The following is a 72,089-nucleotide window of genomic DNA, read 5'->3' as shown; positions in this document are numbered from 1 at the left end:
ATCCAGCAATCGCACTCCTGGGCATACACACCGAGGAAACCAGAATTGAAAGAGACACATGTACTCCAATGTTCATTGCAGCACTGTTTATAGTAGCCAGGACATGGAAGCAACCTAGATGTCCACCTGCAGACGAATGGATAAGAAAGATTTGGTACATATACACAATGGAGTATTATTCAGCCATTAAAAAGAATACATTTGAATCAGTTCTAATGAGGTGGATGAAACTGGAGCCTATTATACAGAGTGAAGTAAGCCAGAAAGAAAAACACCAATACAGCATACTAACACATATATATGGAATTTAGAAAGATGGAAATGATAACCCTGTATACGAGACAGCAAAAGAGACACAGATGTATAGATCAGTCTTTGGGACTCTGCGGGAGAGGGTGAGGGTGGGATGATTTGGATTATTCATTTGCATCTAAAAACCCAAAGTGCTTATTTCAAGCTGTCCTATATTTTGGTCCAATATTCATTCAACATCACTGTGATGTTTGAAAACAATAAATATGGTATGTCAAATATTCTATGTTTAACAACACTAAGAAACAGAGAGTTGCTGAAAACTTGGACAAAAATCATGTTCACTATGACAACTGTCAGCTACTAGGTGAAGAATGATATTCTCTAAGCACGAGTTTAGGGCCCTCCAACATAATCAATGGTTGGGACACCTTTATGTTGATCACTGAATGATCAAACATCTGTTGACCAGGAGCCTAACTTGAAAGTAGTTTGCACAAAAGCATAACCCAAAACGTGGAATAGGTTTGGAAGAAAAATGAATAAAATGGAATAAATATGGAGATAAAATGCTTTATCTCCAATAGTCAACCAAAAACAAATTTAATAAATTGTGAAAGTCAATGTCAAGGTGAGAAATTTGAATAGTTAAGGTAGTGTTTATCTCCCCCTCTGCACAAAGCTTTTCACAAAACAAGGAGCAATGGATGTGAGTGAGAAAAGTGTACTGTATCAGAAGAACCCAGCAGGAGGGTTGTTCTCAGTGGAATCAGACTTGGAAAGAAGCAATGGAAACAATACTATTTTGAATGCTTAAAATGTATTTTTCTCTTCCATTCTTTTCTCCCCATTCTGCCTGCCTCCCACTTCCACCTCTTCTGGTAACATCTTTATCAGCTTTTGTTTTCATTGTGTGTAACAAAAGTCAGGGAAGGATAGTGGTAATGACTATGTCAATGCAAAGATGTCCATTTTTGACCAAAGGTGACATTACTCTCCACATTTCAACTGAATTTGATTCAAAAGGCAGAGGAGAAGGAGGAGAAATTAGTTTAATTGAAATATAAAATGAGGAGAGGATATAAATTATACCTTCTCTTTTCAATAGAATTGAATTTGCATTTATATATATATATATATATACATATGTACACACACTTTTTTTAAATCAAAAGAGCAAAAACTTTGACAAACAAGTTCTTTCTGTTTTTTCTCAATCATCATGAAAAGCAATATGGAAAAGAAATTGCTTTCTGTATGAAATATGATAGATTGGAAGATGTTTCCAGTCCAAAGGCATATTCTGAAACCACCATTATGAAGATTTACTTAACCTGGAGTTATGAATTCTAAATTTCCCTCTCTACTCTGCTGCTATTCACCCTCAAGATGGCAGAGTAGAAGGACGTACGTTCATCTTCTGTGAGAATTCCAAAATTACAACTTGCAGCTAAAAAATTGCTGCCAGGAGAATGTTGGATCCCACCAGAAAAAGATACCCCACGTTCAAGGGCAAAGGAGAAGCCCCAGCAAGATGCTGGGAGGGGCTAAGTTGCATTTAAAATCAAACCTCAAACCCACCAGAGATGCTCGGAGGACTCAAACAAAATCTTATGCACACCAGGAGTCCCCACATAGGCTAGCCAGACATGCCTTTGACTTTTTGAGTATCTCCTTCAGAGGTACAGGTCAGGAGTGGCCTGTTGTAGGGGCAGGGACTCTGGGTACAGCAGACCTGGGTATGGCATAAGCCCTATTGGAGGAGGTCACCATTAACCCCACCACAGAGCTGCCAGGACTTACACAGGACTGGGGCAATAGATTCTTAGAGGCACAAACAAAACCTTGTGTGCACCAGGACCCAGGAGAAAGGAGAAATGACCCCATAAGAGACTGACCCAGACTTGTCCGGGAGTGTCCAAGAGTCTAGAGGCATGTGTCAGCAGTGGCCTGCTGCACAGTCCAGGGCACTGAGTTCAGGAGTGCATGCATGGGACATTTTGAAGAAGATCTCCATTATCTTCATTACCTCCACCATAGTTTGGCCACAATTCAAACAACAGGGAGGGAACACAGCTCTGCCCATCAACAGAAAATTGGATTAAAGATTTACTGAGCATGGCTGCACTCAATATGCCAGCGAATTTTGAAAACTCAGCAGTGGCCAGAGGAATGGAAAAGGTCAGTTTGCATTCCAATCCCAAAGAAAGGTAATGCCAAGAATGCTCAGACTACTGCACCATTGCACTCATCTCACACGCTAGTAAAGTCATGCTCAAAATTCTCCAAGCCACACTTCAGCAATATGTGAACCATGAACTTCCAGATGTTCAAGCAGGTTTTAGAAAAGGTAGAGGCACCAGAGATCAAATTGCCAACATTCGCTGGATCATGGAAAAAGCAATACAGTTCCAGTAAAACATCTATTTCTGCTTTATTGACTATGCCAAAGCCTTTGACTATGTGGATCACAATAAACTCTGGAGAATTCTGAAAGAGATGGAAATACCAGACCACCTGACCTGCCTCTTGAGAAACCTGCATGCAGGTCAGGAAGCAACAGTTAGAACTGGACATGGAACAACAGACTGGTTCCAAATAGGAAAAGGAGTACGTCAAGGCTGTACATTGTCATCCTGTTTATTTAACTTATATGCAGAGTACATCATGAGAAACGCTGGGCTGGAAGAAGCAGAAGCTGGAATCAAGACTGCTAGGAGAAACATCAATAACCTCATATATGCAGATACCACCCTTATGGCAGAAAGTGAAAAGGAACTCAAAAGCCTCTTGATGAAAGTGAAAGAGGAGAGTGAAAAAGATGGCTTAAAGCTCAACATTCAGAAAACTAAAATCAAGGCATCTGGTCCCATCACTTTATGGGAAATAGATGGGGAAACAGTGAAAATAGTGTCAGACTTTATTTTGGGGGGCTCCAAAATCACTGCAGATGCTGATTGCAGCTATGAAATTAAAAGGTGCTTACTCCTTGGAAGGAAAGTTATGACCAACCTAGATAGCATGTGAAAAAGCAGAGACATTATTTTGCCAACAAAGGTCCATCTAGTCAAGGCTATGGTTTTTCCAGTGGTCATGTGAGAGTTGGACTGTGAAGAAAGCTGATCACCGAAGAATTGATGCTTTTGAACTGTAGTGTTGGAGAAGACTCTTGGGAGTCCCTTGGACTGCAAGGAGATCCAACAAGTCCATTCTAAAGGAGCTCAGTCCTGGGTGTTCATTGGAAGGACTGATGCTAAAGCTGAAACTCCAATGTTTTGGCCACCTCACGCGAAGAGTTGACTCACTGGAGAAGACTGATGCTGGGAGGGATTGGGGGTGGGAGGGGAAGGTGACGACAGAGAATGAGATGGCTGGATGGCATCACAGACTCAATGGACATGAGTTTGAGTGAACTCCGGGAGTTGGTGATGGACAAGGAGGCCTGGTGTGCTGTGATTCATGGGGTCACAAAGAGTTAGACACGACTGAGCGACTGAACTGAACTGAGCATGGCCCTGCACGTCAGAACAAGACCCAGTTTCCCCTTCAGTCAGTCTCTCCCAACAGGAAGCTTTCATAAGCCTCTTATCCATCAGAGGGCAGACAGAATGAAAACCACAATCACAGAAAACTAATCAAACTGATTGCATGGGTCACAACCTTGTCTAACTCAATGAAACTATAAGCCATACCATGGAGCACCACCCTAGATGGACGGGTCATGGTGGAGAGGTCTGACAAAACAAGGTCCACTGGAGAAGGGAATGGCAAACCACTTCAGTATTCTTGCCTTGAGAACCCCAGGAACAGCATGAAAAGACAAAAAGATAGGACACAGAAAGATGAACCCCCAGGTTGGTAAGTGCCCGATATTCTACTGGAGAGCAATGGAGAAACAACAACTCCAGAAAGAATGAAGAGATGGAGTCAAAGCAAAAAAAAAAAAAAACCACCCGGTTGTGGATGTGACTGGTGATGGAAGCAAAGTCCAATGCTGTAAAGAACAATATTGCAAAGGAACCTGGAAGTTAGGTCCATGAATCAAGGCAAATTGGAAGTGGTCGAACAGGAGATAGCAAGAGTGGACGTCAACATTTTAGGAATCAGTGAACTAAAATGGACTGGAATGGGTGAATTTAACTCAGATGACCATTGTATATACTACAGTGGGCAGGAATATCTTAGAAGAGAATGGAGTAGCCCTCATAGTCAGCAAAAGAGTCTGAAATGAGGTTCTTGGATACAGTCTCAAAAACGACAGAATGATTTCTGCTCATTTCCAAGGCAAACCATTCAATATCAAGGTAATCCAAGTCTATGCCCCAACAGTAATGCTGAAGAAGTTGAAGTTGAATGGTTCTATGAAGACCTACAAGACCTTCTAGAACTAACACCCATAAAAGATGTCCTTTCCATTATAGGGGATTGGAATGCAAAAGTAGGAATTCAAGAGATATCTGGAGTAATGGGCCAATTTGGCCTTGAAATGCAAAATGAAGCAGGGCAAAGGTTAACAGAGTTTTGTCAAGAGAACACACTGGTCATAGCAAATGTCCTCTTCAAAAACACAAGAGAAGACTCTACACATGGACATCACCAGATGGTCAATACCAAAATCAGATTGATTATATTCTTTGCAGCCAAAGATGAAGAAGCTCTATACAGTTAGCAAAAACAAGACCAGGAGCTGACTGTGGCTCAGATCATGAACTCCTTATTGCCAAATTCAGACTTAAGTTGGAGAAAGTAGGGAAAAACACTAGACCATTCAGGTATGACCTAAATCAATTCCCTTACGATTACACAGTGGAAGTGACAAATAGATTAAAGGGGTTAGATCTGATAGAGAGCGTGCCAGAAAAACTATGGACAGAAGTTTGTGACATTGTACAGAACGAAGGTTTCAAGACCATCCTCAATAAAAAGAAATGCAAAAAGGCAAAATGATTATCTGAGGAGGCCTTAAAAATAGCTGAGAAAAGAAGAGAAGCTAAAGCCAAAGGACAAAAGGAAAGATGTACCCATTTGAATGCAGAGTTCCAAAGAATAGCAAGGAGAGAAAAGAAAGCCTTCCTCAGAGATCAATGCAAAGAAATAGAGGAAAACAATAGAATGGGAAAGACTAGAGATCTCTTCAAGAAAATTAGAGATTCCAAGGGAACATTTCATGCAAAGATGGGCACAATAAAGGACAGAAATGGTATGGACCTAACAGAAGTAGAAGATATTAAGAAGAGGTGGCAAGAAGAACTATGTAAAAAAGATCTTCATGACCCAGATTATCACCATGCTGTGATCACTCGTCTAGAGCCCGACATCCTAGAATGAGAAGTCAAGTGGGCCTTAGGAAGCATCACTACAAACAAAACTAGTGGAGGTAATGGAATTCCAGTTGAGCTATTTCAAATCTTAAAAGATGATGCTGTGAAAGTGCTGCACTCACTACACCAGCTAATCTGGAAAGCTCAGCAGTGGCCACAGGACTGGAAACGGTCAGTTGTTATTCCAGTCCCAAAGAAAGGCAATGGAAAAGATTGTTCAAACTATTGCACTCATCTCATACATTAGCAAAGTAATGATCAAAATTCTCCAAGCCAGACTTCAGCATTATGTGAACTGTGAACATCCAAATGTTCAAGCTGGATTTAGAAAAGGCAGAGGAACCAGAGATCAAATTGCCAACATCTGATGGATCATCAAAAAAGCAAGAGAGTTCCAGAAAAACATCTTCTTCTGCTTTATTGACTATGCCAAAGCTTTTGACTGTGTGGAACACAACAAACTGTGGAAAATTCTGCAAGAGATAGGAATACCAGACCACCTGACCTGCCTCCTGAGAAATCTGTACGTAGGTCAGGAAGCAGCAGTTAGAACCGGACATGGAAGAACAGACTGGCTTCAAATAAGGAAAGGAGTATGTCAAGGCCGTATACTGTCACCCTGCTTATTTAACTTATATGCAAAGTACATCATGCAAAACGCTGGGCTGGAAGAAGCACAAGCTGAAATCAAGATTGCCGGGAGAAATATAAATAACCTCAGATATACAGATGACACCACCCTTATGGCAGAAAGATTTGCCTGGTGGCTCCGTAGGTAAAGTGTTTCCTAAAAGGCAGAAGACCTGGGTTCAACCCCTGGGTCAGGAAGATCTCCTGGAGAAGGAAATGGCAACCCACTCCAGTATTATTGCTTGGAAAATCCCAGGGATGGAGGAGCCTGGTAGGCTACAGTCCATGGGGTCACAAAGAGTTGGACACGACTGAGCAACTTCACATTCACTATGGCAGAAAGTGAAGAAGAACTAAAGAGCCTCTTGATTAAAGTGAAAGAAAAGAGTGAAAAAGTTGGCTTAAAACTCAACATTCAGAAAACTTAAGTTCATGCCATCCTGTCACATCACTTCATGGCAAATAGATGGGGAAACAATGGAAACAGTGAGAGACTTTATTTTGGGGGGACTCCCAAATCACTGCAGATGGTGAATACAGCTATGAAATTAAAAGATCTTGCTCCTTGGAAGAAAAACTATGACCAGCCTCAACAGCATATTAAGAAGCAGAGACATAACTTTGCTGATAAAGGTCTGTCTAATCAAAATTATGGTTTTTCCAGTACTCACATGTGCATGTGAGAGTTGGACTATAAAGAAAGCTGAGAGCTGAAGAATTGATGCTTTTGAACTGTGGTGTTGGAGAAGACTCTTGAGAGCTCCTTGGACTGCAAGGTGATCCAACTAGTCCATTCTCAAGGAAATCAGTACTGAATATTCATTGGAAGACTGATGCTGAAGCTGAAACGCCAATATTCTGGCTACCTGATTCAAAGAACTGACTCACTGGAAAAGACCCTGATGCTGGGAAAGTTTGAAGGCAGGAGGAGAAGACGACGACAGAGGATGATATGGTTGGATGGCATCACCGACTCGATGCACATGAGTTTGAGTGAACTCCTGGAGTTGGTGATGGAAAGGGATGCCTCGCATGCTGTAGTCCATGGGATCGCATACAGTTGGACATGACTGAGCGATTGAACTGAACTGATCTCCGCTGCTAACATTAACTCAGACTCCTCTCCATTGCTAGCCTATTTCCTTTTAGCAGTTAGTCATCATGCAATGAATCATTAACTCTGCCAGGTCATGAATAAATGTAGTGCTTTTCCTCTCTGTCTCTTAAAAGACAGTATAACTTAGTAGTTTACACATCTTACATTGACATGACATCTATCTATGTTCTTACTTTAGTCCTATCATTTACTAGCTGAATGGTCCTATATATGGGAGTCCCTAGTGGCTCAGCGTGTCATCTGCCTGCAATGCAGGTGACAAGAGTTTAACCTCTGGGTCTGGAAGATTCCCCTTGAGAAGGAAATGGCCACTCCAGTTTTCTTGCCTGGGAAAAACCCATGGACAGAGGAGCCTGAAGGCTATCATCCATCGGGTAGCTGAAAGTCCGACACAACTTAGTGACCAAACTATTGCCACCTAGACACATCTATCCCTTGTCTTCCTTTGTAAAATTAAGAACATTGCTTTAAGGACCTAATTATATATGCTTAGTTTAAAAATTAGCATATTGCTTCTACATACTGGTCCATTTCCTAGAAAATACTGTATTCAGAAAGATATAACTTGTCTTTGTCCTGTCAACATAAATTATAATAAGGGACTTCCCTGTAGCTCAAACAGTAATGAATCTGCCTTTGATTCAGGAGACCAGGGTTTGATCCCTGGGTCAGGAAGATCCTCTGGAGAAGGAAATGGCAATCCACTCCAGTATTCTTGCCTGGAGAATTTCACGGACAGAGAAACCTGGCAGGCTACAGTTCATGGGGTCGCAAAGAGTTGGACACAACTGAGTGACTAACACACATATACAGAAACAAAAGATTATTCATGATATGTATTATGAAGAAAATAAAGGGAATGATGCCTAAAAAAGTGACTAATCAAGGCGACATATGACATGATCAGAGATGGACTAAGAAGGAAGTGACGAGGAAGCCAGTTAAGTCCAGACTTCGGAAGAGGGCATTCTAAGCATGTGGTTCAGCAGGTACAAAGGCTGTAGGGCTTCTGGGACCTTGAATCTTAGAAGAAAAATACAAAGGCTGGAGCAAAGGAAGTGATGAAACAGATTGTAGTTGAGGTGATCCAAGTGCTAGGCGTGGAGGGGCTGTATGGACGGGAACAGATGTAAACTGCGCTTGGAGACTACACAGGATGCCTTCCATTTACTTCTCTGAGTTCCCCTTCACCCTTCCGCATCCCATATTGTGCCCAGGAAGCTCACTTCCACTCCAATAGAAGGATCCTTTCCAGTTGGGTTCAGCCAGTGTAGGCCACTAGCTGGAGTTCTGAAGGGTGGAGGAGAGTCAGGTAGGGGTGTAGATTCCCCCTGCTGCCTTCCTATTAAATCCCTAATGTACTCTTCTATTGATGCCACAGCTCCGTTTAGTTGTCCTTCTCCATCCAACTACATTCTTCCGATTCCTGTAAACAGCTCTCTCTGCTTGTACCTTCAGGCCTTGAGGCGGGAATATCCCTACTCCTTTGTCAGCCCCAGGTTTTGTACTATGCAGTATGGTGCCATTTGTTTTCCTTAAACTCTGCCTACAGGTGTATAAGGGATTCCCAGGTGGTCCAGAGGTAAAGAATCAGCCTTCCAATGCAGGAGCCACAAGAGATGCAGGTTTGATCCCTAGGACGGGAAGATCCCCTGGAGGAGGAAGTGGCAATGCACTCCAGTATTGACCTTTACCTTACCTTATGCTGTATGCTCAGCCATGTCCGACTCTTTGTGACTCCATGGACTGTAGCCTGCAAGGCTCTTCTGTCCATGGGATTTCCCAGGCAACAATATTGAAGTGGATTGCAAGCCCTCCACCAGGGGATCTTCCCAACCCAGGTATCTTATGTCTCCTGCATTAGCAGGTGGGTTCTTTACCACTAGCACTACCGGGAAGCCTTACCTTACAGGTGTATAAATAGCACCTTTATAAAGTATCTTCAAATTGCCCAGAATGAATGTGCCATCTCTTTCTTGCCAGGACCCTGACAGATATGCAGAAGGGAATACAGATTTGCAATTTAATTCTAGCTCATTCAGTAAGGAATCTGCCTGCAATGCAGGAGACCCGGGTTAGATTCCTGGGTTGGGAAGATTCCCTGAAGAAGGAAATGGCAACCCATTCCAGTATTCTTGCCTGGAGAATCCCATGGACAGAGGGGACTGGTGGGCTACAGTCCCTTGGGTTGCAAGAGCTGGACATGACTTAGCAACTAAACCACCATAATATATGTAAAAATGACTCAGTGTACACAGCAGTTTGTATATGCGAATCCTCATAATGATCATCCTGTTTGGGTAAAAATAACTGGCTTATCAATATATTTGAATATTGCATTAAGAGTATCATTCACACTGAATCACCCTCTCACTTGCTCTTTTGGCCAGTGCCCAAACTGTGGCCAGGCCAAGAGGTGAATTTGTGACAATGAGACAGCTCAGTTTGAATATATTCAAGTAAAATGCTTGACTTTCTGCTTCATCCTTTTCCCATGAAAAATACAGAATGATGTACTGCAAATACATCAGAGACCTTAAGAGAGGCACTCTGAGTAGGTTAAGAAAAAGTGTAATTCCATATGAAAATTGTGAGATGATTAAGGGGCCATCCAATGTAAAATTAGCTTTGGTTTCATAGGTAATCCCTGATAAAGTATATAAACAGAAAAGAGGTATCAGTTAACTGAAAAACTGGAAGGCATTCACAAAAAAGACAAGAAGAATTGTTGAATTTATTGAACCGAAAGCATAGCTTGCAATAAAGCATTAAATTATTGTTTCTTCTCTATATTGAAATTTGTAAGATAAAGCATCAGATCTGAGTAAACACTGCCCATTTGATAAATACATCCTATTTTCCCCGATACTACTTAGATGTAATTTCTGGTTCCTTCATTGTAAGATATAAATAGAAAGACATTTAATCAAAGGTTAGGTTTTGTACAAACATAGATTATATGTGTCTACTATTCTCTAAGGCTCTAGCAATTCTTTCTCATTGAATTGCCGCCAATATTATAAATTTTATGTTTATATGGGGGAAGCTGCAGCAAAGGTTTGAGCAGGAGTCTGGCAATTTTTGATCAATGGAAAGAGTCAGTGTTGGCATCCTTGTCTCACTCTTCATTCTGCATGAGTTTTGGTCATTAAATTTTAAATATTTTGATCATGATTACGGCAAATCATTACCTGATGAAATAAAAGCTTAACAATTTTCCTTGGAATTGGCCATAATAAAGGGAATTTTAATAATGCTCATCAAATCAGATTATTTAGTCTGTGATTAAAAATGGTGCAAATTATACAGTTTAAAATTATTTAGTAGATTTGAGCTAAGTACATTTTTTTTACAAAGACCTCAAATTGAAGCCTGGTCATTCTTCCTATTTGCCTTAAGGGAATAATACTTCTGTTTATAAAATCAAAGTTTCCTTTGGCAATGAATTCAGTGAAACCAGGGAGCAAGGTCATTGGAAACTTACATCAAACACTGAGCATCAGAAGAGATTTTTCAGAGGATAAAATATAGCTGGTGAAAGTAATATTGGGAGAAGAAATAAGTTGTAAATTATATTATCCATCCAAAGCCTCAAAAATATGGAGATACAAACTTTCCAATAAATCATTTTTTTATTTCATTTATAATGGATGTAGTTATGGAGAATTAAAAATAACTTATCATTTCTACCAGAATCTGGTAGAATAAACCATGCTTGTAAAAATTCTTTCTTTAGACAAATGACTAGTTGATCTTCAGTTCAGTTCAGTTCAGTTCAGTTCAGTCGCTCAGTCGTGTCCGTCACTCAGTCATAAAATTTATTCATTTTTTATGCATTCACTTATTCAACAGAATAAATAAATAGAATGTCTACTAAGTACTAAAAATAATTCTAAACAAAAGGATTTGATAGTTTATTAAACATATATGATAACTAGGTTATTAAATAGTTTGAACCTAGTTAAAATATCTTCATGGAAAGTTAATAACCTCAAACTAGTACAGGGTACTAGCAGGAATACTAGCCTACAGGTAGTACTAATTTAATATTCTATAAAGGCACAAATAAAGGTAGTAATTTGACATTCACGAGCTAAAAAATACAACCATTATTTTATGGTTACATCAGGATTCTATAGAAAAGATTTTAAAAAATGAAACATCACCCTTGTCATACTTTTATTTAACTTGGTATTCATATTAAGTGTACATAAGACTATTAAAAATGAAAAGAACAGAGAATGTCATGATATTAATATCAGGTTTGACCAATTGTAAAATGCATCTTACCTGGAAGAGTAAATCAACAGCAGCATTACAGGGAAAGACATTTCATTTATAAAAAAAAGGAAGATATGCCTTGTTGGCAACCGATAAGCTTATTTCATGTCTCTTCTGGTGGCACAAGTGGTAAAGAATCCACTTGCCAATACAGGAGATGCAAGAGACACAAGTTTGGTCCCTGAGTCAAGAAGATCCCCTGAAGGAGTAAATGAAAACCCACTCCAATAACCTTGCCTGGAAAATTCCAAGGCAGACATGACTGAATGACTTCAAAAAAAAAAAAAAAAGAGGAACCTGGTAGGCTACAGTCCATGGGGCCACAAAGAGTTGGACATGACTGAGCGACTGAGTTCACATACAGCACACATGTCTCTTCTAAAATGTACTAAATGTAAACTCTTTTCAGTCTTTTCAAAATACTGTCTAAGATACTTGCATTCTCTAACTTTTAAAAAAATCTAGTTCACTTCCTTTCAAGGCACTTATAGCACTTAGGACTGAGTTTTCAACAAACGACAATCCTTAGAGACCAACTTTCTAAACAGAAAGTTGAAAAAAAAAAGCTCACAATTCTCAAAGTAAAAAAACAATGACTTTTCTAAAGTAAGCTCCCCTTCAGCTCCAGGGTATCCTTAATACTCACAGATCTCACTGGCAGATGGACTTAATAACTGTGCTTTAATCTACTTAAAGTCTGGTACTCATATACCCAGTGTTTCTTTTGATAAGAGGAAATAAGCTTATGGAGACAGAGCTGTCCCTAAAATTGTAAATTAAGGAGTTACTAATCAAAAGAAGAAGATAAAGAAGAGATGTGACATTGGCAATGGTTTTAAAAAGTGGTTCTGGGCCCCCACTGTAAATCAGAGATGGAATATCAGGAAAGAGAAATAAGAAAATAAACAATCAATGTTCTATTCCAGGTATAGACACCAGGAGGTGGGGAGTGAGAAGGACAATGGAAGCAATTGCTCTGCTGGCCTCTGGCTAGCAACAGCCAGAGCAGGGCGCCTTCAGACTCAGCACTCTGCCTCGTAGGCCCTGCTTACGTCTCACATCAATGCCCATTACAGTCTAACCTTTGATCACTGCCTCCTTTATTCTCACACTGTTTTCAGTCCAATTAATATCTGTAGAGTGAAAATATTTCTACACTAGAAAACACCCGCATTGGCAAAAATGAAGATTACATTATTTACATTAAAGGATACATAAGAGACACGAAGGGGTCTTTGGGGTCACAAAGAGTCGGCCATAACTGAGCGACTGAACTGAAATGAAGAGACGCGATAGGAGGCATGGGTTCAATCCCTGGGTCAGGAAGATCTCATGAAAGAGGAAAGGGCAATGCACTCCAGTATTTTTGCCTGGGAAATCCCATGGACAGAGGAGCCTGGTGGGCTACTGTCCATGGGGGTCACAAAGAGTCCTTCACAGCTAAGCATCTGAGCATGCAGGCAAAACGAAAGATAAATAACAGTTTTACAAATATGAGTGTGCTTTTTAAATAAATTTAATAAACATTTAAACAAACATCTTATTTTAAAAATAAAATTTTATTTTAAAATCATATGAATAGTCATACTTAAAATAATTGAGTCACATTAAAGAAAGCTGAGGGCCGAAGAATGGATGTTTTTGAACTGCAGTGTTGGAGAAGACTCTTGAGAGTTCCTTGGACTGCAAGGAGATCCAACCAGTCCATCCTAAAAGAGATCAGTCCTGGATGTGCATTGGTAGGACTGATGTTGAAGCTGAAACTCCAATACTTTGGCCACCTGATGCAAAGAACTGACTCATTTGAAAGGACCCTGATGCTCGGAAAGATTGAGGGCAGGAGGAGAAGGGGACAACAGAGGATGAGATGGTTGGATGGCATCACTGACTCAATGGGCATGGGTTTGGGTAGACTCCGGGAGTTGGTGATGGACAGGGAGACCTGGGGTGCTATGGTTCATGGGGTTGCAAAGAGTTGGACACGACTGAGCGACTGAACTGAACTGAAAATCAAAACATTATAATGCTCTAAAATGTGTTCTTCAGGACTTTTCCGGTGGCCCAGTGGTTAAAACTCCACACCTCCAATGCAGGGGGCACAGGTTAGATCCCTGGTTGGGTAACTTAAGAGCCCACATGCCTAGCTGGCCTGAAAGTGAAAGTGAAAGTCTCTCAGTAGTGTCTGACTCTTTTCAACCCCATGGATTATACAGTCCATGGAATTCTCCAGGCCAGAATACTGGAGTGGGTAGCCTATCCCTTCTCCAGTGGATCTTCCTGACCCAGGAATCAAAACAGGGTCTCCTGCCTTGCAGACAGATTAGTTGGCTTAGAAAACCAAAAACAAATAAATGAATGAAATGTGCTGTTCAAAATTTTTTATTGTTCTATGCCTATAACAAACCTAGAAATGAATCAGAGAAACAAGCTTTACAAGTTCCTTTATAACATGAAATTTTGGGAGGTAATAAATAAATTTAAATAGGAAATAGGTAAATAGGGACTTTGAAGTAAGAAAAAACATAAAAAACAGAAAGCTTTGGAAACAGTGCTGAAACAGAAGGTACAAAAGCCCTTCCACAGAAGCACTGTGCTACTTCCAATAATACCCAAGTCTGGTGGGATTTAGAAATTCATGTCTGCTTCTTGGTACAAAGGAATAATCCACTTTGACAAATAGTACAAGTGATTTGTTCATGGGTTCTCAAGGCAAGAATACTGAAGTGGTTTGCCAAAAGTCTTCATGACACAGATAACCACAATGGTGTGATCACTCACCTAGAGCCAGACATCCTGGAATGAGAAGTCAAGTGGGCCTTAAGAAGCATCACTACAAACAAAGCTAGTGGAGGTGATGGAATTCCAACTGAGCTATTTCAAATCCTAAAAGATGATGCTGTGAAAGTGCTGCACTCAATATGCCAGCTAATCTGGGAGACTCAGCAGTAGCCATAGGACTGGAAAAGTTCAGCGTTCATTCCAAACCCAAAGAAAGGGAATGCCAAAGAATGCTCAAACTACCGCACAATTGCATTCTTCTCGTACACTAAAAAAGTAATGCTCAAAATTCTTCAAGCCGGGCTTCAACAGTACATGAACTGTGAACTTCCAGATGTCAAGCTCGATTTAGAAAAGGCAGAAGAATAAAAGATCAAATTGTCAACATCCGTGGGACCATTGAAAAACCATGAAATTTCCAGAAAAACATCTACTTCTGCTTTCTTAACTATGCAAAAGTCTTTGACTATGTGGATCACAAACTGTGGAAAATTCTTCAAGAGATGGGAATACCAGACCACCTGACCTGCCTCCTGAGAAACCTGCATGCAGGTCAAGAAGCAACAGTTAGAACTGGATATGGAACAACAGACAGGCTCCAAATTGGGAAAGGAGTACATCAAGGCTGTATGTTGTCACCCTGCTCATTTAACTTATATGCAGAGTACATCATGAGAAACGCTGGGCTGGATGAAGCACAAGCTGGAATCAAGATTGCAGGGAGAAATATCAATAACCTCAGATATGCAGATGACACCACTCTTATGGCAGAAAATGAGGAGGAACTAAAGAGCTTCTTAATGAAAGTGAAAGAAAAGAGTGAAAAAGTTGGCTTAAAACTCAACATTCAGAAAACTAAGATCATGGCATCTGGTCCCATCACTTCATGGCAAATAGATGGAGAAATAATGGGAACAGTGAGAGAATTTAATTTGGGGGGCTCCAAAATCACTGCAGATGGTGACTGGAGCCATAAAATCAAAAGATGCTTGCTCCTTGAAAGAAAAGCTATGACCAACCTAGATAGCATATTAAGAAGCAGAGACATTTATTTGCCAACAAATGTCCATCTAGTCAAAGCATGGTTTTTCCAGTAGTCATGTGTGGATGTGAGAGTTGGACTATAAAGAAAGCTGAGTGTCGAAGAAATGACGCTTTTGAACTGTGGTGCTGGAGAAGACTCTTGAGAGGCCCTTGGACTGCAAGGAGATCCAACCAGTCAATCCTAAAGGACATGAGTCCTGAATATTCATTGGAAGGACTGATGCTGAAACTGAAACTCCAATACTTCGGCCACCTGATGTGAAGAACTGATTCCTTGGAAAAGGCCCTGATGATGGGAAAGATTGAGGGCAGGAGAAGAATGGGATGTCAGAGGATAAGATGGTTGGATGGCATCACCCATTCAATGGACATGAGTTTGAGTAAGCTCCAGGAGTTGGTGATGGACAGGGAGGCCTGGCGTGCTGCAGTCCATGGGGTTAGAAAGAGTCAGACACAAATGAGTGACTAAATTTAACTGAACAAGTGGTTTGAATACAGCACATGCCACTGGTAACAGTTGAAGACAATTTGTTGGCAGAGAACTAGCGTGGCTATTAGAAACTCTATACATATCAAACTTACTTTTTTTACATATATGCAGCAGAGTAAAATTAATTTTTATTTTAAAAGCATTAAGTCTTTCAATTTCACTTTCCTAGTGCTACATTCCCACTAAGTGCCCTGGATTTTACTCTACTGTTCAATAGGATAGTTACTAGCTATATATGGCCGTTTAAACTTAAACTTAAATGAATTAAGTTGCCCATTAACCTCCTGTGGCCTGTGGCTGCTTTAGTAAACAGCAACTATAGAGGACTCTTTGCAATCCCATGGACTATAGCCTGCCAGGCTCCTCTGTCCATTGGATTCTCCAGGCAAGAACTAGAGTTGGTAGCCATTCCCTTCTCCAGGGGATCTTCCCAAACCAGGGATCAAACTTCTGTCTCCTGCACTGCAGGCAGATTCCTTCCCATCTGAACCACCAGGGAAGCCCTGGGTTCATCACAGACAATTCTGTCAGACAGGGCGGCTCTCCAGTCTTGCTACTCAAAATGTGATCCCAGTTTCAGTTACATCAGCCTAAACTAAATTTGTGCTAAATTCTTATTTTTTTTATTTTTATTTTTTTTTAATTGGAGGCTAATTATTTTACAGTATTATATTGGTTGGTTTTGCCATACATTGACATGAATCCGCCCCGGATGTACATAAGTTCCCCCTCCTGAACCCCCCTCCCACCTCCCTCCTCCCCTTATCCTCCCTCTGGGTCATCCCCGCACACCAGCCCCGAGCATCCTGTAACATGCATCGACCATGAACTGGTGATTCATTTCACATATGATAACATACATGTTTCAATGCCATTCTCCCAAATCATCCCACCCTCACCCTCTCCCACAGAGTCCCAAAGACTGTTCTATACATCTGTGTCTCTTTTGCTGTCTCGTATATAGGGTTTTCATTTCCATCTTTCTAAATTCCATATATATGTGTTAGTATACTGTATTGGTGTTTTTCTTTCTGGCTTACTTCACTCTGTATAATAGGCTCTAGTTTCATCCACCTCATTAGAACTGATTCAAATGTATTCTTTTTAATGGCTGAGTAATACTCCATTGTGTATATGTACCACAGCTTTCTTATCCATTCGTCTGCAGATGGACATCTAGGTTGCTTCCATGTCCTGGCTATTATAAACAGTGCTGCAATGAACATTGGAGTACATGTGTCTCTTTCAATTCTGGTTTCCTCGGTGTGTATGCCCAGGAGTGCGATTGCTGGATATATATCTACCTAAGGAAACAAAAGACTTGTACATAGAAAACTATAAAACACTAGTGAAAGTAATCAAAGAGGACACTAATAGATGGAGAAATATACCGTGTTCGTGGATTGGAAGAATAAATATTGTAAAAATGAGTATACTACCCAAAGTAATTTATACATTCAATGCAATCCCTATCAAGCTACCAATGATATTTTTCACAGAACTAGAACAAATAATCTCACAATTTGTATGGAAATACAAAAAACCTCGAATAGCCAAAGCAATCTTGAGGAAGAAAAATGGAACTGGGGGAATTAACCTGCCGGACTTCAGGCTCTACTACAAAGCCACAGTCATCAAGACAGTATGGTACTGGCATAAAGACAGAAATATAGATCAATGGAACAAAATAGAAAGCCCAGAGATAAATCCATGCACCTATGGACACCTTATCTTTGACAAAGAAGGCAAGAATATAAAATGGAGAAAAGACAGTCTCTTTAACAAGTGGTGCTGGGAAAACTGGTCAGCCACTTGTAAAAGAATGAAACTAGAACACTTCCTAACACCATATACCAAAATAAACTCAAAATGGATTAGAGAGCTAAATGTAAGACCAGAAACTATAAAACTCCTAGAGGAGAACGTAGGCAAAACACTCTCCGACATAAATCACAGCAGGATCCTTCAAGACCCACCTCCCAGTATAATGGAAATAAAAGCAAAAATAAGCAAATGGGACCTAATTAAAATCAAAATCTTCTGCACAGCAAAGGAAACTATAAGCAATGTGCTAAATTCTTGTTACAATTATCAAAACAAGATATGTGGTGACTTGAATTCACATTAAAGTTTCAGACACGATGCTTTTACCTGGGATATTATGTTAAAATGCAGATTCCAATTCGGAAAGTCCGGAACAGAGCCCAAGACTCTTCATTTCTAACAAGCTCCCAGATGTCATCAGTGCTGTTGGTCTATGGACCACACCTTGAGCAGCAAGGATCTAGAGGAAATGAAAATAATGTGAGAATAGGCTTTTGACCTGAGGAAAAAAAAACCCTTCTTTGGAAAGGATAAAATTTAAGCATATTAGCCATTGATACAATAAAGAATCTGGAAAAGATTATTGATTTGGAAGAAGAAATTTTGGTGCTAGTGGTAAAGAAGCAGGAGACACAAGAGATACGCATTCAATCCCTGGGTCAGGAAGATTCCCTGAGTAGGAAGTGGCATCCTACTGCAGTATTCTTGCCTGGAAAAATCCATGGACAGAGGAGCCTTGCAGGCTACAGTCTATGGGACCACAAGGAGTTGGACATGGCTGAGCAACTGAGCACACACATATTATGAAACTAGGTTTACAAGTAGTGGCCACACCTTGCTGGTTTTTTTAATCATTGTGATAATCTTTAATGAGTACAGACAATAAAACAGAAGCACAAAAAGTATTATGGTGAACAGTCAGTCTATGAAAATAGATGAGTTTTCTGAGCATGAAATGAGGAGACAGAAATAAGGAAAAAGTCAAAGGTCTCATTTTAGGAAATACCCATGACTAAGATTGACAGGAGTGGTAGATTACTGTAGAGCATTAGAAGGTAAAGAAGCAGAGTTACAGTCCATGGACCATCATCTAAAAAGAGTAGAATCTCTAACTACTAACTACTTTAATTTGAAATTCAATTGCAAAAAAATGAAAAATACAAAATACAGTGATATTTTCCAGAGATCCAAATTACAATGAAAATACAGATAAGTGGAGAAATCTCTGCTAGCCACCACTCTATGATTTCCAAACTTCTTTTAGAAAACCATCAAACTAAGGGTGGTGCTGCAGGTAATATCTACAGCCACTTCCTGAAGAAAGTGTAGAATCCCTGATGTTTTATAAAATTTCCCAACAAAAATTCTATTATTAATGCACTGAAAGTGTTTGGGTATTTCAACTGAAACTACCTGATTCATGAAGCCCATGTCAAGAAGACCTAGAACAAACTGGAATTTGGAGGAAGGGAAGAAAAAAGATATTTTAAATATATATATATATATATTCGATGCATCTTCACAATAAATGCAGACCTAAGGCCATTCTGTTTCCTAAGATATTTCTGTGAATTTGAGATGCTTCTCAAAGAGTAACCTGGACACCTGGGAGAAGATGTGGCTCTAGTATGACATCATGTTCATCACTGCTGTCATTATCACTATCACTAACTCTGCTCCAGAATACATACTAACGATTGATTGTGGATTATTTCACGGCTCTGAAGGAGCAACAGATTGAAAAGCTGTTCCATCCCTATTTTCATGGAGTGTTCTGACTCCAATCACTAAAGCTCCTATGTGAATAAAAGGATAAATACTTAAGAAACAAAATTCTAACTTAACTTGCTTTGATTCATTGAGTAGAGTTAAACCCAACAGTACAAACTAATCAATGTTATGGCTTGACCTGTAATGAGACAAAAATGATAATGAATATTAATATTTTCATTTCTTATCATCATTTCCAGCTTCATGCTACTCAAAAGGGAACACTATTTCAGAAGAGGGATTTAAGGGTATGAAATGTTTGATCCCCTGAAGTAGATTTTAGTTAACGCTCTTCAAAAGGTAAGTAAAATAATTAAGTAAGCATGTTAGAGTAAATGAAAATACTCTTTTTTTGGAAATGCTTCTTTGAGAACTTCTTATGGAAAAACTTTGTTTTGTAAGCAATATTATTGAATTATTTTACTTTTAAAATGTTTTGAGGCTTTTTTTCCTAATAATTTCATCCTCCTCTTATGTAATGGACTTAAACAATTAAAAATAGCAACATTATGATTCTGCCTGCTGGGCTAATCTCACCACCAATAGCAGAAGCTTCTTTGAAGCAGAGCTTTGTATAATAAACAGAAGGGAAAAACATGTAAGAGTGAGAGTATTTGGACAATATTCATCAAGAAGTTGATTTTTTTTTTTCTGAAAGTAAGAAGAGTTATACAATCCAGCCATCACCAAAGGCAGAAGTTATTCCAAGGAATTTAAAGAGAATTACATAGAGAAATCTCACAGATTTTGCTCTCCATAAATCTTTGCAATAGAAATAGATGAGAAAACAGAAAACTTGTGAGTTCTGGGTGAGTCTGGATTCTGAAGAGTTAAAGAAGAAAGAATTCATTTAATGACGGCTTTGAACAATGACGGAGGCTTCCCTGGTGGCTCAGATGGTAAAGAATCTGCCTGCAATGCAAGAGACACAGGTTCAATCCTTGGATAGGGAAGCTCCCCTGGAGAAGGGAATGGCTACCCACTCCAGTATTCTTGCCTGGAGAATTCCATGGACAGAGGAGCCTGGTGGGCTTCAGTCTATGGGGTCGCAAAGAGTCAGACATGACTGAGCAACTAACACTTTCACTCTCACTTTGAACAACAACAGACAAAAAGCTGAGACTTGTAACTAGTTTTGGTTTCAGGGAATGACACATCCAGGATGGGGCTCAGAAGTGAAGACTGTGGAACAAAACCAGAAAGATTCATAACCGAAGAAGACGCTTAGGACAAAGAAATAACAAAGTAAGTTCCCCTGATTCATCAGTCTCCCACCTCTCAAAGTCTCGGTGGAATAACCAAAAAAAAATGAAAGGGAAATGTCTGTCATCCCAAAGAGTCTTTAAAAACCAGAATGGTGGCATACACAGGCCACAAGCTTCAGCAATCTCCAGTATATTGACTCTTAAAAATATTTATTTATTTGTTTAACTCACTGGGTCTTAGCTGAAGCACTCAGGATCTTCAGTCTCTGTTGCAGCATGTGGGATCTGGTTTCCTGACCAAAGATCAGACCCAGCCCCCCTGCAATGGGAGTGTAGAGACCTATCCACTGGACCACGAGGCAAGTTCCTCCACTATACTGACTTTTGACAAAACCACATGAAGACAAGGGCCAAGCTGATGGTTAACAATGTGAAGACCCTGGGGAGGAAGTGTGTGGGAGCATAAGCAGAACCCTAATTCAGAGTGACAGGTCAGGCCTTGAGCGGCAAATTGCAACCTCAACAGAGACTTTGGGAAAATGTAATAAATATTCTTACACAAGGCAGTATGCTACAGCAGTCCTTCCATTCTTGTACTTGGTGCAGAGAAATGGCCTGCCACCCAAGCATGGAAGGACTACCACATGGCAGTGAGAGTTTGGCATTCTCAGAGTTAGATTTGGACAACCAGTACCACCGCTTGAAAACCCCATAGGAATCAAATTCTGTGCCTTATAAATGCCTCTACTGGTTACATTCTTCCTCTCCTTACAGACAGCTTCAATACTAGGATGGAAAAATAAACAAATACACATACATAGTTTTTCTCTGAATCCAAAAGTTTTAAACGGGATTCCACATAATCACAGTAAGAACTATTTCACTTCTACATAGTAGATAAACCCATATCTTCTGTAAGATGAACAGACAGAAAAATAAAACTTCTTTTAACATATGTTAAACACAAAACAGGTTTAAAGTTGTTTACAAGCATGCAAACCTAGGACTTCCCAGGTGATCTAGTGATAAAGAACCTGACTGCCAATGCAGGAGGTGTGAGGGGCACTGGTTTGATTCCTGAATTGGGAGATTCCCCAGGAGAAAGAAATGGCAACCCACTCCTGTATCTTTGCCTGGAGAATCCCATGGGCAGAGGAGCCTGGCAGGCTACAGTCCATAGGGTCCCAAAGAGTTAGACACATCTGAAGCAACTGAGCACACATGCTTACATGCCAGCCTATCTGAAAGATTAGAGCTCATTTCAGAAGGCTATGAAACAGCCTTCTGGTTAGAAACAGAAAACTTCAAAAACCTCTTAGTCTTACTGCTCATGAAATTTGAAAGGGCAGCACATAGAAGAGTCTGAGATAAGGAAAAGCTGATTCTAGATGGAAATTATATGTCTGAGAATCAATCGATGGAGGCACTGAGCAGCAGACTGGTTGCTACAGAAAGTAAAATATGCCCTAGCCTACCCCCAAGAAATATTTACAGAACATGGAAGAAAATACCCAAGGGATCGATATGATAATGGAAATGAAAAATTGATCCAGGACTTCCCCTCCGTTCCTAATAACAATTCCAAAAGTGGCAATTTGATGGAGAAAGGGTATCTGCAGAAGATGGAGGGAGAAGCAGCAAAGGAAAGAAAAATGAAGATAAGTTCACTGAGCTGAGGGGAGTTGAGACTATAAATCAAAAATGGTACCTGGACACTAGGCTAAATTAATGTGAAATAAAAGACAAAAACAGGTCTTGGTAATAACAAGAACAAAGAAAAAAACTAAAGCCACTCCAGCAGAAAACCAGGCAATATCCAAAAAAAGAAAACCATTGCAAGGTCATAATTCTCCTCCACAATTCTATATTTCAAAAGGAAACTGCTCAAGATCCATAAAGTTAAGATGACTATCGATTTGGACTCAAGAAATCTGTATCCAGTCAAGCTATCATTCATGTTTGGCAGCAACAGAGACATTCTGATATCCAAGAACTTAGAAAATGGCCCCCACATGGATCATTTTTATCAAATGAGATGTAAGAACAAACAGAAGTAAATCCAAATAAATAGTTTTTGGTGAGAAATATAATCTGTAATTATTTGAATTATTGCCTGAATAATTATTAATGCAGTCACATAAAAGTAGCAATATATGATCTCTAAATAGTGCAATTCAACATAAAAAGAGTATATAGATACAGGGAGAAGCGAACGAAAAAAGAAAGGGAAAGAAAAGAGGGAAGAAAAGAAAATAGAAAGGTAGAAAGGGAAGAATACTTATTCTATCACAGTAAACAGAAGATGCTTCAGTCTATGATTAATTAGTTTTAAAGTTTTTTATCTAGTTTTTTGGTAACAAAAATAGACTATCTAAATCATTGTAAAAGTAGCAAAAAATTAGACAATATATTAGGATATGGGGAAGGTATAGTCATTGGAAATAAAAGAAAAACGCTTTTCTAGAAATTTGTAGGTAAATTTTTCAGAAGTAAATACTTTAAGAAACAAAGATCATAGATTTACCCCACAATGTACTACAGTTCTTCCTGCAGTTCTTTGTAAACTTTTACTGTAGACTGTAATTAAATATGTAGTCTAATACGCCAAATATGTTTAGTTACACAGTGTTGGTGTAGTAATTCTCAGTAAATCTCCCATGGTCGAAAGTGTCTGTCAACTCAACCACTCAGCTTTCACCCATTTATTCTCAGACGGCACCTGTGGTTCAGAAGAAGTGACCACCTCCACCCCCAACCCTGTTCCCACAACAAATCCTTTTCAGTTTAAGCTAAAGAGCTTACTCCGTTCCCTGAGCCACAGTTGATTTTCCCAAATTATCAAATTCAGAATTGGTTGAAGGACCCTTGCTTGGAAGTGTGGAACAGCGCTTGATCCCTTTCTCTAAACGCTGTCCTGTAATATCCCCAAACTGCAAAATCCTTTTTAGTAATGACACCAATAGATAAGCACAGCCAAGGAAAAGGTAAGAAAAGGAGGCCAGAGCTACTGGACTGCTTGCTCCACTTGTGCATTTCCAGTTATACAAACCAATAAACTTTCTCAGCCTTTGAGCCACTTTGAAATGAGTTTTCTTGTAACAGTTCCTGGAGGCATTGTAACTGATACAAACTCTGCTGATGCCTTTCTAAAAGTGTCAACAAACTCTTGGTTATGGTAGATCCAACCAGTATTGTTTCTATCAGGCTGGTGCTTCCATGGGTAAAGCAATGTGCATTCATCAGCTGAGTGCCATTAGCAATGGTTTAAATTTTGCTTAGGCTTCACATTTTCAAATATATGATAATTTCCTAACTGTATAATTTAGAAATGCCATCAAGACTTTCCAACTTCCCAAGTTCCATAGCAATATGCATGAGAAATGAAATATTCCCTGCCATATCAGTAAACAAAGATGTCACAGTCATCAGCAATTACAGTCCTCTAGAGTGAGCCAGTGAACCCTGAGGAAATTCAGGAAGGAAGAATACTTAGCATGTAGCAGCCATCAGACTGCAGCCACTCCCCACAGTGAGCCCTGAGGAACTCAGGATATGAAAACACAAGGTACAGGCCCCAGAAAGCTGAGGTGCGTACATATCAAAGGAATGGCTTCAGTGAACCCAGACTCTTGCATCTTCCTATACATAGAAAAACACTAAATTACTTAACTTGAAATAATTGGTTTTCTTTAATTATTTTTTTAATTTAAATGAAAACCTGCCCTTCATTGCAAAACTCCTGTATAACCTGGCTCCCCCTGATCTCCTTAGAGCAGTTTTCTCAGAGCTACCAGAAACACTATCTCCCAGGCTGCAGTCCTCATTTTGCTAGTAAAACTTAACTTTCAATTCCCACGTTGTGCAAACTACTTTTTTCAGCACTTAACATCAGAACATTCTCTTCATGGATGACAAATCCTGGAACATAATCCACTTTTTTAGAGTGAGAATACCTTTAAATAATTAATCATTGTTGCTTAGTCATCTGACTTTTTTGCAGCCCGATGGACTATAGCCCGTCAGGTTCTTCTGACCATGAGATTTCTCAGGCAAGAATACTGGAACAGGTTACCATTTCCTTCCCCAGGGGATCTTCCCAACCCAAGGATCAAACCTTGTTCTCCAGAGTCTCCTGCATTGACAGGTGAGTTCTTTTCTGCTGAGCCACCAGGGAAGCTCAAAGCAATAAAATTAAGTAGAGATTAAACACAACTAAAAGACTTCCCAGATGGCTCAGCAATAAAGAATCTGCTTGCAAATGTAGGTTCAATCCCTGGGTCAGGAAGATCCCCTGGAAAAGGAAAAGGCAACCTGCTCCAGTAAATCTGCTCCTGGTAAATCCCATGCAAAGAGGAGGTTGGTAAGCTACAGTCTATGGGGTCACAAAGAGTCCAGCACAACTTAGCAACTAAACATCAACAACAAAGCATAACTAAAATCAGTCTTAAAAAACCAAGGGTAAAACTACAAATATCAATTTGTGTGTTAAAGGAAGAAGCTAAATAGAGTGCTTTATGTAGTTTTCTCTATATGTTTTTAAAAATTTAGTCATCAAAATTAAGGCATGTGTTTGCTTGAATTTTAAGTTTAATGTTACTTTCAGTTTGCACTACATCCAGATCCATATTCTTCCGAATCAAGAAAATCATTTTAAGAATTGTTTTCAGATTACTTTCACTAAACTGTGTCTCTTGGGTAGTATACCCAAACTTAGCTATTAAATGCAAAGAAAGTGATTGTACCAGACTCTGCATTTATCCACCCTACCTAATGAGAATTGGTGACTTCCCACCCATCTAATAATTGTTTCCAAGACAGTTGATTTTGCAAAATCTCTAAAATCCCCAACTAGAAAAGTCCCCTGACATAAATTGCTTCTGCCATGTTTTGGCTTTCTGAATGATGGAGAAATAGAAAAGGAGACCATATTGTGTTGAAGGAATGATACAGGTCACATGCCACAGGAGGAAATGCACTGGAGCAGAATAAAGAAAACTTGCACTTTATCCCCAGGTACCTCTATTTTGTTTTCTCAAAGTAAGCTGCAAAATTTCTCTGGGCCTCAAATTATTCTAGTATACAGGCTTTGTTTTGAGAGTTAAATGCAACAAAATATAACAAGATTCCTATTCTGAGAATTCCTATTCTGACTTCTATCCCCGACTTCCTTGTGTTTGAGGCATTTGATTTAGAACTAATTTTTTCCTCTCTCACAGTCTCATTATTTTTCTGTTAATCTGGCTACCTACATCCTCAATGATACATGGAAAGATGATTTTTTAAGTGAGGCAATGATTCACCAGGGGATTTTGAAGAATTTACTTTCTCCCTAGACTGTGGTCTATGTAAATGCAGGAATTCATATCAGATAGTCTATTGAGGACTTTCCCAGCCTAATAAGTCTATGATTCATGAGGGAAAGGGTCTCTGAACCTTGGAAACAGACTTAGAATTATATCTCATAGAGCCGAAGAAGTGAGAGTAGCACAGACGTCCCAGAATGTACCGTCAGCTTGTAGTTTCCAAATTGTGAAGGTTGCTCTTAATGCTCCATAATAACCATGTGTTCACAAAGCAGAGCATAAAGTAGTTATTAATATGGTCATGTGTGTAGGACTATTTCCTAAAATGGCTAATGTTCAGCATAAAAATTCTTCAGGCAGAAGCATCATATGTATTCCATGTGGTACATAAGAAGACAACTTTTCATAAATACCATTTGCATTCTGACATTTTTGAGTTTTTAACAAGAGCCTTTACAATGCAGGTGGAGAATTGACAGATTTTGTACATTTTAGCGCTTTTTCACAATGTGCAGCAGAATATAAGCTTTCAGATTTAAAATACGTTTTCTAGCTCATCCCACTGTGCAAATCAATACATTAAGCAAGCCTAGCAGAAAACCATAAGCAGGCAGATAGAAAAGCTGCAAGAGGATTTCCTATCAAATGTGATGGGAAATAAGATTTAAATATCAGTGTGCCCACCAGGGTATGACCCAAAAATTACAGCCCTGAAACAGAAAAAAATATCACTAAGCAAGGTCAACACAGACACACACTAGCTTGTGAACTTTGAAAGAACTCACTTAAAATCATTCAAATCAAAACATCCTTCATTAAGCATGCTTTCTTAAACATATTATACCAAAGTACATTGTTGATAAGCTGCTGCAACAAATAAACCCACAGAGAGTCCGTATTTCTTGCTCTTGCAATAGTCCAGACAGATGTTCCTGGCTGACATACAGCTCTCTGCTAAGCAAGAATAAAGAGTTCTAGGCTCTTTGCATCCAGGACCCATGGTCCACATTCTGTAGGTTGCTTTAGGTTATGTGGCAGAGAATGGAAAAGAGACGAAGAAGGTACATCTATTCAGATAAAGACCCCAGCACTAGGAGACTGGGATTAACACATACACTAGTACATGGCAACCCACTCCAGTACTCTTGCCTGGAAAATCCAGGGATGGGAGAGCCTGGTGGGCTGCCATCCATGGGATCGCTAGGAGTCGGACACAACTGAAGCAACTTAGCAGCAGCAGTATAAAAGAGATAGTATTAAATAGATATTCAACTTTGAATATTCATTGAAAGGACTGATGCTAAAGTGAAGTTCCAGTACTTTGGCCACCTAACGTAAAGAGATGACTCAGTGGAAAAGACCCTGATGCTGGGAAAGATTGAAGGCATGTGGAGAAGGGGAAGACAGAGGATGAGCTGGTTGGATGCCATCACCGACTCGATGGACATGAGTTCGAGCAAACTCTAGGAGACAGTGAAGGACAGGGAAGACTGGACTGCTGGAGCCCACAGGGCAGCAAAGAGTCAGACACAACTTAGTGACTGAACAATAACAACAACAAAATAGATTTTTTTAAAAAATGAGAACATACTGTATAGCACAGGGAACTTTACTTAATACACTGTGTGACCTGAAAAGGAAGGAGTCCAAAAGGGAGAGGATACATGTATATATATAATATATATATGTGACTGATTTATTTTTCTGTACAGTAGAAACTAGTATAACATTGTAAAACAAATACACTCCAATAAAAATTAGTTAAAAAAAAAAGAACCCAGCCTGGAAGCACAGTCTTTCCATTCTCATTGCATTATAAAGATCTCCAAGAATAGTCCTTTGATCAATTTTACTGCAAGGGAGATTGAAAACCATAGTCTTGCCAAGTGCCAGGAAGAAGGGGAGAAGGGATTCTGGTGTCCAAAAAACAATCACAGAAATAAGTGTGTGCAATAAACGTTGTACACATAAAATTCTAGCGGATACTAACATTCTAACACATTTAATTGTTTGAAAGATATTTTAACAGGAAACAAGGAATCTAGAGTATTTATGATACAAAGTAACAAAAGTATAAAGATAATTACAATCATTTTGCTGGCTCATGAAAATAAGTCATTGGTTTGAGAACACAGGTGGTAACAAATTTCAGGATGCTAATTTTGTGACATCGGGGTACCATTACCCAAATATGGTATCAATGGGAATTAAAATAATTCTGAGACTTAAAGAGAAAGTAGAGGAGAGTAAAAGAATTTTTTAAGATCTATATACAAGTCCCTTTACTAAAAATGTGAGTAATGTATACCTATGGCTGATGCATGTTGATGTATGGTGGAGAGGGAGTTGGTGATGGACAGGGAGGCCTGGCGTGCTGTGATTCTTGGGGTCGCAAAGAGTCGGACACGACTGAGCGACTGAACTGAACTGAATACAATATTTTAAAGCAATTATCCTCCAGTTAAAAATAGAATAAATATATTTCATTTTTTAAAATAAGAGACTAACCGTAACCTTCTCATATGCCAATTTCTCTTCTTTAAAAAGATACTTCCCAGATTTCTCTCTAACAGTTACTCTTAGAATAAACACACTTTAAAAGAAATAAAATGGAGAAAGTACTTTGAAATGTTATAGAGCTATAGTACATTTGCATAAAGAATTTTTAGAACACATTTTTTCTTGTATTGTTTATAAAATTCTAAGAAAAATTAGAATTATACAGTTATTAATTCAATATTTAAGCTATTTTTAAAATTTAACAAAATATTTTTATAATGGTTTCCTCATAATGAATGCTTCCATTTACAGTCTTTCCCAGATAACTAATGAAAAACAAAATATCTTACTATTTTTCATATTTATTTTACTACTTTGTAGGTCCTTTGAAAAAATAACATATTTTATTCCAGGTGGTAAAGCTGGAATTTTTTACAATATCATTTAAAAATTTTCTAATCTTAGACCTTTGTGTGTGTGTGTGTAATTTACAATTTACATATTTTTGACATTGTATTAACATATGGCATAATTATGAAACTGAAAACCTATAAATTTTAGTTGTCAACTTAAAAATGTAATTTAAATAAATTTATGTATTAAAGGTATAAAAAGTATTTTGTGCTTACTAAAAATTGAAATATTTTAATAATTTATTATATAGGAAAAATTTATTTTTATTCAGTAATATTTTAGAGCAATGTTATTAGTTTTGCCCGCTTTAACACTTTGAGATCCAACTATTTAAAGATATTCTCAGTTCAGCCAACTATTTAAAGGTAGCAGCAGCATAGTGGTTTTAATGTATATCAAAATGGAATAAGATATTTCATGAAGCTACAATATGCAATATGTACTTAGGTATGTATTCATTGCTAATGGTAATGGATCCATATTTTAATAATCATTTAATAATTTATAAATAATCATTTAATAGTTTAATAATTTAATAATAATAATCATTTAATAATTCTGAATTTTTATTGATTTATTGTAAGATCTGATCAGATCATTGTGGTGTTTTGTTTTGCTTCCTTAATGTCACAGTTGGGCTTACAAAGCACCTGCACTTGGTCTAAGCCAAGCTAATAACCCTGAAAATGTTTTTTCATTTTACTGGCATTTTATCTCGACCTTTCATCTACAGTTTGTTTGGAAGAGTCTTTTAATGCTTGTCCATTTGAGAAGGATTAATTAAGTTAAAACTAGATATTTCCACTCAAGGAGACACAGAGAAATTACACTTTGCTGCAATGCACTGAAAACAGATGTACTAGTGGAAGCAATTCTGTGGGGAGCTCTGTCTGAGACGTGGCGTATCCTGGTTACTCGGGGCATAGGACCACTAGGGGGCGCCAGAGGCAGTTCACAGAGAGTATTCATAAGGTTGTCTCCTACATATGTTAGATAAAAATAAGTAAAGAAAGCACACCACAATGGGTTATTTTTGCCCCGTCCTGAATGTATTCACCCTTGCTTGGAGATACTAACTGAGGACAGTGCATTTTAATTCACCTAATGAATCCAATACTTTGGCCACCTCATGCGACGTGGACAGGGAGGCCTGGCGTGCTGTGATTCATGCGGTCGCGGAGAGTCGGACACGACTGAGCGACTGAACTGAACTGAACTGAATGATATATATATGGATGTAAGAGTTGGACTGTAAAGAAAGTTGAACGCTGAAGAATTGATGCTTTTGGACTGTGGTGTTAAGAAGACTCTTGAGAGTCCCTTGGACTGCAAGGAGATCCAACCAGTCCATCCTAAAGGAGATCAGTCCTGGGTGTTCATTGGAAGGACTGATGTTGAAGCTGAAACTCCAATACTTTGGCCACCTGATGTGAAGAGCTGACTCATTTGAAAAGACCCTGATGCTGGGAAAGATTGAGGGCAGGAGGAGAAGAGGACAACAGAGGATAAGATGGCTGGATGGCATCACCGACTCAACAGACATGGGTTTGAGTGAACTCCAGGAGTTGGTGATGGACAGAGAGGCCTGGTGTGCTACAGTCCATGGGATCGCAAAGAGTCAGACACGACTGAGCGACTGAACTGAACTGAACTGAACCCCAGATATATGCAATCAGAAACTGCAGTTTTAAGATTCATTCAGTTCAGTTCAGTCGCTCAGTCGTGTCCGACTCTGCGACCCCATGAATCACAGCACGCCAGGCCTCCCTGTCCATCACCAACTCCCGGAGTTCACTCAAACTCATGTCCGTTGAGTCGGTGATGCCATCCAGCCATCTCATTCTCTGTCATCCCCTTCTCCTCCCGCCCCCAACCTTTCCCAGCATCAGAGTCTTTTCCAGTGAGTCAACTCTCCGCATGAGGTGGCCAAAGTATTATCTGGGGTAGGGACCAAGATTCTGCAAACCTACCTAGTTCCCAGGCGCTGCCCATGCTGTTGGTTCATAGCTCTCAAGTTAAGTTGCAAGAGCTTAGAACATAACTGTTTTAAAGATTAATTACAGATAACAAATCTATTGGGCAGTTCTATAGTGAACAAATCCTTAGTCTGGGATCTGTTTACATACACCTAAAACAAAAGAACCAGGGACAGAAAAATAAATAACCAGTGATAATACCTTAATCAGAATTTTCTTAAAGCATAGCTCCATTGCACCACTTCTAGATCTTTGGCCATGTTTTACACGATGTTCTGACAAGAAGCAAGATTTCATATTCTGTATAGAGTTCCTTAAGACTATAGATAAGCTCATCAGCAGTAAAGAAGGCAAAACTAGAACTATAGAAGGGTTCACAGACTCTTGGTCATCTAGTGCTTGCTTTCTTGTATTTATCAATGCAGGATGATAACAATCCTGATCCTAACAGTGATGTTGAAAGGATTATACAAGATTATAAGATCAATAATACTCCATGTGAATTGCCCCTAGCAATCTTCACATGCCAGTGTGTTTAGAGAATTTGTCATTGCTTATGCTTAAACCCAAGCTAGCTGGTAACTTCTCAGTTACTAGAGTGCCCAGAAGCACTCCAAAATATTTTAGCATAAATTGGGATTAGACATTGTGATGGAGAAGGGATGACTTCCCAAATATTTCATGAAATAGTTGAAAACAAAGAAATTCAAAGTAATCTTACATGCTTTTTTATATTCATATGAGAATGCATATAAAGATATATGCATTCTCAAATTAAGTGTTACTCACTCTGAATTTAGTGTGCTTGCTAAAAAAAATAGCCACACTTGTCAAAGAAATTCTTGATATTTACTGAAGAAGATGAGAGAAAAGAACTTGACAACTAACAGGGTAATTTTATTTTAAAGGTGTTTATAAGCCTAGAGCAGGGAGAATGGAATAAATATGTGTGCTTCATGAGTCTTGAAACAATGGAAACTTTTGATTTTTTTTCTTACCCTCAAAAAAGTTATTCAGGATTATATATATGAATAGTCAAAATCTAAGCATTTTCAACGGAGTGTTTTTATCACTCTGCAATCTCAAATTTCTTTATGATAAAAGCTTTTCATACGATATTTTAATAAAATCCCAACTAAATTATTTTAGTTTTTATTACAGGAGAGAAAACTAGCCAAGAAACTCTCTTTCTAAAATAACTAAATATGCATGCCATTTTCAAAAGAACTTTTAGTAACATATTCATCCCTAAGGTCTGTTTAAATGTTATGGAGTTTATACACATACAAGCCAATATGCATACCCTATTTTCTTGTTAAAAAATATAACATTTTAAAAAGGACAACTACTTCACAAAATGCTTCCTTCTGATGTTAGTAAAGAAACATTTGGCTTTATTCCCTGAATAACTGTTAGCAGCACTGTATATCCACTATTGTTAAATAATAATAAAGGTGCTAAATAAATTCCTGCTGAAATAAATCGTGTCAAACTTTAAGAACAAAAATGGATAGAGTGATCAGATTGATACTAAGCAATTCTCCTTCCAATTGGGCTTTCCAAATGGTGTTAGCAGTGAAGAACCTGCCTGCCAATGCAGGAGACGCAGGTTCCATCTCTGGGTCAGGAAGATCCCCTGGAGGAGGGCAATACTGGGCAATCCACTCCAGTATTCTTGCCTGGAGAATTCCATGGACAGAGGAGCCTGGCAGGCTACAGTCCATAGGCTCACACAGAGTTGGACATGACAAACAACTTAGCAAACATGCAATTCATCTTCTTATTATAATGATAAAAACATATAGATAGTTCCTTTTTCCAGAGTCTCATAAAAGTGAAACCTGTTAAAGCTTTCTAAATGTATGATGCCAACATGGGAAAAAGAAAGAAGATCTTTTGTTTATATATGTCGGGAGCTGTACAAATGTCAAAAAGGTACATATCTCATGTGATATCTTCCAAAAAAGCAGGCCAAAGGTAGAATTGTTTCATTTTATGGAGAATGAAGATGAGGTTCAGAGAAATTAAGTCATCATGTCAGTGTTAGAAAGTTGGTAAGCTGCAGCAGAGTATCTCACTGCAAAGCCCATGCTCTTTCATTGGTAAAACAAGACTGGATTTATCTGGTCCATGAGCAGAAAACATTAAGATGCATTTCATGAAGCAGTCACATCACTGGAGTTCTGTACAACTGAGTGGAAAAATACACATTATTGTTCATTTGCTAAGTCATATGCAAATCTGGGACCCCATGGACTACAGCACACCAGGCTTCCCTGTCCTTCGCCATCTCCCAGAGTTTGCTCAGACTCATGTCCACTGAGTCAGTGATGCCATCCAACCATCTCATCCTCTGTCACCCCCTTCACCTCCTGCCCTCAATCTTTCCCAGCATCAGGATCTTTTCCAAAGAGCTGTCTCTTTGCATCAGGTGGTCAAGACATTGGAGATTCAGCTTCAGCATTAGTTCTTTCAATGAATATTCAGGGTTGATTTCCTTTAGGAGTGACTTGTTTGATCTCCTTTCAGTCCAAGGGATTCTCAAATATACATTAGGTGCAGACAAATACTGTTTGATTCCACTTGCACGCGATACCTAGAATAGTCAAATTCATAGAGTCAGAGAGTATACTGGTAGATGCCAGGGGCTGATTGCGGGGGAAAGGGAGTTGGTGTTTAATGAGGACAGAGTTTCAGTTTAGGAAGGTGAAAAATTCAGGAGCTGGATAATGGTGAGAGTTGCACCACAGTGTGAATGTACTTAGTGCCACTGAACTGTACAGTTAAATATGGTTAAAATAGCATGTTTTACATTATATGCCTTTTACCACAGTAAAAATTTTTTTAAAGTATGGGTGTGGGGGTGCTCAGAGTCTATACTCAGAGTCCCTCCTCCTCATATAAGTACACGCAAACCCAAAATACCCAACACTGAAAAGAGAAAAATAAATTGTTTGAAATAAGATAAAATATTAAACCACAATACATGAAATCACCTGCTTATATTATAAAATGACACTACACCTGAGTTTGTACTGTAACTATAAAAATTAAATTGTTTTCATCCATTACTTCATCAAACAGAGTTTCTGCCCATTTCTATCTCTTCTCTAGCTGGGAACCTTATAATGGAAATTTTAGCATGTTTAATGTTGTCACAGAGGTCCCTGAAACTGCCTTAATGCTTTTCTTTTTCCTTTTTGGTGTTCTGCTTGGGCAATGTCTACTCTTTTGTCTTCCAAGTCACTTATGTGTTTTTCTGTATCACCTAATCTGCTGCTGTTTCCCTGTAGTGCATTTTTCATTTCAATTACTGTATTCTTCAATTCTGACTGGTTCTTTTTTTTATGCTTTCTAATACTTTTGTTTGTTTTATTTTGTTTTTAATTTTTTAGCCACGCTGCACGGCATGTGGGCTCTTTGTTCCCTGACCAGGGATCAAACCCATGACCCCCAAATTGGAAGCAGAGTCTTGACCACTGGACTGCCAGGGAAGCCCCTGTGTGTTTTTGTTTTGTTTTGTTATGTGCTTCACTTATATTTAATGATTGTTAATTCCATGGAGTTGCTTGTCTCTTTTAGATGTATATACATATTTTGTTATTATTAAGCTATTTGAAAGTAAGTTTCCCATATCTTGACACTTTGCCTAAATGCCCTGTATGTTTTAATTCTTTGTTGACCTTGTCATCAGGGTTCCTCCATTCTTTTCCTGAAGTCAATGAGCAACTTGATGACTGTTGCTTCAAACTCTCTTGGGTAAATTATTTATTTCCATTTCTTTAGGATTTTTCCCCCAAGGGTTTTATTTTATTCTTTCTATTGTAACATATTCCTGTCTTCTCAACCTAACAGGAAATAAAACCAAAATAAACTACATATATTATCTCAAGAAGATAATGTGGCTTTCATATTAACTTTGGCCTCCCAATCTCAGTGTGTTCATTTAGGATGTGTGGGTGAACATTATACCGCATGGAAGAGAGAAAAATGGGTTAGATGTGTTCCCAGTGGTTTGCTATTGAAGCCAGAATTGAGTAAATATCACAAATCAACTAAATAATTCATCCAAATAAGTCTAAGTTGAATAATTTTGTATCTTATCCTAAGGAATAAACTGCAATGACTCGTATAATCTCAGTTTCTCAAAATAATAAGCATAAGTATGACTGGCTGAAACGTCCTTTTTGTGGACCATCAATACCTTCAGGGGAGTACAAGGCTGTGCACATCCATTTATGTCTTCATCACTGCATCCTTACACAATACAAAATAGAAAATCAGTATCTAAGGTCAAATACAAGCTTCCCAGGTGGCTCAGTGGATAAAGAATCTGCTTGGGGTCGCAAAGAGTCAGACACGACTGAGCGACTGAACTGAACTGAACTGAACTGCAATGCAGGAGACACAGGAGATGCGGGTTCGATCTCTGGGTCAGGAAGATCCCCTGGAAGAGGGACCCATGGCAACCCACTCCAGTATTCTTGTCTGAAGAATCCCATGAACAGAGGAGCCTGGTGGGCTAGAGTCCATAGGGTGGCAAAGAGACACAACGGAAGCAACTGAGCAAGGTAAAATACAGTTGTCAAGTGGCCTCCATGGGTCTTTACAGAAGGTTATGAAGACCAAATGAGAGTCAGAATTCACTTCCTTTGCTTGTTTCTTTTTCCTCTTAGTGTAGCTGGAAGGCTGAGTGGGACCTGGGAAAGTTCAAGAATAATGCTACTCTTGTAAATTCAAGAGCAGCCTTGACAGAGTTGGGCAAAGTGATCCTCAGCACTCACATAAGAGGCTGGGCTGCTCAGCTAGGGCTTCAGTGCTGAAGCACTGACTCCAAAGAGGCCTCTTTGTGCAAAGGTAATGGTCAAGCATTCTTAACCTGACTCTGAGTTCAAGAAACAAGGCAAATCTGTATAGGAACTGGTTCCATTCTTTGGTTACAGTGAAGCACTGCTATTAAAAATTAATCAAGAGAAGAAACAATATCCCTTCTGTGTAGCATGTATCAGGTTTAGATTCCCAAATAAATCTATCTTTTTATGTCTTTCTTCCCATCTTTCCCTCCTTAAGTCATTGATTTCATATATACCGTATTATCTAAGTTGGTTAACTCTGAAACTGAAAGGACTTTCTTTAAAAAATAAAAATAAATAAACTCACCCCTTTGCATCTCCTGCTACTTAGCTCTGCCCACTGCCCACTGTCCCTCTCCTTGCTGATGTCCACCACCAACTTCTGTTCACAGCTGTCCCATGCATACCAGGTTACATCCTATGGCATTAACACTTTGAGTTTGCTTCACCAAAATCCCTTAATCTCTTTGTCTCTGAAGACATTTTCCTTCCTCCAAAGACTCTGTCTTTCTTCAAATTAACTCACCTACAGCTATGATCATACTCTGTTAACCCATAGCTACTCTGACTGAAAAATTAATAAACCAATGCTCCTGCATTTTACCACAAAGCTGTGTCATTCTGGACTCATTGGTACATGAATAAAATCATTTCAAGATAGGACAGATGTGTGTTTTTCTCAATGCCAGTGAGAAGATCCACTTGTTTGAAGCAGGCTGAATGTACAAGAGAAGAAAGATAACTGTTGATGGACTAAGAATCTTGTGTGTCAATACCTCTAACATCTCTTAGTCCATCAGACCTTCCCTTTCATCACTTCAAGCTTCACCTTAGAGTCCAGGAGGCACCATTTTAGTAGCATTCTTTCCTACATCATAAAATCCTTTCCCCCTTTGCCTTTTCTTGAACTCAGAAAAACCCCATTCTGGTTGGTCTCATCTGTTTCCTTTCATTTTGCCTGTGTTCGGTATAAGAGGGTATCAAAAACCTATCCTTCCCCTTTGTGCTTTGAACTCTGTCTTTTCCCATCTTCTCTTGTATATTCAACCTCTCCCACTGGCTTTTAAACATGCCCACGTTTCTTTCCTCTTACAAAGAAACTCTCACTTAAATTTTTCCTCCACTATTCCTGCGTCTCTCTCCTACCCTTCACAGATAAACTTCTTAAAAAACGTGTCTTCACCTACTGATTCCATTTTCTCATCTGCCTCACTCTCCACCCACTCTAATATGACTTCCATCCCCATCAATCAACAAAATGTCACTCTCCAAGGTCACCAATATTTCCATTTTCATAAATGCCATGGGTATTTGGGGGTAACATTTAGCACAACTTATTTATTTCATTCTCAAATATCTTTTTCTCACTTTGAGTTTCTGTGCCTCCCCAGGGACCTGTCTTGTTTGATTTTCTTGAATTATCCTTCCCTGCCCTGGCCATTAATGTATTTCCTTAGACGGCTTATCAGGCTCTTTTCTTCTCCCTCACAACTCTCTCCGTAGGCATTTCATCCATGCATATAATTAAAATCACTCAATGTGGGCCTATGTCAATCAAATTTATGCTACATTTAATCAAGATGCTTATTTTCCACATTTTAACATCTTTGAAATGAAACTGGGTCTTGCAGTTCATGACATGCCACAGTGGTGGCTGTATTTTTCTCAGTGGCATATAAAATAATGGTGCAATTTTAAACTGGTGGTGTGTCAGACTCAACGAAATAAAGTCATTCCTTGAAACATCAGACCCATATATCTTGTTATTATTTCCATGTGCATGCTTGAGACACCAGGACAGCAGTCACAATTTCAGGGGGCAATGTTTGAATTGAAAAGTACATGAATGGCACCTTCTGGAGTTACAGAACACAGCGATCTTGGCAAATGTACTTCAAAGTCAACACATTCAAAACTGAACTCAAGATCTCCACAAATCCCCACCTCCCCTGAAATCTACCCCTATTCTTGTGTTCACTATTTCAGTATTCTTTATCATTGCCCATCCAGTCATGTGCACGCCAGAACCCTAAATATCAAACTTGCATTTCCCTTTCCCATATCCTGTAAAATCTAGTTCTCAAGTTCTACTGATTTTTCCAGATCTGTCCACCTCTTTGTATTTCTTTCAGTATCTCCCTAGTCCCAGAGATCAGCATGATACTGAGACTCCATAAGAGTCCTCTAACTGCTCTGACGACATCCATTCTTGCCCTGTTTCCCATCTTTTCTCCATCTGATAGCATAATCCTTTCAAAATAAACATGACAATGTCACATTCAAGTTTAAAACTCTTTGGTGTACCTATTGCTGCCTTGCCAGTATTCTCCCAGTCTGGATCTTCTGGAAGGTTCCACATTTTCTGATCCCCTCCCATGGCTCTTGACCCCTGTATGTGGGTCAAAAAGCAACAGTTAGAGCCCTGTATGGAACAACTAATTGGTTCAAGATTGAGAAAGGAGTACGACAGTGCTGTCTGCTGTCACCCTGTTTGTTTAACCTATATGCTGAGTACATTATGAAAAATGACAGGCTGAATGAGTTACAAGTGGGATTCAAGATGGGTGGGAGAAGCATCAACAATCTTAGCTATGTGGGTGATACCCCTCTAATGGCAGAAAGCAAAGAGGAACTAAAGATCCTTTTGGTGAGGGAGGAGAGTGAAAGAGCCAGCTTAACACTAAATAGTAAGAAAAACTAAGGTCATGTCATCCACCCCCATTACTGCACAGCAGACGGAAGGAGAAAAGGTGGAAGTAGTGACAGATTTCCTCTTCTTGAGCTCCAAAATCACTGCGGATGGTGACTGCAGCCATGAAGTCAGAAGACGACTGCTTCTTGGCAGGAAATCAATGACAAACCTAGACAGTGTGTTGCTTAGCAGAGACATTACTCTGCTAACAAACGTCCGCATTGTCAAGGCTATGATCTTCCCAGTGGTCACATACAGTTGTGACAGCTGGACCGTAAAGAAGGCAGACCACCAAAGAATTGATGCCTTCTAACTGTGGTACTGGAGAAAACCCCTGAAAGTCCCTTGGACAACAAGGAGATCGAATCAGTCCATTTTAAGGGAGATTGGCCCTGAATATTCACTGGAAGGACTGATGCTGAAGCAGAAGCCCACTTATTTTGATCATCTGATGTGAACAGACAACTCTTTGGAAAAGAGCCTGAATATGGGAAAGACTGAGGGCAGAAGGAGAAGAGGGTGTCAGAGGATGAGGTGGCTGACAGCATCACCAATACAATGAGCATGAACTTAGGCAAACTCCAGGAGATGCTGAGAGACAAGGAGGTCTGGCGTGCTGCAGTGCATGGGATCACAAAGCGTCAAACACAGCTGGACAGCTGAACAACAGCAACAACAACACATGGCTCAAGTTCATGTGTACACAATGCTTCCACAGTCCCTAAGCTCCAGTACAGTGGGTTTCCTTTAGGTCCCTAAGGACACACTCCTTCTTACCACAGATGCGTTTCTCTCTGCCTGAAATGCTCTCCATATTCTCCTCCCACTTTATCTAGTTGACCCTCCTCAGCCTTCAGATCTCTGTCTAAACAGTGTTCTTTCTGGGAGTCCTTCTTTGACCTAAACCACATCATCTCCATTCATCACATGCTTTTCTTTTCATTTTAAATTTTATATTTTATTAATATATTTATTATTGATGGTGATATAAATAAGGTTTGCTAAATTCTTGGCTCCATGACAACAATGCCTGTTTTCTTATTTTTATAGCCCCAGTTTTCAGCAGAGTTCTTGGGATAGAGTAGGTGCTAAAGAAATTCTTTTTAAATGAATATTTACCAAAACAGGGTCAGATCAGATGATGTCCAAGGATGTCCCTTCCCCCCATATGGGTGATTCCAAGATACAGGTTTTTATTTAATATTATTATTGTGTTTATTGAGTGTTTTAGGCTTTCATGTCAACAGTATTTTTTTAAATTAATTTTCTTATTCATTCTGGGTTTTGATTTTTTCTTCTTTGGTTGTACCTCATAGCTTACAGAATCTTAGTTCCCTAACCAGGCACTGAACTCTGGGCCACTGCGGTGAAAGTGTCAACTCCTAACCACGGTACTGGGAGTTCCTCTTATCCAGTTTATTTAATGTTGTGTGTTTATTTTTATTTAAAGGGTGTTTGTTTTCTTAAGTGTTCCATTTCTACATTATTATAAAAAAAATTTTATCAGTTCTATTTGTTTGCCATTAGTTTTTCCTACATTGTTATTTTTTACCTTTTTAAAGGAATATTTTGCCTTTAATAATAGTTAAGGTGATCTTCTGTGTCAGGAATTTAATATTTTGGTGATGACTAGCAAGTATTACTCTGCTATTTCTACACCTCTAGGTCTGTATTTCAATTAGTATAATATGCTCATTAAATTAGGACATCTATTATGGTGCCAGCACTCACATAATAGACAGAAAAATGTCTCATAGGGTCAATTGAAATCATTGCATTAAATTAACTTCATAGCCTTTTATAAGAGGGTCTTAGTAGATACTGTTATAAACAAAGATAGGGCACAAATTGAAATGGGGTTTTTATGTTTCACATGCTCTGAGTAGATTTTCAATTGACAAATCTTTGTAGAAGGCAACTGAGCTCTCAAAATGTACCTTATTTGTGTATCCAAAAAAACACTTACCAATTTACACAATATTAAGGATTGTGCTTGTTTACCTGGTTCAGTGTATAAGATATAGGAACAAGTCTATTTTACCTGAGGATCTGAAATGTTCTCTACGTCTCTTGGGTGAAAATAAAAGGCCTCTATTTTGCCTTTCAGGAATATTCTAACTCTGTATGATTCAGCTCCTGCTCGAGGCAACTGAGCGGCTCCTACTCCTACACTGATCAGCGCAGTGTGCCCTTCACTGGTCAGCTCACTTGTTGTTGCTGTGGTTTAGTTGCTAAGTCATGTCTGACTCTTTTGTGACTCCGTGGACTGTAGCCCACCAGGCTCCTCTGTCCATGTTATTTCCCAGGCAATGAGCAGGTCTCCATTTCCCCAATGTAGACCCGAGTCTCCTACATTTGCAGGCGGATTCTTTACTACCGAGCCAACTGGGAAGCCTGGTTAGCTCACTGGCCAAGCTGTAATAACAGAATTAAAAGGAATCAATGATGGTTAGTACCACTTTTATTGTAGCTCTGGCCCTACCGTCTTCCTAAATGTGTGGACTTGAGCAAGCCACGTGCCTTCTTATCCCTTGTTTTCCCAACTTTGAAATCTTCCCAGGCTCAATTAACCATTAAGAATATTTGATATATAAATATAAAAAGCAGTTGTGAAGTAAAGGCATTATGCAAAGAGGAGACTTCACTTGTGAACAACCTGCATTTTCAGGCCCCAGCTATTTGAGCTCTTACTAGCGTGTACCTGTCCACTGAGATATTACCCTCAATTCATTAACTTTCCCCAGAGCACTTCTCTGGTCATATAGCTTTCAATGATGTTCTGTGATCTAACAAATGCACTCAATCAAATCCTTCAGTCCAATAATCCGTGTTCCTACCATACCCCATTCATATGTATTTTGAGGCTGACAAAGTCATTGATGCAATGGGTGCAGAAAATCAATCATTAGTGCTGAGTGGAGAGGAACTTGAGATTGTCTTAATAAATATTTAATTTACTGTCTTAATATTTCCCCATTTTGATGGCTTTTGCTCATATTTTTCTGGCTACATTTCCAGTGAGTAGGACCTGGAAAGATGTCCAGAGGATACGGTGAAAGATTATCAGAGAGTGAAAAACAAAACAATACTCTGTGAGGGTTTTATTTTTTCATTCTTATCACCATGATATAGTCTTACTATTTAACCTAAAAATACTCCTGTAAAGCTTATTGCATTGTGTGTGCTAGGTTGCTTCAGTCATGTCTGACTCTGCAACCCCAAGGACTGTAGCATGCCAGGCTCCTCTGTGCATGGGATTCTCCAGGTGAGAATACGGAATGGATTGCCATGCCCTCCTCCAGGGGAGTCTCTCCAATCTAGGGATTGAACCTAGGTCTCTTATGTCTCCTGTATTGGCAGATAGGTTCTTTACCACTAGCACAACCTGGGAAACCCAAAGCTTATTAAGCTGAGACAATTGAAGTCAAAATTTGGCAACCAAGGAAACTAACCTAAATGACCAGTGAGAAGAGAAAAAAAATGAGCATCAGGACCTCCTGAGTCCATAGGCTCAGAGATGGACGGTTCCTTGGGGTGATGCACTTAGGAGAGTATCCTGAGCTCTCATTTGAAGGCCAAAAGCAGGAGAAAGAACCCATGTTCCACCAGACAGGAACCCCTAAGCACAAACAGCACACAGTTCCTCCACCGGGGCTAGGAAACACCTCCTCTCGCCTGCGTTATAGGGAGGCAGGATTCACCAAGCAAACAGAGGACGGTCATCAATAGCATTTCCGTCATCTGATGTTCCTCGTGCTAAATGTCCAAGATATCCATTAGCATAACTTATTCTTTAACACTGATATAGAACCTCACAAGCCATCAACCTTGCCCCTCCTTGAAATAACGTCTTCACTCATCTTCCTCACAAAATGTATTAAAGACCTGATAACGTGTCAAATACTATGCAAGGCTCTGAAGATATGGTTACGAGTAAGGTTCTTAAAAAAGACATATATTCTGCCACTCCATACGAATGAAATTCCGCACTAATATGTACATTCAAAATGAATCCTTTGTCCAAAAATAAGAACTCCAAATTTTAATGCAATTAGCAGAGTGACTAAGTCATTACATTTTGGCACTTGACCCTTTGACTAATATTAGAAAATGTCAAAGCTAAAAATAACTATAGATGGGTGACATGCAGAAGATAACCAGAGGGAGTTTTAAAAGGAGGAGCAGGAACTAGGGACTTTCCACGAAACCGTCAGATAAAGGTGGCCACATAGTATAGGATTCCATTTATATGACATTTTCGAAATGACAAAATAATAGAGATGGAAAACAAATTGATAATTCTCAAGGTTAGAAAGGAGAGCAGTTATAAGGACTATAAAGGGATAGCATAAGGGAGATTTTTGGTACTGGACTAGTCCTTTAATCTTAATTGCGATTGGTTTTACACATAAAATAAAATGGCACCGTATATACATACTGCACTATGTCAGATTCCTGGGTTTGATATTGTTCTGCAGTTACATAAAATGTAACCATTGAGAAAACTGGCTAAAGGGGACATGTGATCTCTCTATACTTACTATCTTTGCAAGTTCTATGAATTTATAATTTTTTCAAAATTAAAAGTCAAAAAAAAGAAAGAGAAAGACAGCAAACACTAGGGACTTTCCATGAAAGTATCAGTTAGAATATTTGTATAGAAACCAAATCTACTTTCGATTGTAACCAGAGGGGGCTTTTAGAAATTTAGGCACATGAGTAGTAGGTCTCTATCTCTTCAGCAGTGATCAGGGACGAATAATTGCATTCACAAGGGATCTCCCACTCAACTAGTTGGTATTTTATTCTTGTGATTTGATAAAATGAGACCAGAAATCATGTTTAGAGACAAAGCCAAAAGCTTGAAATCAGCCACCTAATATCTAACTGAAGATTGCTTCGCTTCTAATTTCTATCACACAGTTTCTGGTTATTACCTCAAGAAAAATGAGAACTATCTCAATTAAAAAATTCAAAAACTTTTCCTCAGAAATTGTTAAAAGTAGTATCATTAGAATCATACAAATTAGAACCGACACAAGTAGTTTAAGCTATGCAGCAACTTTTCATGCTAAAGGACAAAAGTACCTCTTTGAGCCTTTCTTGCCATCAGTTTCTGGCTCTATTATTTCTGTTGAGGTAAAATCATCTACATAAAGTCATTACCCAGGCCTCCTGTGTATAAGGATAATGGAAAGAGCTTCCAGACTTTGCGAACACATTATGTTCCGAAAGAATATGAACATTCTATGTAAGTTCCTAATGGGAACATTTCTAAAACACTAAAACAATTACCCAACATGACTCTCTACTCATAATTGCAGCAAATTTTATAAAAGTATAGATTTGAGGAGGTATTATTATCTACTGTTATTTGTTTTCTTAAGGTATCAGGTATTCTGATTCACTTTAAATATATATCAAGATAGATTGTGTCTACATTTCATGTGTATCTATGATTCGAAGATCAAAAGGGCTGCTGCTGCTGCTGCTAAGTCACTTCAGTCGTGTCCGACTCTGTGTGACCCCATAGATGGCAGCCCACCAGGCTCCCCCATCCCTGGGATTCTCCAGGCAAGAACACTGGAGTGGGTTGCCATTTCCTTCTCCAATGTGTGAAAGTGAAAAGTGAAAGTGAAGTCGCTCAGTCATGTCTGAGGATAAAATGTCTAGTCCAACCCAAAAAATACTTACACCTGCAACAATTCAATTAAAACTAATCATACATTTGATTTTATCCTGAAGTTTGTTAGTACAATTCAGGACTACAGGATGTGTTCTGTGGAGCAATTTTTATAAACCATGGCTCTTCCAACCCAACCTGTAATAGTTTCCATGAGTGAAAATTCAGAGGAGACAAAAAAGAAAGGCAATGTCTCCAGATTCCTTTTTTAAAAAATTGGAGGCTAATTACTTTACAATATTGTATTGGTTTTGCCATACATTGACATGAATCTGCCCCGGGTGTACATGTGTTCCCCATCTTGAACCCCCCTCCCACCTCCCTCCCCATCCCATCCCTCTGGTTCATCCCCGTGCACCAGCCTCGAGCATCCTGTATCATGCATTGAACCTGGACTGGCGATTCATTTAACATATAATATACATGTTTCAATGCCATTCTCCCAAATCATCCCGCCCTCGCCCTCTCCCACAGAGTACAAAAGACTGTTCTATACATCTGTGTCTCTTTTGCTGTCTCATATACAGGGTTATTGTTATCATCTTTCTAAATTCCATACATATGTGTTAGTATACTGTATTGGTATTTTTCTTTCTGGCTTACTTCACTCTGTATAATAGACTCCAGTTTCATCCACCTCATTAGAACTGGTTCAAATGTATTCTTTTTAATGGCTGAGTAATACTCCATTGTGTATATGTAACACAGTTTTCTTATCCATTCATCTGCAGATGGACATCTAGGTTGCTTCCATGTCCTGGCTATTATAAACAGTGCTGCGATGAACATTGGAGTACATGTGTCTCTTTCAATTCTGGTTTCCTTGGTGTGTATGCCCAGCAGTGGTATTGCTGGGTCATATGGCAGTTCTATTTCCAGTTTTTTAAGGAATCTCCACACTGTTCTCCTTAGTGGCTGTACTAGTTTGTATTCCCACCAACAGTGTAAGAGGGTTCCCTTTTCTCCACACCCTCTCCAGCATTTATTGCTTGCAGACTTTTGGAAAGCAGACATTCTGACTGGCGTGAAATGGTACCTCACGGTGGTTTTGATTTGCATTTCTCTGATTATGAGTGACGTTGAGCATCTTTTCATGTGTTTGTTAGCCATCTGTATGTCTTCTTTGGAGAAATATCTGTTTAATTCTTTGGCCCATTTTTGATTGGGTCGTTTATAAAGACAGAAATATAGATCAATGGAACAAAATAGAAAGTCCAGAGATAAATCCACGTACCTATGGACACCTTATCTTTGACAAAGGAGGCAAGAATATTCAATGGAGAAAAGGCAATCTCTTTAACAAGTGGTGCTGAGAAAACTGGTCAACCACTTGTAAAAGAATGAAACTAGAACACTCCCTAACACCATACACAAAAATAAACTCAAAATGGATTAAAGATCTATAAGTAAGACCAGAAATTATAAAACTCCTAGAGGAAAACATAGGCAAAACACTCTCCAACATAAATCACAGCAGGATCCTCCATGACCCACCTCCCAGAATATTGGAAATAAAAGCAAAAATAAACAAATGGGACCTAATTAAAATCAAAAGCTTCTGCACAGCAAAAGAAAGTATAAGCAAGGTGAAAAGACAGCCTTCAGAATGGGAGAAAATAATAGCAAATAAAGCAACTGACAAAGAATTAATCTCAAAAATATACAAGCAACTCCTGCAGCTCAATCCCAGAAAAATAAATGATCCAGATTCTAATTATTTCAGTCATGTGGGGTCAGAGTCAGGGAAAGAGCAGTGGAAGGTTTCATTAGGCCTCAGGACCAAGCCAGCATATTTACAAAACATTTTGTATTTTGATAAGAAAAAAAAAAAATACACCTCCTCATCATATCATTCTGTTATCTATGGCTCTAATAGGCTGCTGCTGCTGCTGCTGCTAAGTCACTTCAGTCGTGTCCAACTCTGTGTGACCCCATATATGGCAGCCCACCAGGCTCCCCATCCCTGGGATTCTCCAGGCAAGAACACTGGAGTGGGTTGCCATTTCCTTCTCCAATGTGTGAAAATGAAAAGTGAAAGTGAAGTCACTCAGTCGTGTCTGTCCCTTAACGACCCCATGGACTGCAGCCCACCAGGCTCCTCCATCCATGGGATTTTCCAGGCAAGAGTACTGGAGTGGCTTGCCATTGCCTTCTCCATCTGATAGGCTAGAATCGTTCAAAAATGGAAGTGGTACTCAATTCTAGAGGTAGCAGTTCCCAAACCCAACAACATTCATCTCGAGTACAACAAAATGGGGACATAAAACATGTCAATATTTTGGGACTTCGCTGGCAGTCCAGTGGTTAAGACTCCAAGCTTCCACTGTAAGCTCTGTCACTCAGTCCTATCCGACTTTTTGAGACTGCATGGACTACAGCACGCCAGGCTTCCCTGTCCATCACCAGCTCCCAGAGCTTACTTAAACTCATGTCCATCGAGTTGGTGATGCCATCCAACCATCTCATCCCTGTCATCCCCTTCTCCTCCCACCTTCAATCTTTCCCAGCATCAGGATCTTTTCCAAGGAGTCAGTTCTTCACATCAGGTGGCCAAAGTATTGGAGTTTCAGCTTCAGCCTCCGTCCTTCCAATGAATATTCTGGACTGATTTCCTTTAGGATTACTGGTTGGATCTCCTTGCAGTCCAAGAGAGTCTCAAGAGTCTTCTCCAACACCACAATTCAAAAGCATCTATTCTTTGGTGCTCAGTTTTCTTGGTCCAACTCTTATATCCATACATGACCACTGGAAAAACCATAACTTTGACTATACAGACCTTTCTTGGCAAAGTAATGTCTCTGCTTTTTAATGTGCTATCTATGTTGGTAATAGCTTTTCTTCCAAGGAGCAAGTGTCTTTTAATTTTATGGCTGTAGTCACCATCTGCAGTTGTTTTGGAGTCCCCCCCAAAAAAAAAGTCTCTCACTGTTTCCACTCTTTCTCCATCTATTTGCCATGAAGTGATGGGACAAGATGCCATGATCTTAGTTTTCTGAATGTTGAATTTTAAGCCAACTTTTTCACTCTCCTCTTTCACTTTCATCAAGAGGCCCTTTAGTTCTTCACTTTCTGCCATAAGGGTGTCATCTGAATATCTGAGGCTATTGATATTTCTCCCAGCAATCTTGATTTCAGCTCGTTTTTCATCCAGCCCAGCATTCCGCATGATGTACTCTGCATAAAAGTTAAATAAGCAGGGTGACTATATACAGCCTTGACATACTTCTTTCCCAATTTGGAACCAGTCTGCTGTTCCATATCCAGTTCTAACTGTTGCTTCTTGACCTGCATACATATTTCTTAGAAGGAAGGTCAGGTGGTCTGTCATTCCCATCTTTTTGAAGAATTTTCCAGTTTGTTGTGATCCACACAGTCAAAGGCTTTGGTATAGTCAATAAAGCAGAAGTAGATGTTTTTCTGGAACTCTCTTTGTTTTTCGATGATCCAACAGATGTTGGCAATTTGATCTCTGGTTCCTCTGCCTTTTCTAAATCCAGCTTAAACATCTGCAAATTCATGGGTAAAATAATGTTGAAGTCTGGCTTGGAGAATTTTGAGCCTTACTTTGCTAGCATGTGAGATCAGTGCAATTGTGTGGTAGTCTGAACAATTTTTGGCATTGCCTTTCCTTGGGATTGGAATGAAAACTGATCTTTTCCAGTGCTGTGGCCACCACTGAGTTTTCCAAATTTGCTGTCATATTGAGTGCAGCACTTTCATAGCATCATCTTTTAGGATTTGAAATAGCTCAACTGGAGTTCCATCACCTCCACTAGCTTTGTTCATAGTGATGCTTCCTAAGGCCCACTTGACTTCTCATTCCAGGATGTCTGGCTCTAGGTGAGTGATCACGCCATCGTGGTTATCTGGGACATGAAGATCCTTTTTGCACAGTTCTGTGTATTGTTGCCACCTCTTCTTAATATCATCTGCTTCTGTTCAGTCTCCACTATAAGAGCTGTGGGTTTGATCTCTGGTGTGGGAATTAAGATCCTGCATGTTGCACAGTGCCACCAAAAAAAAAAAGACTATATCTTAAAGAACTATTTGAAACATATAGAATATAAATATATCCAGAAAGCATTTCAGGTTTTGTCTCTAATTGTATATCCGTTCCGTCGCTCAGTTGTGTCCGACTCTTTGTGACCCCGTGGACTGTAGCCTACCAGGCTTCTCCGTCCATGGGATTCTCCAGGCAAGAATACTGGAGTGGGTTACCGTTTCCTTCTCCAGGGGATCTTCCTGACCCAGGGATAGAACCCGCATCTTCCGCATTGGAGGAAGACGCTTTAACCTCTGAGCCACCATGCTGCTGCTGCTGCTGCTAAGTCACTTCAGTCGTGTCCGACTCTGCGTGACCCCACAGACGGAAGCCCACCAGGATCCCCCGTCTCTGGGATTCTCCAGGCAAGAACACTGGAGTGGGTTACCATTTGCTTCTCCAATGCATGAAAGTGAAAAGTGAAAGTGAAGTCGCTCCGTGGTGTCCAACCCTTAGCGACCCTGTGGACTGCAGCCCACCAGGCTCCTCCATCTATGGGATTTTCTAGGCAAGAGTACTGGAGTGGCTTGCCATTGCCTTTTCTGTCCCTGGTTGCTCAGATACTGATGAATCTGCCTGCAATGCGGGAGGCTAGGGTTCTATCCCTGGGTCGGAAAAATCCCCTGGAGAAGGTAAAAGCTACCCACTTCAGTTTTCTTACCTGGACAATTCCATTGACTGAGGAGTTTGGTAGACAAACTTCAGGTTGCAAAGATTCAGAGACAACTGAGTTACTAGCTCTGTACATACAGTGTAAGCAGAAGCTCTTCATTCTCCAAAACATTTTATTGGAACACCCTGTACACAGTAAGCAGTTAAGAAAATTATTTTCAAATAGATGTTAGATTGATGAATATCATTAAAAATTATATACTTCTAAAAATGTCCTATTAGTCAGGACATGGATAAATAAAATGTGGCATACTGTATGATAGATTTCTCAAAAGCAATTTAAGGGCTCTCGGGACTCGCGCGCAACCCCGCAGCACTGACCTTCCGGCCACCATGCTCTCCGTCCGCGACCCGCTCGCCACCATCGCTGACCCGCAGCATCAGCGCTCTCGCCCCTGAAGGGACTCTGCCCAGAGGACAAGGAGAACACTCCCCCTTCCCTCAGCGGGACCCGCGTGCTGGCCAGCAAGACGGCGAGGAGGATCTTCCAGGAGCCCTCCGAGCCGAACCCTAAGCTATCTGCCCCCAGTGTGGAGGACGAACCACTTCTGAGAGAAAACCCCCGCCGCTTTGTCGTCTTCCCTATCGAATACCATGATATTTGGCAGATGTATAAGAAAGCTGAGGCTTCCTTTTGGACAGCTGAGGAGGTGGACCTTTCCAAGGACATTCAGCACTGGGAAGCCCTGAAGCCTGAGGAGAGATATTTTATTTCCCATGTGCTGGCTTTCTTTGCAGCTAGTGATGGCATAGTAAATGAAAACTTGGTGGAGCGGTTTAGCCAAGAAGTTCAGATTACGGAAGCCCGTTGTTTCTATGGCTTCCAAATTGCCATGGAAAACATACATTCTGAAATGTATAGTCTCCTCATTGACACTTACATTAAAGATTCCAAAGAAAGGGAATTTCTCTTCAACGCCATTGAGACGATGCCTTGTGTGAAGAAGAAGGCAGATTGGGCCTTGCGCTGGACTGGGGACCAAGAAGCTACATATGGAGAACGTGTGGTAGCCTTTGCTGCGGTGGAAGGCATCTTCTTTTCCGGTTGTTTTGCATCGATATTCTGGCTCAAGAAAGGAGGACTGATGCCTGGCCTCACGTTTTCCAATGAGCTTATTAGCAGAGACGAGGGTTTGCACTGTGACTTTGCCTGCCTGATGTTCAAACACCTGTTGCACAAACCTTCAGAACAGAGAGTAAAAGAAATAATCGTCAATGCAGTTAGGATAGAACAGGAGTTCCTCACAGAGGCCCTGCCTGTGAAGCTCATTAGGATGAATTGCACTTTGATGAAGCAGTACATCGAGCTCGTGGCAGATAGACTTATGCTGGAGCTGGGGTTTAGCAAGGTTTTCAGAGTAGAAAATCCATTCAACTTTATGGAAAATATTTCACTGGAGGGGAAGACTAACTTCTTTGAGAAGAGAGTAGGCGAGTATCAGAGGATGGGAGTGATGTCAAGTCCGACAGAGAATTCCTTTACCTTGGATGCCGACTTCTAAGTGACCTGAAAATGTGCTCTTACCTTGCTGATTTTTTTTTTCCTTCTCATCAAAAAAGAAAAAAAATCAGCTACTTGAACCATATCAACGAGCTACACCATGAATTGTCCATCATGTTCACTAATGGCATCTTTAGCACTGTGTAGCTACCTCAAAATCAATCCTGTTAATGGTAGTGGGGTCACCTAGATGGAAAGTAGTCAAAAGCTACTTGGGTTCTTGAAAGATCTTGTCCGTGTTTGGCTTTTGCAAGCAGGCTAGCTGAACAGGACTTACTTTGGGTCTTAAGAGCCGCTTTCTCAGCCTCCAAGTGTAGGGACTCCAGCGAGTTTGATCCAGAAAGATTAAAGAGTAACCGCCACAAGGCTAGGAAGAACATCAGACTCACTGCTTCTGAGCAGATTTTAAAGTTTACTTATGATTTGTATATAAAACTGGCACTTTACACACAAATAAACATAGTTTGAACTGTCAGGGTAAAGGCTTGATTTTACCTAAATTTGTTGGTTTCTGCACCAAATGCAAAAGTATTCTATTTACCAGTAGTGGGAGCCAATTCAAGACTTACTAGGCGACCAGAGTAGGTTAAGCCTATGTAAACTAAGCATGTTATTTTTCTTTTCTTAATTGAATTGAAGCGCTTTTTGACTCAATCCTGTGCATGCCTAGGTATTAGTATCAGCCAGATGGTGCCCTCTAGAACACAAGTTGGTGTCTTGTTCTAGAGCCCAGGATGAGTATCTCAGGATAAGAGATGAGAGATCTCTAGGAACTAACGTTCAGATCCAGGCTCACTGTAGGTAACCTGGGTGTGCGGGAGGGGCTGTATCATTTAGTTTCTCAAATTGTATGTTCCTCAACTTCAAGTTAGTATGAAAGATCCTTGAAGAGTCTTCTTAGCAGGGATCCAAGATATAATATTAACATTGTAAGTTGGTTTTGAAATCACCCTTGAACAAAAGGACCCACCTATATAAGATCTTTCTCCTATTAAGTGGTAATGGCAGGACTGAAATGTCCCCTCCTAAAAGTTGAGTGTTTATTCTGATTTTGTGAAATTTGTAAGTACTGTTGACTTAACCATTTATACTTTTAAGTTAGAAAAGTTTTCTACTATTTTTTTAATATTATATCTGTAGTTTATACTTTGAAATAATTACCCAGTATTATTTTCCAGTTCATAACTGAGTAGTTACCATTCAGTGCAATGACTTCTAGGATTTGCCTAAACCTTAGCATCAACTGCTAGATTCTTAAACTGAAGTAGAAAACTAGTGTTATGTGAATAATTAATACACGTTCCACTCAAATATTAATTTCAGAAAAGAAAGTATAAACTTAATTGGTATATTTAATAGGGCTGGTTTGAATCAATCTTCCTTTTTATTCCTTCCTCCCTCCAAAAAAGGCAAGATGTAACATGGAAGGAAATAAGTGACACCCATCAATCTTTTGGCTGTTTGTTAATACATTGTGTTGTGTGTTGGCTGACCACTGGCCTGTCCTATTGTCAGTTTTCTTCATTGTATAAATGGTAAAATAGTCAATTTAAAATTTTCTGTAATATGGGATCCTTCTCTGTCTTTTAAATTATTGTTGTAAAGTTAATCCAGATTCTATGGTCCTTAAACTTAGGCAACACAAAAATAAACACTTTAGCTAGCGTGGTCAGGTACAGGTGGAAGTTGGAAGCAAATTTTAGGATTCTACCTCCCACTAGCTGTGTGATACAAGCATTAACTTCCACCAACTAGGATCCGGTTTCTTCATCTGTTTAAAGGGAAACAGATTTTGTCTAAAACGTCTAAAATTCCTAATACTGAGTACTGCACAAGTGTTCAGTGATTTCAATAAAACTGTTCTTGTGTCAAAAAAAAAAAGCAATTTAAAAAATAAAACATCTATATCATCATGGATGTAGGCCTAAAATATAATAAGTGAAGAAATTTTATTTCAGAATTTATTAAAATAATAAAATAACTTATTGTCAAAATATTTATAATAAACAAATAACATTTATTATAAACTATTATTATAAAAATAAGTCACCACAACTAGTGAGTAGCCCCACTTGCCACAACTGGAGCAGCAACAAAGACCCAGCACAGCCAAAATAATTTTTTTTAAAAGAACCATTTTTTAGTATTATTTTATTTTATTAAATATTTATTTTATTAATATTAAAATTAATTTATTTAACATAAATTAAAATTCATTTAATAAGTATTTAATAAAGCAGAATTTCTTAAAATATTGAACTAATAAAATAGCTTATTCTATTTAAAATTTAAATCACACCAAAATAATATTTTATTTAGCTCAAGAACTCTTTATTTGTGTAAAACAGTGAAAATAAACTATAAGACCATATATTTAATCTGTGATAAAAGTGGTTTTTGGATAAAGGGAAGAACAAATTAGGAATAGGGGGTGAAGAACGCTTAAGATTCAACAGATGATGACTGCAGCCATGAAATTAAAAGATGCTTGCTTCTTGGAAGAAAAGCCATGACCAACCTGGTGGTGGTGGTTTAGTCGCTAAGTCATGTCCAATACTTGCGATCCATAGACTGTAGCCTGCCAGGTTTTCTGTCCATGGGATTCTCCAGGCAAGAATACTGGATTGGGTTGCCATTTCCTTCTCCAGGGAGATCTTCCTGACTCGGGAATGAAACCCAGGTCTCCTGCATTGCAGGCAGACTCTTTACCGACTGAGCTATGAGGGAAGCCCATGACCAACCTAGACAGCATATTAAAAAGCAGAGACATTACTTTGCCAACAAAGGTCTGACTAGTCATAACTATGTTTTTTCCAGTAATCATGTGTGGATGTGAGAGTTGGACCATAAAGAAAGCTGAGTGTTGAAGAAATGATGCTTTTGAACTGTGGTGTTGGAGAAGACTCTTGAGAGTCCCTTGGACTGCAAGGAGATCCAACCAGTCATTCCTAAAGAAAATCAGTCCTGAATATTCATTGGAAGGACTGATGTTGAAGCTGAAGCTCCAATACTGGCCACCTGATGCAAAGAACTGACTCACTGGAAAACACCCTGATGCTGGGAAAGATTGAAGGCAGGAGAAGAAGGGGACGACAGAGGATGAGTTGGATGGATAGCATCACTGATTCAATGGACATGAGTTGAGCAAACTTCAGGGGTTGATGATGGACAGGGAGGCTTAGCGTTCTGCATCCATGGGGTCACAAAGAGTTAGACACGACTCAGCGACTAGACCAAACTGAAGATTCAGACATTGCTATTATTACTAAAATAAATTGAAAACACTTGGCATTTTAAAAAATTAAGATTTATATTCTTCAAAAACTGACAATTATCTCTCAGCAAGCTTCTTCTCCAGCACCCTCACACTTCATCTTTTACTTTTAAGAACCATTTATTGGGCTTCCCTCATGGCTCAGTGGTATAGTTAGCCTGCCATTACAGGAGACATAGGTTCAATCCCTGGTCCAGAAGGATCCCACATGCCACTGGACAGCTTAAACCCGTGCACCACAATTGTTGAGCCTGTGTTCCAGAGCCCGGGGATCACAACTACTGAGTCCATGTGCCACAACTACCGAAGCCCAAACTCTAGAGATTGTGCTCTGCAACAAGAGAGGCCACCAGTTGAGAAGCCCAAGCACCACAACTAGAGAGTAGCCCCCACTCACCACAACTAGAGCAGCAGCAAAGACCCAGCACAGCCAAAATAAATTAACATTTTAAAAAGAAAAGAACCATTTTTGAGTATTATAAATCAAAAGAAAAAAAGGTGTTTGTAAACTATACAAATAAAAAATAAATCTGTTTTATCTTTCAGTTCAGTTCAGTCACTCAGTCGTGTCCAACTGTCCGCGACCCCATGAATCACAGCACGCCAGGCCTCCCTGTCCATCACCAAGTCCCGGAGTTCACTCAAACTCATGTCCACAGAGTCGGTGATACCATCCAGCCATCTCATTCTCTGTCGTCCCCTTCTCCTCCCGCCCCCAACCTTTCCCAGCATCAGAGTCTTTTCCAGTGAGTCAACTCGTCGCATGAGGTGGCCAAAGTATTGCAGTTTCAGCTTTAGCATCAGTCCTTCCAATGAACACCCAGGATTGATCTCCTTTAGAATGGACTGGTTGGATCTCCTTGCAGTCCAAGGGACTCTCAAGAGTCTTCTCCAACACCATTTAACTTTAGAAATATATAAATCAATAAATATTTTAAAATACATAAAGGATTTATCTTTAGGCAGCTCTTAGTCTGTATGTTTTAATGGGAACACAATGACTAATCTGATAAATATAAAAAGTGTTTTCTTAGTATGGCTATTTCTAACATTCTTTTCTAGCTCTTAAAAGAGCTGAGACTGGAATACATGGAATCCCACCACACAACCTCTACAAGTCAAAAGTGAATATGTAAACTGGTAAGAGAAAACTTCTCCATCTCTAACTCGCAGGGACAATCCAAGTTTAACCTGAAGATATGATACAACACATCGCCCCAGTCAGCAGGTACCATGAGAGGAGGTCACTGCCCTCCACAAATAAGAGTTTCAGACTAGAGTCCTAGCAGGTATTTCATTTCCAGGCCTGCTATACTACAAGTGACTGAAGAAGACCACAGTTGCCCTGGTTAAGTCACTGCTCACTTAAAAACCACTCGTATCTTAGTTTTATATTGCTCTACCAAAGGATCTGTTAGGTCTCCCCTCTCAAAGGCTACCTTCCATTCCACAGTTAACCCTAGACTCTGAGTCTAGCCTGAATCATGAGTCCCCAAATCCTGTAGTCTGTTCCACAAATCTCTTCATAATAATCCCTGTCTGCCTGGACTACACAATTATGGAACACTGCAAAATTCTTAATCAATCTTCAAATCTTGAGCAAAAGCCCATTTCATCCATACAACACATGAATTCTACATGGTTTAAAACATAACTAATTTTCAAAGGTTATATTTTGCTGTATTCTTAACCTTTGAAAATTAGTTGTGTTTTAAACCATGTAGAATTCTCTAACAAAAAGATTTTAGTAAAATATTGTATTTTTTTTGCAAAGCACCACACACGTTTATGACATCTGAATAGTGGCATACTAGTAAGAGCTGGGGTAGACCCCACCCAGCCAGTCCTACCGCAGCAGTCCCAAATGCCCTACTTGTTGCTCTGTCTACACTGAACCCAGCCCAGGACATAACCCCTATCCTGTGTCTGACTCCAGTATTTCCACTTTCTATCATATACCTTTTCATTTTATAGAGAGAAATCTCTAGGTACATATCTTCTAATACAAAAAATGCACTTTTAATCTTTCAGTGTATGGCGGCTGTGTGTGCGTGCATGCTAAATCACTTCATTCGTGTCCAACTCTTTGCGACCTTATTGACCATACCCCGCGAGGTTTCTCTGTCCATGGGATTCTCCAGGTAAGAATACCGGAGTGGATTACCATCTCCTCCTCCAGGGGATCTCTCCCATCCAGGGATTGAATCTGCATTTCTTACTTCTCTTGCATTGGTAGGCTGGTTCTTTACCACTAGCGCCACCTGGGAAGCCCTCATCAAGGTGACGGTAACCAAGGTCATGTTTCTTTCAGGACATTTCCACCTAATGACCCAGCAAGGCAGGGCTGCAAAGGACAGCATCATTTTGACCCAGGGCAGGACTCCTCTAAGGGTAAGCTTTGTTTGAGGATTCCCTGTCAGGTTAGCAGAGATTTGCAATATCTGCTCAACTCTGTTTCCCCTTCTTTTTTTCCCACAGGCATTTCTCCCAATAAATCTTTTGTACTCCAAATTCTATCTCAGCTCCTGGAGAACCTACCCTGCAATAGATGAAGATGTGAGAGATGGGATTTATGACAATGTCATAAAGATAAGAAAAGACCAAAATAGAAACAGACTCATAAAGCTTGAAAACAAAGTGGAAAGGTTGGGGGTTATAAATTAGGAGTTTGAGATGATCATATACACACTACTATATGCAAAATACATAATCAGCAAGGACCTACTGTGCAGGACAGAGAATCTGTTCAATACTCTGTAATGGCCTACATGGGAAAAGAATCTGGAACAGAATGAAGATATATATATATATATATATATATATATATATATATATATATATATATATTCAGTTATATATATATAACTGAATCACTTTGCTGTACACCTGAAACTAATGCAATACTGTAAGTCAACTGTATTCCTAGATAAAATAAAAATTAAATTTGAGGGGGAAAAAACACTAGGAAAAAACCACACTGGGCTGGCTTATAAAACTTGATAGAAGTCGGGAAAGGGTGGGGTTGGTGGGTGGTGGGAAGGACAGGCCATAGTGTTTCTAGCATATCAAGAACGGAAAAAGAATGCAAGCTTGAATTTACCAAATTCCTACTATATGTTAGGAAATTTACAAATGTTATTATCACTCAGTCTTTTTATTTATTTTTAATGGGAGGATAATTGCTTTACAATATTGTGTTGGTTTCTGCCATACATCTACAATATCATTCAGACTTTATGAGCACTTTTTGAAAGATATATTTTAGGCATATTTAATAGATCAAACCTGTCACAAATATTCATTTACACTTTCCTGCTTCACATGTCTGCACCAAAGAGTTACTTGCTCTCATAGGTGCAGATTTTACACCAGCAAAGTAGAATCTGATAAAAGACAAGAAGGGTAGAGAAAAGGTCACCTCTGTGACCTGAGAATTAAGAGTAGGTTTCCAAGAGGAATTTATACCTGAGCTAACTCATGAGGTGTGAAGACCTATTTCTCCTGGGTTAACCAGGTTAAAAAAAAAAAAAAGTGGCCAGGGAAGTTAAGCTGAGACGCTCTATGTAAAAATGAAAGGAGAACCCAAAGCTTCATTCCCAGATTCCTGGTAAAAGGTGAAGTCAGGATTCAGACTCAGTCTTGACTCCAAATATCACATCTAGTGCACTTCCATCAAAGCTCAGCACTGAAATTGGCAGAGTATATGTACTCAGTAGATAAATCATGTATGAATGAACTGGAGCCCACCAGGTTCCTCTGTCCATGGGATTTCCTGGGCAAGAATACTGGAGTGAGTTGCCATATCCTTCTCCAGGGTCTTCCTGACCCAGGGATCAAACCCACATCCCCTGCATTGGCAGGCAGGTTCTTTACCTCTGAGCCACCAGGAAAGCCCAATTGGCAGTAGATGGACTTAAAATTGTCTCTCCACCTTTCCCTGGTGTATCTAGTGCCAACTTGTTTCTCCAAGTCATGCTCCCCTTGCCCTGATGTTCCCATGAGGTACAAAATCCAATGCAAGCAAACAACTGACAACAGTAACACAAACAGAGCTGTGAAGGCCTTTTCCAGATGCTGAAGCTTCCCTGACGGCTAGTTGAGTTGGCAGCAAAAATTCAGTCTAAGCTAGAAAATCACTGATCATGAAAACTTCTGGAAGGCTACACTTAACCTCAGCTACTCCATTGGTCACACTAAATGTTGACCTACCCATGTATGAGAGGCGACAAAGAAATAGCATGATTAAAAATTGAGCACTGTTTTAACACAATGTTATAGTCCTTATGTTTTTAACAACTACTACATTTGTTGTTCTGAAATGGCAGTTTTATTTTTTTATAATATTTTAATGAAGTATAGTTAATTTACAATGTTGTGATAGTTTCAGGTATACAAGAAAGTGACTGATATATATGCATATATAGAACTTCCAAGATGGCTCAACAGTAAAGAATCTGCCTGCAATGCAGAAGAGACAGGAGACATGAGTTCAAACCTTGGGTCAGGAAGATCCCCTGGAGAAGGAAACGGCAACCCACTCTAGTATTCTTGCATGGGAAATCCCTTGGACAGAGGAGCCTGGCGGGCTACAGTCCATGGGGGTCACAAAGAGCCAGACAAGCTTAGTGACTAAAAATCAACAAACTATTATATATATATATATATATATATATTCTTTTTCAGATTATTTTTCCATTATAGTTCCGTGTGTTAAACAGTAGGTCCTTGATTATTTTATTTTTGGTACTGTGTTAATTCCAAACCCCTAATTTATCCCCACCACTATTCCCCTTTGGTAACTGTAAGTTTGTTTTCTGTCTGTGAATCTATTTCTGTTTTGTAAATAATTTCATTTGTATCATTTTTTTAGATTCCATATATTTGTGTAATGATAGCATTTGCCTCTGACTTACTTCACTTAGTATGATAATCACTAGGCCCAACCACATTGCTGCAAATGGCAATATTTCATTATTTTTTGTGGCTGAGTAATATTCCATTGTATATATACCACATCCTCTTTACCCATTGCTCTTGTTGGACATTTAAGTTACTTCCATGTCGTAGCTATTGTAAATAGTGTTGTTATGAATGCTGGGCTGCGTGTATTTTTTTTTTTTGAATTAGAGTTTTCTTCTTTTCCAGATATATGCCCAGAATTGGAACTGCTGAAACGCTAATTTTAACTAATTGCTTAAATATCATGGAATAAGCGATGTTTGGCCTTGCCAGAATAAATGGAAATAGTTTCATGATTCAGTGTTTAACTAATGCAAATTACCTCCTCAAGACTCACACAAAGCTGAGTTTCACAGAGAAATCCTATTTTTATTAGGCACTCTCAATATGCAACTAGAATGTAAAGTTAGGGAACATAACAATTAAGTGCCCTCCAGTGCAATCCCTGACTTTAGCAATTGATGGATTCTGTCAACAGAGTCATTTGGCAATGACTTCCAGCTGGAACATGATTAATCATGATTCCTACAGCATGCTAATTCATCATCAGTTCAGTTCAGTTCAGTCGCTCAGTCGTGTCCGACTCTTTGCGACCCCATGAATCGCAGCACACAAGGCCTCCCTGTCCATCACCAGCTCCCAGAGTTTACCCAAACTCATGTCCATCAAGTTGGTGATCCATCCAGCCATCTCATCCTATGTCATCCCCTTCTCTACTTCCCCAATCTCTCCCAGCATCAGGGTCTTTTCTAGTGAGTCAACCCTTCACATGAGGTGGCCAAAATATTGGAGTTTCAGCTTCAGCATCAGTCCTTCCAATGAACACCCAGGATTGATCTCCTTTAGAATGGACTGGTTGGATCTCCATGCAGTCCAGGGGACTCGCAAGAGTCTTCTCCAGCACCACAGTACAAAAGGATCAATTCTTCAGCCCTCAGCTTTCTTCACCGTCCAACTCTCACATCCATACATGACCACGGGAAAAACCATAACCTTGACTAGACAGACCATTGTTGGCAAAGTAATGTCTCTGCTTTTCAATATACTATCTAGCTTGGTCATAACTTTCCTTCCAAGGAGTAAGAGTCTTTTAATTTCATGGCTGCAATCAGCATCCACAGTGATTTTGGAGCCCAAAAAAATAAAATTTGACACTGTTTCCTCTGTTTCCCCATCTATTTCCCATGAAGTGATGGGACCAGATGCCATGATCTTTGTTTTCTGAATGTTGAGCTTCAAGCCAACTTTTTCACTCTCCTCTTTCACTTTCATCAAGAGGTTTTTTAGTTCCTCTTCACTTTCTGCCAAAAGGGTGGTGTCATTTGCATATCTGAGGTTATTGATATTTCTCCCGGCAATCTTTATTCCAGCTTGTGCTTCTTCCAGCCCAGCATTTCTCATGGTGTACTCTGCATAGAAGTTAAATAATCAGGGTGACAATATATAGCCTTGATGTACTTCTTTTCCTATTTGGAACCAATCTATTGTTCCATGCCCAGTTCTAACTGTTGCTTCCTGATCTGCATACAGGTTTCTCAAGAGGCAGGTCAGGTGGTCTGGTATTCCCATCTCTTTCAGAATTTTCCACAGTTTGTTGTGATCCACACATCAAAGGCTTTGGCACAGTCAATGAAGCAGAAATAGATGTTTTTCTGGAACTCTCTTGTTTTTTCGATGATCCAGCAGATGTTGACAATTTGATGTCTGGTTCCTCTGCCTTTTCTAAAATGTGCTTGAACATCTGGAAGTTCACCATTCACATATTGCTGAAGCCTGGCTTGGAGAATTTTGAGCATGACTTTACTAGCATGTGAGATGAGTGCAACTGTATGGTAGTTTGAGCATTCTTTGGCATTGCCCTTCTATGGGATTGAAATGAAAACTGATCTTTTCCAGTCCTGTGGCCACTGCTGAGTTTTGCAAATATGCTGGCATATTGAGTGCAGCACTTTCACAGCATCATCTTTCAGGATTTGAAATAGCTCAACTGGAATTCCATCACCTCCACTAGCTTTGTTCACAGTGATGCTTTCTAAGGCCCACTTGACTTCTCATTCCAGGATGTCTGGCTCTAGGTGAGTGATCACACCATCGTGATTATCTGGATCGTGAAGATCTTTTTTGTACAGTTCTTCTGTGTATTCTTGCCACTTCTGCTTAATATCTTCTGCTTCTGTTAGGTCCATACCATACCATTTCTGTCCTTTATTGAGCTCATCTTTGCATGAAATATTCCCTTGGTATCTCTAATTTTCTTGAAGAGATCTCTAGTCTTTCCCATTCTGTTGTTTTCCTCTATTTCTTTGCATTGATTGCTGAGGAAGGCTTTCTTATCTCTCCTTGCTATTCTTCGGAACTCTGCATTCAGATGCTATATCTTTCCTTTTTCCCTTTGCTTTTCCCTTCTCTTCGTTTCTCAACTGTTTTTAAGCCCTCCTCAGACAGCCATTTTGCTTTTTTGCATTTCTTTTCCATGGGGATGGTCTTGGTCCTTGTCTCCTGTACAATGTCATGAACCTCTGTCCATAGTTCATCAGGCACTCTGTCTATCAGATCTAGTCCCTTAAATCTATTTCTCACTTCCACTGTATAATCATAAGGGATTTGATTTAGGTCATATCTGAATGGTCTAGTGGTTTTCCCTACTTTCTTCAATTTAAGTCTGAATTTGGCAATAAGGAGTTCATGATCTGAGCCACAGTCAGCTCCTGGTCTTGTTTTTGCTAACTGTATACAGCTTCTCCATCTTTGGCTGCAAAGAATATAATCAATCTGATTTCGGTGTTGACCATCTAGTGATGTCCATGTGTAGAGTCTTCTCTTGTGTTGTTGGAAGAGGGTGTTTGCTATGACCAGTGTGTTCTCTTGGCAAAACTGTATTAGCCTTTGCCCTGCTTCATTCTGTACTCCAAGGCCAAATTTGCCTGTTACTCCAGGTGTTTCTCGACTTCCTACTTTTGCATTCCAGTCCCCTATAATGAAAAGGACATTTTTGGGGGGTGCTTGTTCTAAAAGGTCTTGCAGGTCTTCATAGAACGGTTCAGCTTCTTCAGTGTTACTGGTTGGGGCATAGGCTTGGATTACCATGATATTGAATGGTTTGCCTTGGAAACGAACAGAAATCATTCTGTCTTTTTTAAGATTGCATCCAAGTACTGTATTTCGGACTCTTTTGTTGACCATGATGGCTACTCCATTTCTTATAAGGGATTCCTGCCCACAATAGTAGATATAATGGTCATCTGAGTTAAATTCACCCATTCCAGTCCATTTTAGTTGGCTGATTCCTAGAGTGTCGACGTTCACTCTTGCCATCTCCTGTTCGACCACTTCCAACTTGCCTTGATTCATGGACCTAACATTCCAGGTTCCTATGCAATATTGCTCTTTACAGTACTGGACCTTGCTTCTAGTCAGTCACATACACAACTGGGTACTGTTTTTGCTTTGGCTCCATCCCTTCACTCTTTCTGGAGTTATTTCTCCACTGATCTCCAGTAGCATATTGGGCACTTACCGACCTGGGGAGTTCCTCTCTCGGTATCCTATCCTTTTGCCTTTTCATACTGTTCATGGGGTCCTCAAGGCAAGAACACTGAAGTTGTTTGCCATTCCCTTCTCCAGTGGACCACATTCTATCAGACCTCTCCACCATGACCCACCCATCTTGGGTGGCCCCACACGGCATGGCTTAGTTTCATTGAGTTAGACAAGGCTGTGGTCTGTGTGATCAGATTGACTAGTTTTCTGTGATTATGGTTTCAGTGTGTCTGCCGTCTGATGCCCTCTCGCAACACCTACCATCTTACTTGGGTTTCTCTTACCTTGGATGTGGGGTATCTCTTCACTGCTGCTCCAGCAAAGCACAGCCACTTCTCCTTACCTTGGACAAGGGGTAACTCCTCTATGGCCATCACAGTGGCCATGCTAATTCATCATTAATGGAGTAAATAAGTATCTTTACATCTTTAATTTCAGCACCTAATTCAAACAGCAAAAATTTATTTTATTTAGTTGGCAATCAGAGATTTCTTCTGTAGAACTAAAAGCCTTTGTTAGCAAAAAAAGAATCCAGGTATCATATGAGGATAATAGCACAGAACTGGATATTGGAAGCAAGAAGCCAAGACCATACCCTGACTAGAGTTCTGATAGGAAATGTGCCAGAGCTTTCAGGGACTATAGAGGCTGACTCTGAACTCAGAGTGGGGACTTAGGTGAACTAGGCGCTTTCACGGAATGTGGGCCTTGATGTGATGTTATTGAGCTTTCCTGGTGGCTCAGCTGGTAAAGAATCTGCCTGCAATGCAGGAGACCTGGGTTCAATACCTGGGTTGGGAAGATCCCCTGGAGAAGGGAACAGCTACCCACTCCAGTATCCTGGCCTGGAGAATTCCATGGACTGTATAGTCCATGGGGTCTCAAAGAGTCGGACACGACCTAGCGACTTTCACTTTCCCTTTCGTTAGACTGATAGATGGGCATTGATGTGACGCAGTTTCATGTGATGTAGTCTAGGTAGAAGGACCTGACTCAGTGGTGGGCCCAGAAGCAGTGGATCAGAAGTTATGAGCTGAACCAGACTCTGAGAGGATCAGCTACACTGCCAGGAACCACTGTCTGGGTGGGCTCTGTCTGGAGGATCAGTTATGACAGTAGTTCTTGAACATGTGTCAGAATAAATAAGTCTGCTTATTATTTTTTTAACCACAGCTAGAAGGCAATAGCACGCCACTCCAGTACCCTTGCCTGGAAAATCCCATGGATGGAGGAACCTGGTGGGCTGCAGTCCATGGGGTCGTCAGGAGTTGGACACAACTGAGCGACTTCACTGTCACTTTTCACTTTCATGCATTGGAGAAGGAAATGGCAACCCACTCTAGTATTCTTGCCTGGAGAATCCCAGGGACGGGGGAGCCTCGTGGGCTACAGTCCATGGGGTTGCAAACCATCAGACACGTCTGAAGTGATTTAGCATGTGGCATGCTTCAAAAGTGCAGGTTCCTGGGCTTCTCTGGCGGCTCACTGGTAAAGAATCTGCCTGCCAATGCTGAAGACATGGGCTCTATCCCTGATCTGGGAAGATGCCACATGACGCGAAGCAACTAAGCCCATGTGCCACAACTACTGAGCCTTCACTCTAGAGTCGGGGGGCCACAACTACTGAGCCCACACACCACAAGTGCTAATGCCTGCATACCCTAGATTCCATGCTCCGCAACAAGAAGCCACTGCAATTAGAAGCCCTTGCACCACAATCAGAGAGTAGCCCGCGCTCACTGCAACTAGGGAAGAATCTGCAAACCAATGAAGGACCAGCACAGCCAAAATAAATAGATAAATAAATTTAAAAAATTTTTAAAGTGCAGGTTTCCTGACCCAGCCCCAGAAACCCTGATTCAATGAAGCATGGATGAAACCCAGATATCTGCACGTTGATTCTGCTGCAGTTTCCTGATAAGAAACCATGGTCTAGGTGGAACTGTGAAACAAAAGATTAAAGAAATCATAACTAACAGAATGAGCCATGATGCGTGTAATGCAACAAGATTGAGCTTAGTGGCCCAAACAGAAGTTTACCCTCCTCTCCCTCTGGTTGCACTCTGAGTAAGTATAAGTGCCCAATTACGTTGCCTCCAATTTTCAGAAGCCATTAAGAAACTGAAAAAAAAAAAAAGGTCACATTTTTTAATTGAAGAAATTTCAGCTCATTTTAACCAATCAATTGAACACATAAAAGGTTCTGTAGTGGAAATGATATTGGATACTAAAGATAAAAAGTGAATTCAAACCTTAATTCCATTTCTGGTTAAACTGATCATATTGACAGTTACTAACAGCTCAGCATTTCAATTTCCTTCACTGAAAACACTGGGGATAATAATAATACCTGTGGAGAATGATCGTTGTGAGAATTAAATGAGAAGAGTATGCAAGCTCTAAGCCTGGTTTTTAATACCTAAAAGAAACTGCAATTTGGGGATATGAATAGGTGAATAAACAAACAAGTATTTGGGTGGATGAGATACTAGTGATATTAAATGAAAGCTGAAAATGTTGACAGACATAATGTGTTAGCTGTCAAGTTAGCAACAAACTTAAGGAGTTCTTTATTTTTAATGACCAATTAATTTCTTTTTTCCAATGTGTTTTTACCCACTAGAAGCACAAGTGTTATCATTCTTTATTTGTATCCTGCTTCGCTTTGATTTCCTGCACAGCTTTGGTGTAAATCATTCAAAATATCATTTAAACCATAGACCAGCAGAGCTTAGCGGTCTTTGGATTCAGGGCTGTTGAACCAGATGGGAAAACTAATTCATTCATCTGGTTCTCATTTTGTATACCATTCCCACCTTCTTCAGGACTTTTATTAATTTCCAGAGCATGGTCTGTGAGTAGTTCCGCAAAAAGTTCACAATTACATGGGGCTGTCTTCCATGATAACTCTTCAAATGGCTTCATTTATAGGCACAGCTGTCTCATCTTGATTTCACTGGGAGCGAGGCAGTACTGGCATTTCCCTGCTCACAGCCCGTTTATTCTCAGACATGTGTTGCAGCATACATTAAGGTCAATTTCTGCCGAGTTGTTACTGAGGTGTAGAACCATGCACAGTTGGATGGCATAGTGCCCTCCAAATGGGACAAAGAATAATGTAGACAAATGGACAAGCAGGGGAAAAGTAAATTTTCTAATCTGTGACATCCACGTCATGTCATGGAAATCCCCAAGCTTTCCCCAGGAAAAGAAGCAACAGTATGACTTGGAGGTAGACAGAATTTCCTATTTATAAATAATTTCAGTCTAATCACTTGATTTTCTATACTATGGCATGTGTGTGTGCTCAGTTGCTTCAGTCATGTCCAACTCTTTGTAATCCCATGCACTGTAGTTTTCCAGGTTCCTCTGTCCATGGAATTCTCCAGGCAAGAATACTGGAGTGGGTTGCCATGGCCTCCTCTAGGGGATCTTCCCAACCCAGGAATCAATCCACATCTCCTGTACTGCAGGCAGATTCTTTACCACTTAGCCACCAGGGAAGCCCTACTTTGACATAGGTATTACTCTAATCCTTATTGTAAAAAGGAGGCATTAGCTTCTGATGGTCTAGTGGTTAGGATTTGGTGCTCTCACCATTGTGGCCTGGGTTCAATTCCTGGGTAGGGAACTAAGATCTGGCTTTAAGTTACTGCACACTGATATCACCCTGAGATCACTTTCATGAAACTACACATCTGTATAAATATTCCAGTTCTTCACACAATTGATAACATTATACAAGGAGCTTGGAATAAACACAAACACACACACACACACACACTACTATACATAAGATAACCAGCAAGAACCTACTGTATAGCACAGGGAACTCTGCTCAACATTCTGTGATAACCTATATGAGAAAAGAATCTTACAAAGAATGAATATATGTATGTGCATGCCTGCATGCTAAGTAGCTTCAGTCATGTCTGACTTTTTGTGACCCTATGAACCATAGCCCTCCAGGCTCCTCTGTCATGGGATTCTCCAGGCAAGAATACTGGAGTGGGTTGCCATGCCCTCCTCCAGGGTATCTTCCCAACCCAGGGATCAAGCCTGAGAGCCTGAATATTGTATGTCTCCTGCACTAGGTTCTTTACCACTAGCACAATCTGGGGAGCCCAAATATATGTATGAAGTGAAGTGAAGTCAAAGTCACTCAGTTGTGTCCAACTCTTTGCAACTCCATGGACTATAGAGTCCATGGAGTTCTTCAGGCCAGTATACTGGAGTGGGTAAGCCGTTCCCATCTCCAGGGGATCTTTCCAACCCAGGGATGGAACCCAGGTCTCCCACATTGCAGGTGGATTCTTTACCAGCTGAGCCACCAGGGAAGCCCAGAAATATGTATATATATATATATATATCACTAAATCACTTTACTGTACACATGGAACTAATACAATGTTATAAATCAATTATACTCCAGTAAAAATTTTAAAACTAAAAAAAAAAAAAGACAAGTATCTCAATACATATTATTAAGCCCACTTGAAATTTATTCAATGAAAGAAATCTACAGATGTAGGCGTCATGACAGAGGGCATACATAAGACATACATTTAACTTATATAAAGCCCTTGACATAAATGCATTAAAATATTACAATCAAAATTTTTAAATAAAAATAAATAAGAGGAAGTAGAAGTCCAATAGGGTTATGTAAAAGACCCAAAGTCACAATTGGCAAGCTGCCTAGGAGACATGGACACCACTTTCTTTGCCTTAGTCCATTCAGGCTGCTATAACAGCATAACATAGGCTGGGAGACTTATAAATAAGAGAAATTGTATTTCTCACAATTCAGAAGGCTGGGAAGTCTAAGATCAAGGTATCAGCATGGTTGCTTTGTGATGAGGCTCCCCTTCCTTGTTCATAGGCAGTGCCTTCTCGCTGTGATCCACACACAGTGAAAAAAGGAGTCAGTTCTTTGAGACTCTTTTATAAGGACATGGGTGTCATTCCTGAGGACTGAATCCTCTTGATCTAAGCACTTCCCAGATGCCCCACCTCCTCAAGCCATCTTATTTGGCCTTAGGATTTCAACATATGAACTCCAGGATGACACAAATACTCAGACCGTATCATCTTTCTAATTCCAAATCCCAGATGCCTTCCAAGGTGACAATATCTCTCCCTCTTCAGACATAACTCTGGGCTTAGCCAGAGTCCTTAAAAGGGGAGAAAGTGAGACATGTAAGGCAAATGCAGATTTCCAGAATCAACCTGCGTAATTCAATTCAAATAAACCCTCCTTGTTGTGTTCCGCTCAGAGGCCCTCCATGGGTGTAAACTTATTCATTTAATGCCAGTCACTAACCACAGGAGAGTCCCTTTTTCAGATGGTCACCACTGCCTCCTCGCTTCAGTTTAGCTGCAGGCCTCTGACAGCTGCCAAGGCAGACAGTGCTGTGGGATCATGGACGACTGCAGACAGTCTTTAGTCCTATTTGGTTGAATGAACTTTGGGCTTGAAGGTTGTGAACTTGACTGGGTTGCAGTAACTCCTTGATCTGGAGTTGGTGCACACCACTGTAATTTTACTTGGTACACAGTAGCATTTTTTCTAAGTAAACTTGGGATAATCTCCGGTTCAAAGGATTCTGCAGACAAAACATCCACAGCATAATCCTCTTCTGTGCGCATGCATGTGTGCAAAGTCACTTCAGTCATGTCCAACTCTGTGCGACCCTATGGACTACAGCTGGCCAGGCTTCTCTGTCCATGAGATTCTCCTGGCAAGAATACTGGAGTGGGCTGCCATGCCCTACTCCAGGGGTTCTTCCCTAACCAGGGTTTGAACCTGCATTTCTTAAGTGTCCTGCATTGGCAGGTCAGTTCTTTATCACTTGTGCCAGGTGGGAAACCCAGGCCTCCCCAAACCCCTCAAAAACTAAAAAGAAGGGCTACAGTAGCTTGATTTTTTTACCTTGTACTAGTTCATGTAAGCTGCACTTCTATGACATGCAGGAAAGTGTCCAGGTGAAAGATTATGTGTATTGCATTCTCAGGTCAATCTCAGAGGACCTGGTTTGCCTTGTTTTATTGTAGTCTAGCAAGGTCCTTCGGAGAAGGCAATGGCAATCCACTCCAGTACTCTTGCCTGGAAAATCCCATGGACGGAGGAGCCCGGTAAGCTGCAGTCCGTGGGGTCGCTAAGAGTCAGACGCGACTGAGCGACTTTCACTTTTCACTTTCATGCATTGGAGAAGGAAATGGCAACCCACTCCAGTGTTCTTGCCTGGAGAATCCCAGGGAAGGGGGAGCCTGGTGGGCTGCCATCTATGGGGTCGCACAGAGTCGGACACGACTGAAGCAACTTAGCAGCAGCAGCAGCAAGGTCCTTATATAAATGACCCACAGACTTCTCTGCCTTCAGCTGAGAATCCCTTATTGTAGGTTTAATTAACTGCCATAGATATGTTTTCCAGGCTCAGAAAATTGCTAAACACACCAGGTACTATGAGCTGGAGCAGGAGATCAAGTGTCTGGGGACCAAAGTGAAACTCCCCCAAACACGTGGGGAAACGCTGCTAGTATTTGGAGCCAAGGAAACGCTTCCTCACACCTCCTCCTCCTCTTCGACTGGAGGATGTGCTTCCTGTCCTTTCACTCCCAGTCTCTCTCCCCACCCATTTCTGCTCCTCGTTCAGTCCAGTTCACTCACTCAGTCCTGTCCAACTCTGCGACTCCACGGTTTGCAGCACACCAGGCCTTCCTGTCCATCACCAACTCCCGGAGCTTACTCAAACTCATGTCCATTGAGTCAGTAATGCCATCCAACCATCTCACCCTCTGTCGGCCCCTTCTCCTCCTGCCCTCAATCTTTCCCAGCATCAGGGTCTTTTCCAATGAGTCAGTTCTTCACATCAGGTGGCCAAAGTATTGGAGTTTCAGCTTCAGCATCAGTCCTTCCAATGAATATTCAGGACTGATTTCCTTTAGTCAGGATTTTAGACCCCAAGAAAATAAAGTCTGTCACTGTTTCCATCGTTTCCCCATCTATTTCCATGAAGTGATGGGACCAGATGCCATGATCTTAGCTTTTTGAATGTTGAGTTTTAAGCCAGCTTTTCTCCTCCTTGATTTACCCCTTATTAACTCTTCTATCGGAGAAGGCAATGGCAAGCCACTCCAGTACTATTGCCTAGAAAATCCCATGGATGGAGGAGCCTGGTAGGCTGCAGTCCGTGGGGTCGCTAAGGGTCGGACACGACTGAGCGACTTCACTTTCACTTTTCACTTTCCACTTCCACACATTGGAGATGGAAATGGCAACCCACTCCAGTGTTCTTGCCTGGAGAATCCCAGGGGAGCCTGGTGGGCTGCCGTCTATGGGGTCACACAGAGTCGGACACAACTGAAGCGACTTAGCAGCAGCAGCAGCTGATCATCAGAAATGGAGATAATTAGGGGCACATTGTACCAGGTGCCTCAAATACTAAAGTGTTCTTAAAGAGACACCATGAAAGCTCTCTGCTTTTTCCTCCTCCTTTCTGAATTTTCATAACAAGCAGAACCAGGAGAGGCCTGACTCTCTAGAACACCTCCCTCTATCTCTCTTATTCTTTCCTTTCTTCTCTGCTAAGCATGTAATTGAATAACATTAAATTCAAGGAAAAATAAGGAGTCCTTTCTTTGGTTTAACTAATGAGCCTGTATTGAGAGAGAACAGTTCCCTGGTGGCTCAGTGGTCAAGAATCCACCTGCCAATGCAGAAGACACAGGAGATGGCAGGTTCAGTCCCTGGGTCAGGAAGATCCCCTGGAGAAGGAATTGGCAAGCCACTCCAGTATTCTTGCCTGGGATATCCCACGGACAGAGGAGCCTGGTAGGCTGCAGTTCATGGGGTCACAAAGAGTCAGACACAACTGAGCAACTAAACAACAACAGCAAATTCACACTTTGCTGCAGGGAGATGCCCTCTACTTCTCCCTGGTGGCTCAGCTGGTGAAGAATCTGCCTGCAGTGCAGGAGATCCTGGTTCAGTTCCTCTGGTGGAAGTTCCCTTGGAGAAGGTATAGGCTGCTGCTGCTGCTGCTGCTGCTAAGTCACTTCAGTCGTGTCCGACTCTGTGTGACCCCACAGATGGAAGCCCACCAGGCTCCCCTGTCCCTGGGATTCTCCAGGCAAGAACACTGGAGTGGGTTGCCATTTCCTTCTCCAATGTGTGAAAGTGAAAGTGAAGTCGCTCAGTCGTGTCCGACCCTTAGCGACCCCGCAGACTGCAGCCTACCAGGCTCCTCCATCCATGGGATTTTCTACCCACTGTCTATTCTTGCCTGGAGAATCCCCATGGACAGAGGAGCCTAGCAGGCTACAGTCCAAGGGGTCACAAAGAGTTGGACACGACTGAGCCACCAAGCACAGCCCTACTTCTCTTTTGGCTATTAATCCTTGAGTTTGTCATTCCCCTTGTCAAGCACCCTACAGGGAGAATTTCCAGATCCAGAGCTGTAACTGCTCATCCTTTGAACCCCAATACTTTGAAATATACACCAAACCTCTAAACTGCAGAGTAATTATCATACACCATTCCACTCAGTCAATCAATCCCTGGACCAACAGCTAATGATGAAATCCCAAAATGAGGGAAATTAATGTGTGATGGGAATTTGTTGTGGAAAATGAAAGTCAAATCACCTATGACCCAATAACAGCCTTCCAATTTCAATATTTTACTTAATGAGATTAAACCCACTATGATGAATATTACCTGTCAGTCCATCTCCAACAGTAACCACCCCCTCATCCAAACTAGCACATCAGATGTTTCAGCTATGCCTTCGCCTGTTCCTCTGAAAAGAGATCTTGAGATGAAGTCTGGGTTGCAATGCATCATTTGGGAAGCAGTTCTCCCAGGAAGCAGGAATGAAGGATGAAGAAAGTAAAACAAGAAAGGAGGGAAATTCAATAAAGAATGATTCATCAGGTTGGTGTGTGATCTCTCAGGACTTTCTGAGGACTCCTGAAATGACTTAGAACTGCCTGCCTGGGACAGACAGATGAAAGCAGAGAGCATTTATGCATTGGCTGCCATCCTCCACTGGGCAACAGTGTCCTAGGGCATGATCTTCCCCAGCACCCAGGTTGCAGACACAAATGAGCCGAGTAGGTGCCCCAGGACGACGTGAATGCCAGGGTAGCAGAGAAGCCCTTGGCAGGAAGTTAGAAGAACGTAGTGGAGACACAAGGGGGAAGCTCTGTCTGGTGTCGTCTGTAAGGAGCTACTCAAGTCCTGCATAGGTGGTCACCGAAGTAGATGGAGTAAAAGAAGGCATTATTATGGCCAACACAGTTCTCCTCTAGCATTACAGTCCATGGCATGCCTTCCTTTAAGTCCAAAGTATTCATGTCTCCTTCAAGCTCTGACCAGCCACAGTGTCTTCAGGGACCTAACATAACGTGGAGCCGTGACTCTGTCACAGCCAGGCTGAAGTCATAACTGATACCCACAGTCAATCTGCATCACAGGTTTTCTCTTTCTCTCAACCTTGAGCAGCATTTTGGCAGCTCTGCGTTGCTTTTCTGGTTGAACGACCTAGACTTTCATCATCTAAAAACCTGAGCTTTTATTTTTCTTGTCCTTGGGCCAAAATTTGCTCAATTGCTTATTTATAGCTGGCGGTGAACACAGAATCACTGAAAGACACCTCAGTGTATTCCCAAATCTCAGATCCACTCCTCCTCAGTCCCAATAGGTAGCAGTAGCCCTCCCTCCTCATGACAATCAGATTCAGGTTCCCCACCAGTAGAGAACTTCCGTCTTGTAGAATTGGTCCTCTGACCTGAGGGTCTGACAGTGACCAGGGACAGCATAGCTTCGTTCAGCAGAACCCTTACTGTATCCCTGGCAGATGTGTTATACACATAAGAACCACACTTCCCTTCAGAAAGAGCCTAAGACTGAGGACAGCTCTGCTCCCCAAGGGAGTCTCTGGGAATGATGTTTAAAAGAGCCAATCC

General features: G+C 40.3%; 1 pseudogene; it reads left to right on the top strand.

Annotated features, from left to right (window-relative positions):
* Positions 1–49,214: 49,214 nt before the first annotated feature.
* On the top strand, positions 49,215–50,702 carry LOC129550227 (ribonucleoside-diphosphate reductase subunit M2 pseudogene; annotated as a pseudogene).
* Positions 50,703–72,089: the final 21,387 nt, after the last annotated feature.

Source organism: Moschus berezovskii, chromosome 1, assembly GCF_049115385.1.
Source record: "Moschus berezovskii isolate FMDL1 chromosome 1, NW_MosBer_1.0, whole genome shotgun sequence".
NCBI lineage: Eukaryota > Metazoa > Chordata > Mammalia > Artiodactyla > Moschidae > Moschus > Moschus berezovskii.
This window is presented reverse-complemented; position numbering and strand designations above follow the sequence as displayed.